General features: G+C 33.1%; 2 protein-coding genes across 2 annotated transcripts; one reads left to right on the top strand and one right to left on the bottom strand.

The window, feature by feature from the left end:
* Window positions 1–7691: 7691 nt before the first annotated feature.
* Window positions 7692–44687, bottom strand: LOC149410725 (boophilin-H2-like). The gene is made up of 5 exons (XM_089648319.1): window positions 44605–44687; window positions 19804–19913; window positions 18349–18433; window positions 18077–18210; window positions 7692–7813 (listed from the first exon to the last, which is right to left on the bottom strand). Exons 1-5 carry the CDS (start codon window positions 44685–44687, stop codon window positions 7692–7694), a joined length of 534 nt encoding a protein of 177 aa, XP_089504445.1.
* Window positions 44688–59977: 15290 nt separating this feature from the next.
* Window positions 59978–70358, top strand: LOC149410726 (kappaPI-actitoxin-Avd3b-like). Its single transcript, XM_089648063.1, has 4 exons — window positions 59978–60132; window positions 67860–67950; window positions 69042–69151; window positions 70300–70358. The coding sequence occupies exons 1-4, from the start codon at window positions 60060–60062 to the stop codon at window positions 70305–70307; spliced, it is 282 nt and encodes a 93-aa protein (XP_089504189.1). The 5' UTR covers window positions 59978–60059; the 3' UTR covers window positions 70308–70358.
* Window positions 70359–72089: the final 1731 nt, after the last annotated feature.

A 72089-nucleotide genomic window follows, 5' to 3' on the forward strand; every position in this document is an offset into this window, starting at 1 on the left:
TCCCTGCTAAATAACCAAACGTGGCCAACCACTTGGGGTGTCCTATGGCAGAGGTGTTGGTTATCCAATAAATCGTTTTCGGGGAGGCGGTACTCAAACCCGCCTCCCAAATTACAGCTGTTCGGTAAATAAAATAGTTTTATTCTAATATTAAATGCTCTTACTGTAAGGGCCACTTTGATACTAGATTGGAGACTTTAGTAGCGCACAAATCTATATGATTCTAAAATTCTCATATAAAGATAACTTTGATCACTCACCATGCATTCTCATATAAAGATACCTAAGAAACTTTTTTGAATGTTTTCTAGTAATTCTATTTATTTTTGCTGGTTTGGGGCCCAAAGAACAGAAGCGTATTCTATTATAGTTAGATCTTATAATGCAGTTGAACATTGATGCCTTTGCTTCGGGTTTGAAAAATTGTTTACTTGTTCTTATGATGATGCCAACTTCACTGAGTTTCTTATAGATTTCACTGAAGACAATATTTCATTATTCAGCTTATCATCGAATTTAATTTGGCTTTAGAACGAGTATAATTATATCGTAGTGACAGATTTTTTTTCATCAAAGAAAATTTTATTTTCATTGGCCCTAAATATTGGGTATAAATTATATATATAATTGTAAGTATTGAATACAAACTTGATTATCGCATATCGCCCTGAGCAATTTGAGATCATCAGCACAAAGCAAGCAAGTAGTACCTTTTATACATTCTTGAATATCATCGATTACTTTCAAGAATAGTAGAGGTCCCAAGTTTGAGCCCTGAGGTATTCCTGAAAATTCAATGAATTTCTGTTTACTGACGTTTTCCGTTTCTTTAAAAACGTCACAAAAAACTTTAGTAGAGATTGCAAAGCCTATTCCGTGGATCTTGATCTACATGGTCGAATGCCTTTGCAAAGTCCGTATAGATAAATCACGTATGTTTGGTCGAATGCCTTTGCAAAGTCCGTATAGATAAATCACGTATGTTTGGTATTGCGCAACCAATCCTGTTGCTACATTGTTTGAGAGTTCGAACAGATAATGATGATTTCCCCCGAGAAATGGGTTTATTTTATTTGTATATTTTTCACATTTGATGTTTCAAAATTTTCGAGATCAAAAGGTACCGCTACCGGTCTATAACTTTGTGCCTCTGTTTTGAAACCCGATTTGTACTCGTATATTGCGCTCACCTTGATCGGTTTCCAGGTTTCGAGAAACGTACGAGTCCGTATATACGGTTTAGTGTACATTTTTAATGTAGATTTTGCCTGCACATGAGTACCAAATGCTCTAATTTGCAATTGGGGTATGTTGTGAGGTTGAAGGGAGCAGGTTAAGAACATATAATAAAGAAGAACACAATAAACACGATGTAGCGTCTTTAATGATCCAAAAGTCTGACCATCTTTGCTTAAATTTCAAATAGAGAACTATATAGAACTATTTCATCATAATCATGACATTTTCATTACAATCAAATGGCATGGTAATATACGATGTCGGGCAAGTGTAAGAGAGAAAGAGCACGTGTTAAATGGTCTAGAAGCAAAAGGTTACACGGAAAGCATTTCTAAAGTGTTATCTTTTTTAGTGGTTGAGAAGGATCCGGATTTTCAGATCTGGTCACCGGTCACAGCTAAAGCCATTTCAAGAAACATTTCTATTCATAATGGAGGTCTTTCATTTGATCAATACAGAGAGTATTTACCATCTGTTTAAGCAAGTTCTTAGGTATTTATATTGAGAAATGTCCTATTTTTTCATTATTAATTCAACTGGTTTGCGGGATCAAGTTAAGATACTGCAGCATAAATGTATATTTAAAAAATCTGTGAACGCAAAACAGTCTTATAATAATAACAACCCTTTCAGTGCCTGGTTTTGGGTGTGTTTTGATTCGGGAAATGCTGTGCTCAAGGGGTGATCACATCTAAAAGGCACTTAAAGGTTAACTGATGGAGACCCAAACCTCGTGAACACCTGAACACAGAAAATACCGGGTCACGGGGTCACGGGGCGTACTTAAATAACCAAGAGGGGGATTACCCTAGTTCATATGCCAATGTAACCAAACAAATAGTATACACATTTTTTTAATAATTTAAACTAGTGATGTAGCGGACCTCTGCCTCCGCTTCCGTGAACGCAGAAGTTCTGCATATTTTTCACTTCCGCTTTATGCTTCTAGTTCCGCAAAATTATAACAGAAGTTTAACGGAACTTTGTAGGATGAGTTCCTTAGCAATAGTAGCGGGTAGCGGGTCGCGGGACAAGCGGCACACATCAGCGCCTTGCGTGACATGTTTGTTTTCCGAATTAGTAAATTATTATTAAAGATGGATTGTTTCGCAGAATTTGAACCATTTATCAAATTTCATCAATCAAACAATTCATCAGATTCTGTTAAAGACCTATTAAAGTTCTGTTATTATATCATTATAGGCTAGTTGCTTGACAAAACTGAAATAATAACAGAACTTGAAAACATTTTTCACAGAACTTAAAAATTAACATTGAAATTTGAAGAATTGTTCATATTCTCCGAAACAACCCCTCCTTAACATCTCTTATTACTTAAATGCATGTCGTTTATTAATCAATTAAGAAAAGGCGTTAAATTACTTTTTGTTAAATACCTCTTATAACTAATCACTGTTAATTTTTAAATTGAAAAATACACATATAACTCACTTTATCCAACGAAAGTGAAAGGCTTTCTAATCTACCCGTCCTCGTCGATTTTCTAATACCAATTGCACACCCACTTACGCATCCACATTAAAAAAAATCCTCTTCCGCACTAACACTTCTGTTAAGGCGATGCACTACGTCGTGCAATATTTTAAATTGAGCCACTATCAATAACAACCCTTACGTAGATGGCGATAAGGTTTAAATTCTTGCTTAACACCATCCGCCTGTTTTGATTTATGCAAGAAAAAAACATAGCCAAAAAGTGCCTTTTATTTTATTTTGTGGATGTTCAGGCATAAATATTTAATTTTTTCTTGATCATTTTATAAATAACTTAATTTGCCACACTATACAATAAAATCATAACCGAAAATGGGTTCGTAAGTAGGAGATTTTGAACTTTAAAATAGTTTTCATAAGCCTTTACATTATTTTTTCTGGGCTTATAAAAAGATTTATCTAAAAAAACTCGATTATTTCGATTATGTATTCTACTCGCAGTATTTAATTAAAGCATCTGAAACATTTCTAGGCGACCAAATTTTCAAACCAAAAAACACATGATTTTGCATTTACTACGTATGGCATCGCCTTAAATCTCTAATTTACACGGAAACAAGCGAGAAAATCACTGCAGGAAAATGTGGTGATAACAGTGTAGTAGAATTGACAGATATTCTCATATCCCACTATTCAGAATCAACCTTAAATCTTCCTCTTTCCCATTTCTTTCCCTTACCCACCCACTTTCGTCTCCAAAGATACTCCAATTGGGGATATCATAGTCGCACTGGCCCCGTAAAAGAACAAAAAGTCTTTTCCAAATAATAAAAAAAATTATATCTCTTAGCGATGAAATGGTAAAAAATAAAATTTTCGAAAAATAATTTAAGAATGTGTTCTTTTTTATTTGAAAATCGAATCGAAAACCAGTGGATATTGAATCACCGCACCTTTAGGAAAGTATTACCTACTAATTTCTGAAAACTGAAAATGTAATGTGAAAAACATGTACTTCTTGCACAATAGATTTTTCAATTTGGGAGACGGGTATGGGTAACGCTGCCCCGGGAACCATTCAATTCAATACCTCTGCCATAGGTCACCCCAAGTGGGTCACTGCGTTTGGTGACTTAGCAGGGGTTTCGGGGTTCATGAGGTGATGTTTGTCTAGATCTTATGATATGTCTGATCGTCTAGATATGTCTGCCTTCCTACTGTGTGGCGGGATAGCTTTTGAGGTATTGATTGAGGGAGATCTTTTACCTCTCTAGGAGGGATGAATTTAAACGTCCGTCACTCCTGGACACACTGACCCCCAGATTCCTACTCACCCTTCATTCCTTCCAAGATCTTTCTCTCCTTCATTTCATTAAAAAAATTCTCCAAACTACATATCCAAAGATGACATAGGCCCCAAGGGAAATTATTTTCCTGAGGGTATTCTGTGTAGAGCTAAAGTAAAAAAAATAGGTCTATTAATTTGAATGATATAAGTTATGTCCCTTACTTTTGAGCAATGTCAGTGTTGCCATTTACTGCAATTTAAATACTACCCATAGATAATGCTACCCCTTTTAAACACACCTATCTGTCATGTTTTTTTTTATTAAAACGGTTAAAATCTTTTTGGCCCTGTGACATTTAATAGTTTATTTGTCAAATAATTCAAAAGCATATTCGATTATTGTACCTTACAACTGCATCGTCAAATAATGTCAGTAAAAATACCCTAATCCACAGAAAACATAACTACGGTTCACTGAATGCATGCATTCAACAACCACAAACCAAAAGAAGAAGAAAAAAACCTAAAGAATCCGTAATGAAAAACACTGAAAAAATGTGTCCACACAAACATAAGCGTTCTGCCAAATAATAACTTACGCATCAAAGAATAATGTTAACAGCTTGCTGACAAAAATAACAAACAAAAAATAATTTAGACATTTCTACTTGAACGCCTTGGTTTGTTTGCAAAACTCACCACCACAGGCGCTGCGGTGTACATGTAAAAGATTTTTCTTAAATGTTTGCACGCGAGTAAAAAGGTTATGTTTCGAATATTGAAGTGAAATTTGCTAGGGTTTAGTTGGTATGACTTTTGGCTCAATGTGCGGTTATTTTTTTGGAGTTTCTGCCGCCAGGGGCCGCGTGTTTGGAAATAAAGCCCGCCAAAATGGAAAGAAATGGCCGATTAGAAATCGCATGATTTGTCAAACCTCGGCTCAGTACACAACTAATGGGGTAGGATTGCTGGCGAAAGAAAATGGAAGGCTGCTTTAATGCCTGCCGGTCGTGGCTTTGACATTTTTCTTTATAAATAATCGGCGTTCGATTTCGTTGGTTTTTGCACAAGTTTTCGATCGATTCTACGCCCCCTGGAGACAGGTACAAGCAACTCATTTTAAAGAGGACCTGTTTAACTATTAAAATCTAAACAAATTCAACCAAAGCCGCCACAATTTATAGATCCATATACTATGTCAAGTATTTCAGAAAGAAGATTTAGGAAAGAGTATAAAAATATTTATCACGATTTTTTTCATACATTTTAAGCGTTTTCAGTGAAATGTAAGTGAAGATGAAATTAAAATTAATAAGATGCGAAATAGTAGAACATAAAACAAAATATTTTTAAAACGTGTTTTTATTCTATATTATATAATTTTATTCAAATTAAATATTTAACACCCCAAAATATGTTATGTGCCATTTTATCGGACAAGTAGGAACCATTTTATTTAAAAAAACGTAATTAAAACCTTATTAAGAGGGCATAATAAACTAATACACAGTGACCGGAAACCCGTAGTACAAGAGGAAAACTGTTGAATCTACATCACAAAGAAAACCAGAATTTTTTTTATCTAAAAATTTCCATTTTTATAACTTAAAAAGGGTTATGTTTTTTTCTTTTGAGCCAGGTATCATTGACGCATTTTTGAAAGAAATTAAGTAGTTGATATTAACTCCCTAGCAACAGAAGTTTTAAAATTTGGCAAAAATAATTCCAACTTCGAACTCGATTTACTCTAAAACGAAAGCTCAAATAAATAAAAGTTGTACCACAAAATCGACTAAAACTGTGATTTATTTTAGTTTATTAGGGAAATAAACAGTTCAATTATTTCATATAAATAATTACATTCTACATGTTGCATAAACCGGTTTCCACATAAAATTCATGTTACATTCAGAAAAAACATAAACAAACAGAAAATAATGAAAACACCTTAACTGAAAATAACTGAGATATTTTAGATATCTTACACACCTTAATTAAAATAACTAAGATATCTTAGATATCTTACAGACCTTAATGAAAATAACTAAGATATCTTAGATATCTTACAGACCTTAATGAAAATAACTAAGATATCTTAGGTATCTTACACACCTTAATGAGAATAATTAAGATATCTTAGATATCTTACACACCTTAATGAAAATAACTAAGATATCTTAGATATCTTACACACAGCAGAGTGAGAGGGTACGTAATTAACAATTTTATTTAATTTTCTCCAATTTAGAAAACTGAACTAAAGACAAATGGAAAATATCGGTGTCTGAAAATATTATTATTGTATTTTGTTCATGCTCTTCTGAAAAATTAATGTTGTAGATTGACGTAGATTCACCAGTTTCCCGTTTGTACTACGAGTTTTCGGACACTGTGTATAATTTATATTATCTAAATTGAACCATATCTAAATTATGTAGAGCCATATACATAACTTTATAGTTAGTATAAATAATATACTAAAAATTAATAGTATTTAGTTTAATAGTAGTTCAGTAAAGTCATGCCTTGGTGAAAACCTTCCATTATATTTTCATTTGGCATTTGTTTTCCTTGGATTCCTTCATTTCCGATCAGAAATTGGTTTTCCTGAAAAAGATTGATCTTAAAAAAATACTGTCTTAAAATAAAATTAATAAATTATTTCTTAAAGAAAGTGAAAAATTTCCCCAACACCGTCTCGCAATTTTATTTGGTTTGACCGAAAAAGTCACCAATCAACTTCATCATTAATAATAATATGCTAGCTGAATTTCAATTTGAGAAACTGATGAAAACACATCTCATCTGGAGTCGAGTTTGTAGCAATTTTTTTTTGATTTGGGTGCTCGTTTTCGAGGAAATCGTGTCAGAAGTTGGAAATTTTTGAGCAAAACTTGAAAAAAAATCAATAGAAACGAGGTCACTATCAACTGTTTATTGTCATATTTATTAGAAAAGCTTCGAAACGCAGACACGACTGAAAGAGTTTTTTTTAACCCTTTGGTTGCCGGAAAAAAAAATTAACAAAATCAAATTACCACAAATTAGGATGTTTTATTTTGGCTTCTCTGTGTGATGTTGATTACCCAGTTTCCCGCTTTTACCATTGGTTTCCGGACACCGTGTATAATATTATTATTACTCCATACGTATTGTTTATTTCCAAATCATAAAAAATATATATAATTAAAAAAAAATACACTAACCCATGCAAGATTGTGCGCATGCTTCAAGAGAGGCGAAGTTATTCTTGTTCCCCCCACAACCCGTGTAGGAGAATGGAATACAGCTTTTTGTATCGGGGTCAAATGAGAATCTGAAATCAATACAATGTTACACGAGATTAATAGAAAATTTAGTACCAAAACAAAACTGAAATGTTTACCGAAAAGAATAAAAAAGTCCAGTGACAAATATTACGACTTAAACAAATATATTCATATAAATCAACAAATGCCGTTTCTAAATATATACATAGAATTTATAAATCGTCATTTTAAAACAAATAAATCACCATCACATAAAAACGAAATTATTCAAAAAGTTGACCATATTGTTTATGTATATGGTTGTTCATTGAAAAGTACCTATATTGCCAGAAACTCAGTGACTGCCAAGATGTCTAGTTTAATTAGGCAGCTTTTGTCTATCGGCTGTCGGAATATTTTATATCTATTACTATCATCGCCTAATAACCATTGGGGCGGATTTAGTCGATAGTCCCGATAGTTGTTTTATACCTGGTTATTTCGTCTTCGCACTCTCCTTCGTCCTGCGGTTGGAAACACGGATTGCTACCACCAATAAAGTCATATTCATCATTGTCTGATCCTGAAACATTAGTCGATTTACATTATAGAAATAAACCTCTATTACAACCTCGATACAGGATTAATCCTGTGAGGTTAATTTTTATAAGAAATAACGTGATTTATGTATAGTGAGATGCAATAAATAAATGAAATAAAAATAAATACGATTAGAGAAGGACAAGGGGAAGGTAAGATGCGGTGGTACGGTGTATACCGATAAATACCCATAATGCCATGGCAAAAAAATTGAATTTTATTGAACTGAATGTAATTGAATTGAATCGATTTGAATTGAATTGAACTGAACTGAATTCAATAGAATTCAATCGAATCGAATTGAATGGAATTGAATTGAACCGAAAACAATTGAACCGCATCTAATTTAAATTCGATTCGGTTCAATTGGACCGATTTAATTAGACCGATTGAATCGGACCTAATTGAATTGAACCGCATTGCATTGATTTGAACCGAATTGGAACAAACCGAATTGAATTGAACTGAATTATATTGAATGCAACCGAATTGAAACAAACTGAATTGAATTGAACTGAATTATATTGAATTCAACCGAATTAAATCGAATAGAATCGAATTGAACCGAATTGAATTGAATTGAACCGAATTCAATTAAATTAAATTATAATGGAATGAAATGAAATAAAATTCAATTTTCAAAAATTCCTTAAAATACCACAAACAAAAAAATAATCTGTTAATAAATACCGCACACTATTGGGTTTAGAATCGCAGATAAAAACGATAAAGTAAATAAAAACACAATGGACTTCAACAACATTTTTGAAGACAGACGTCTGGTTCGTGATTCAGTTTTGAAGTTTATGTTTTAATAAAAATGGAAAAAACCTTGCCGAGAATTCATTTTATCAAGCTATAAATTAATAATAATTTTCGAGATCTTTATCACCGTAGCTAATGTTCTAAGTCATGTTGGAAAAATTACAATTTTATGGTTCTTTATTTCATTAGTTACAAGAATTATTTTTTAGCCGTAAAACGAAATATTTATATTTTTTTTGTTCCAAAGAAAATTTACGTTGGATGATTATGACTGGTATTTTGAATGTTATTTCAACCGCCATACTAGGGATGCCACATGCTATACAGATTGAAGATTTTAATAATATACATCTTCATCTTCTATATTCATCGAACGTCACAGCGGTGCTGCCAAGGTCTGGTATCTATGTGAGGATATTGTGTCAGCCCTTTATTAGCAGCAGACACATACCTGAACGGATGACGAACCTCGTGCTGGCACTGTTGGTGGACGCGGTGGACTCTCTCGCTGCAGCAGCTGGTCCAGTTTCTTCACCACCTAGGATTCTTGCTGCAGTCTCCATCTTCTATCTTCGTGCCACCTGTTCCTGTATTTCATTTTAATTAACTTAGCTTCTTCTTTTTGTAATATTTATATTTTTTTGTAATACCTGCATCAACTGTAAAGCGCCCCTGAGGTGAACTCTCACAAAAGCGGCGCTATATAAATTAGCCAAGAATAAATAAATAGTTAGTTAACTATACAATTCCTATTTAGTTCATATTTTATGTGATAAAAATTCATTTAATAGTTAATTAAACATTGATAAGTATTATTTTTTAATGAATTAAGTCAATTGAAGAATGTGAGAGATGTGTGGAGGGAGATTAGGGGGTTAAAGTGTAGAATCTATGGGTGTTGTAGTTGAAATGTATCGCAGATGTTAGGATCCATAGAGTTATTTGTGTTTTTTAAGTATTTAAGAGTGGAGTTTCTTTTTTAGGATATCAGGGAGAAGATTGAAGGTTTTGGGAGCTAGGTAGGTGAATTGTCTTTGTGTTGATGTAGTTAGAGGTTTAGGTACATTTTAGCATCGTTTGGTTATATTTATGGTGGTATGATTGTGTTGAAAGAGTGCTTTTTTTTCTTGTATGTGTACAAGAAATGTGTTAGCAAAATTTTTAAATGGAATTGACCACAGACATAGGAATTAATAGACGAGAAGATAATGGCGAGGGGTAAAATCAACTGTTGAAGAACGAAGGGCGTAAGGCTGACTGTGATTCGTCAATAAATCAATCTGACAGTAAATAGGCATCTCGCATTATAATATCACCATTTACTTCTTAAAAGTAAAATCTGCTTTGGAATGAATAGACATTTTTACATGGGAGCGCAAATTACTCGCCACGTTATGAACAAATTTGCGAAGTCCAAATTCGGCAAAAAAATTCGGTTGTATTTTCAGAGTCGAATATTTCGTTTAAGTATTTAGTTAAGACACTTTTATAAATGTTCATAATTTACTTCCCAGCAACCAACCAGCTTTGTGTTTCGCGTCCAGACGTTTCTCGATATGATAGTATAATATGTTTCTAAAACTATATTATACGATGTGAATATGCTTAAAATAAAGTAAAATAATGCTTATATATGGAATGTAATACGACAATTGGGTTTATTCTCTTTTTCACATCTATTTTTACAAGTTTTCATAGTACAAGTCAACATTTTGCCGTGTTATTTCGTAAAATGAACCGATGATGCCTCGACCATAGTTCGCACAAGAATGATGACGTCACGTTTTCAAATTTCACTTGAGGCCATACGCCAGCCCAGCCGGTTCCAATGGAACCGGTATGGGGAGTGGGGATAATACGCTTGTAATCACTTAGGGCAGGTCTACTAATATTCATATGTCTATGGAATTAACGTATATTTAAGACACTGTACTCAATAAAAAGTCGGATTGAGGAATACCTTGTCGGTCGATTATTGATAACCATTTTTTAAGCTTTTTGCAGAGCATATTGATGCTATATTATTGAATAGTTTCAGCACAGCCACCCCAAATGATGATACCGTCTGCTAATATGGATTGGCAGACAGCATAGTATACTGATATAAGTTTTGTAGGAGTAAAGTCACAGAGTAAGCCGTGAATAAGTATCTCCGCTTTGACAAATCCTGAAGAACCCTTTTCTTCTTCATCTTCTGATGTCTTCTCCCATATGAGGTTGGCTATCATAATGGCATTTATAGGATGCAGTGCTGCAATCCGGAACAACCCTGCTTTCCTCTGATTCGTCTACCATGAAGCTTCATCTGGATTTGCAATTGGATTACCTTATATTTATCGTTCTTTAATATGACATCTCGTAATTTTACTTCCCATATTATTTATTTATTTATTTATTTATTTTTTCATGTTCTCCGTAAAACGGTTATTCACCAATACATTATGGAGAAGATTACAAATTAGACAAAAAGTATAGCAAAACACATAAAAAGGTAAGTTTCACTACTTTGTGACATACGTCAAAAGATAATTGTTAAACTGCCTGTAGGTTACGTTAAAAATGTCAATGGTTAATGCAGACTCGTTGAGCAGTTCAGTCGCTCTGTTGACTGGGGCGTTCTGATAGGCAGAAGTCCTCGCTTTTGGAGCATAAAAAAGGGTATGGGACCTTCCACGAGTATACTTGTCTGGGACATATAAGTTAATCTCTTTCAAAATAGGTGGATTATGTATAGTTCCAGAGATTATCTTAAAAAAATGTTTTCCTAAAAATATTTTTCGGCGGGCTTCTAATGTATTAAGATCGAGCATTCCTGCTAAGAATAAGGATGGATACAGGAAAGGGTAGTACATATATTCCCTCATATATAGGTAACGCATGAATCTCTTTTGTACTTTTTCTATTTCGAGAATATGGTTTTGCTCAGAAGGGGCCCAAATAATGGAGCTATATTCCAAGATACTGCGAACAAGTGCTTCATACGTTCTTCGGATTGCGATTCCGTTGGTAAATGATCTTGAATTACGAAGAACAAATCCAAGCATTTTGTTGGCACGGGAGACAATATCAGATATATGGGATTTGAAAGAGAGATTTGCTTCAAAAATTACGCCAAGGTCTCGAATCTCATTTTTACGTGTTAATTCATGTTTATTAATGTGGTAGGGGAACAGGAATGTATCTTTGGACCTTGTAAATGTAACGACACTGCATTTCTGAATACTGAAGGGTAAGTTGTTCAGTTCCGACCATTTGACAAGAGAATCAAGATCGTTCTGCAGAAGAATGGAATCGATGTAACTTTTGATTGCTTTGAAAAGTTTTATATCGTCAGCAAAAAGGAGATATTTTGAGTGGTTTATAGTGTTGCCAATGTCATTGATGAATAAGAGAAAGAGAAGGGGTCCTAGATTCGATCCCTGGGGAATCCCGGAGTTAGTTTTGTATTCGTGAGAGAAATGGTGACCGTAACTGACATACTGACGACGATTGCGTAAGTAGCTAGCCACAAAAGCGAGGAAATTCTGAGAGAATCCGATGTCACTTAATTTTTTTAATAAAATATCATGGTCGACTTTATCAAATGCTTTCTCGAAGTCTGTATAAATCACATCAACAGGTACAAAATTTTCAAATGAATTATTAATATAGGTAATGAGATTCATAAGATTCGTTGAAGGTGACAGTGTGGGACGAAATCCGTGCTGATTTTCGGTGAGTGCGTGTTTTGTTTGGTTATATATCTGTGAATAAATTATGGTTTCTAAAAGTTTTGCGGGTGCTGACAACACAGCTACAGGTCTGTAATTATCTATTTCTGACTTTTTTCCTTTTTTATGTATAGGCGTTACTTTCGTTAGTTTCCACATTTCCGGAAATATATTTTTGCGAGGTGATAGGTTAAAAATATGTTTTAGAGGTTGAACAAAATAACTTGCATATCTTTTGAGGATTATAGGTGGAATACAATCTGGGCCGACGGAGTATTTAGGTTTTAGCTTATGGAAAGCTGTAATAATATCGTCATCGTTAATTTCATGAATTTGTACAGGTAAAGAGTTAAATGACGATGAAGCTATAGAGGATATGTCAAGTTTGGGGATATTGTCGCTAAATACTGATTGAAAATAGTGTGCGAAACCTGCGGCGATCTCAGACGATCCATCATATTTATTGTCTTTGTAGTCCATGTGGTTAAGTTTGTCACAGCCGCGGCGTTTATCGTTAGTGTAAGACCAAAATCGAGTTGGGTCTGTTATTATACTGTTCTCGGCCTCACGTGTAAAGTCAGTGTAGGCCTGACCAATTAACCGTTTGATTGATTTTCGCAAAGTTTTAAAGTTAGCTAAGGCATGTTCGGATTTTGTTTTTTTCCAAAGATAGTGCATTTTAGTTTTTTCTCGTATGAGGTGAATGATTTCCCCATTAAACCATTTCGGATATTGTCTAACATCTTTGAGCATACGTGTAGATCTTTTCTTAAAACAAATGTTGAAAATATTATTGAGCTGTTCATAAAACATTTCGACAGCTAGATTTACGTCAAGGCAATCGTAATGATTCCAGTGATGTTGTTCTAAGGCATTCTTAAGTGTGTTATCTGAGCTTTCGTGGAAAATCCAACCCATGTTTATGTCTGGAGGCAATGTGTCTGTTTGTATATGTGATTGAGTTGTGTAATCGAATGTGAATGAAAGTGAAGGGTGATGAATATCCTCTCTGACTAATGGGGAGTCATGGCGGCAGATAACAGCATTTTTAGAATTTACATTACTTAATACTAGGTCTAACATGTGTGCATTTATGTTATAAACAGTGTTGAATTGTGTTAAATTATAAAAAGAACAAAAGTAATCGAAAACGTCAATTGGGTTTTTCCCTGAGGGAAAGTTAAAATCACCGAAAATAATAATATTTTTTGATTGTAACTTTCACTTATAGTTTTGTCGTAAAATAATTGATACTGTTCAGATGTTGTATTTGGAGGAAAATATACAACACATATATAAATGATGACATTTCTATGCGATACTTTCACCCACAAGTCTTCACCTTGGGTTTCTATGCAGTCCATTCTTTCCGCGTGTGAGTGGCTGTCAGCTCGGAGGGCTAGGAGAGCCATATGACATATATACCCATTATTATTACGCATTTTGACGGCCTCCGTGGTCGAGGGATAAGGCTCTCGACTAGCGGAGATCACAGGTTCAAATCCCGGCGTGCGCAAGCAATTTGTATTTGATTGATTTGTGTTATTTCACAAATTACGCATATAAAATAATATATACTATATTTTTCCATGATAACTCAACACAGTGACAATTCAACACACTTTTGAAAAGTGATATTAAGATACTCTCAGTATCGTCCTGGTGTAAAACCACCATTCAGAATTGAAACGTTGCTTGAAATAGCTTTGCACGTGTTTGGTGACCAGATCTGAATAGCCAGGTACTTTCCCCACCTTCCTCTTTCTCATCTCCTTCCCCTCCTCATTACATTCAGCTTCACAACAATTGGGGGTACAAGTAAAGGTACAGTGGGGATACAGTAAATATATTATTATTATATGGAAGATAGTAATTAAATCGTAATAAAAATATAAATACTATACGGAAGATAGTAATTAAATCGTAATAAAGATATAGATATTATACGGAAGATAGTAATTAAATCGTAATAAAAATATAAATATTATAGGTAAGATAGTAATTAAATCATAATAAAGATAAAGATATTATATGGAAGATAGTAATTAAATCGTAATAAAAATTTAAATATTATATGGAAGATAGTAATTAAATCGTAATAAAGATATAGATATTAAATGGAAGATAGTAATTAAATCGTAATAAAGAGATAGATATTATATGGAAGATAGTAATTAAATCGTAAAAAAGATATACATATTATATGGAAGACAGTAATTAAATCGTTTTAAACAATCATATTATTATTGCTTTATTAAGGAAAACAAAAGTATTTTGTGTAATTTGTGAATCCAAAGGAACTTGGAGCAAATCATTTCTCGGATATGTCTTCTCGGGTATCTGGAAATGGCCAAAAAGCCTTGACTGAAAAATAATGTAAAACATTAATAAATGATTCATGTGGTTTTATAAATGTAGTTATTGGTCGAATTTCATTATACAGGATGTTAAGGGAAGTACTTGACTCAATTTAACCATCCTGATAATATTTGGAGTAAAAAATGTAATCGAAATTTTGGTCTCCAGAGAATTTTTTGAAAAAAAAACTTCTACTTGTCCAACCCCTCACATGACTCTAGCTGTCCAATATCTGCTGATTTTCTATGTTTTTAGTTGAAAAAAGTAAGTCAAGTATGTCCCTTAACACCCTGTACATCTTTTTAGATCCTTAAGGTGTTATAAATTATATCCATTATGGAAGAGCTAGACATCCACAAAATGCCATCTATCGACTGTCTGCCTGCAACGTGTTTTTAGAAACTTTGGGCAAGTTGCTCTCCAAACTGAGAACTCAAAAATTCTTTCACTGGTAGATTGGTTGGCCAGTGATGCAGGCGAAGGTCACATGTATGTAAGTCTTGTATTTTTGTCAACCGAAGACAGTATTGATGTTTTCTTTTTTCAGTATCTTGGCAAGTCTGTGCTATAAGACAAGAAAGCGCAGCCTTTTAGCCGCTCTTGTTCATTTCTGTCTTCGTTTGGGTTAGATTTGGCTCTCACGATTTGCTTTATTCGTTTTTCGGGGTAACCGTTCCGCTATAATACATCGGTTAGCTTTATAAGTTCCGACCCGATTGTTGGTTCCTCACATATTCGTGTTACGTGTGTCACCAAAGTACGGATTTGTCCTTTTTTGGCGCTGGGTAATGATGCGAGTCAGCGTGTAGATACCGATTCATGTGAGTTGGTTTTTCATACACGCGATGCCCTAGTCTACCATCTTATTTTCGCATCACCGCCACGTCTAGAAAAGACAGGAATTTATCGTGGTTTTCTAGCTCTTTTGTGAACATAATTTTGCTGTGAAGTGAATTAATATGGTCCAGGAATTCGTTCAGTTTCTCTGTTCCGTGGCCAAATGGCGAAGAGATCATTGACGTAGCGCCACTATAGGTAACACTTTAGGAATGGCCAAAACTGTATCAACTGCCACTTCTTCAAACTTTTCCATGAAGAAGTTGGCTAATACTGACGATAACGGACTGCCCATCGCAACTCCTTCCACTTTCTCAAAAAGTTCACCCTGGAATTCAAATTATCCCGTTTTGAGGTAGTGTTCAAAAAGCTTATATTTTTTTCCTCGTGAGCATTATCATGGTAGAGGCATTGGTGAAAAGAGATACTACTTCAAAACTGACAAGAATATCTCCTTCCTCAGTCTTAACCCTCTTGCTTACTTGGACCATCTTAATTAGGCCTTTGGAATCCTTAATCCACGATTCAGTTTTTCAACTTTGCATCTGCAGTAATCTCGAGAGGTATTCAGAAAGTTTGTACGTAGGTGTACCAATAGCGCTGACAATAGGTCTCATTGTTGTCTCCATTTTATGGATTTTTGGAAGACCATATAAAGCAGTAGTTCTGGAGGTTACGAATGGGTTAGATCGATCTTCTTCCCTAATACTGAAAGCTTTGACTATTTCCCTCGTCTTCAGATCAATCTTGTTGGGGGATCGTTCTTAATCTTCTTGTAGGTTTTGGCGTCGCTCAAGAGGTCTTCCATCTTTTAGACATAATCTTCCACAGTAATCATGACAGTGGCATTTTCTCTGTCGACTGGGAGAAGCAAGATTTTCTCATTCGCGCGCAATTCTTTTGGGGCGGCAAACTCTCCTTTCGTCATGTTATGGCGGGGTATTACGGTCCTTTACAAAATATAGCGAGTCTCTTTCCGTAGGTCCTCTGTTTGCGCATCTGAAATTTTGTGGACTTTTATCATTGTATGTAGGGCTGTCTCTACCCCACATATGATTGATTCAACAGGTATCTTTTTTGGGGATCTTAGCAAGTACAGAATTCGCGTCAGGGATCAACGCAAGACTCGAAATGTTATAACAACATTGATTTGATCAAGTTATTTTCGATCACCTTTTTGTCTCGGTTGAGGTTTCTGACTTTTATTTATGTCTTACCTCTGTTGACTGCTTACATCTTTTTGCTTGTTGGTAAGTGATGTGTCAACTTTCTTCCAATCTAACTCAAATAGGATTGCACTCAGGTGCAGGTGTAAACCGAAAAGGTCTCGAGATATTTCATAGAATTCGCCCCGCATGTTGTGGATTCTTTCCCTTAGTAGCGTTGCCCCTGCTCTTTGAAATACCCTCTCGGTTGTCTTTTGATTTCTATTTGTACTGGTGCCATTGATTCCTCCTTGCACATCTTGAGGAAAGCCAGGCTGCCTAATAGATGTTTCTTTCTCTTCCTCAGATTCTCCAATCGTCATACCATCATGTGAACTTCCTCCCTGTAGAGGTTTGTCAGATATGATTTGAGATTTTCACGGTCAAAAGTATTATTGTGATTTATTTTTTAGATTATTATGCCGTGTTGCGATATAAAACTCATTATTTATAGATTGAATGACCAAGTATTACTGGCGTCTGGAACTAGGGTGTCCTGAGTTCTCCAAGCAGCGCAGAACCACGAGAAGTAGTGAAGATTGGTTCATCGAGGTTATTGGAATAGGGTCACGATTCACGATCCTCAGCTACAAGGAAACAACTAAAGAGGACTTGCATTGGGACGATAATCTGACTTTCTGGTAGAACTTAGAATTACGTGTAAGGTTTATGATTCTTAGGATGCCGGGCCTTTTTGGCTTTCATGTGCTAGATAGTTACTATTTTTATAATGCATCTTTCAACTTACTAACTAAAAATCACATCATTTTGACGCAGGGATAGCCAGCCAGAGAATAGACCGCCAGCCAACTCTTTGTACACATTTCTTACTTCATTCTCACACAATTCTTGGTTCATAATTCTTGCTTCATCTATCGTCTCATATAAGCTCATACTGTGATTTTTGATATGCACTTTCGTATATTAGAGCTTTGACTCGAACAAAGTACTCTTACATATGTATTACTTGCATATAGCATGATTCATACTTGTTATTCGAACATATTGTAAAAGCTTCGAATATTTAAATTGGGTCAACTTGTGTGTTGTTCCTTTGTCGTTAAAGGCTATTTCTCGGTGACGTTTATTTGTGCGACCTGTACGAAGGTTTTTGGGCATTAGTGTGGGGGATACTCTTCATATCACCCTGATGAAAGAGCACCATTCAGAATCAAAACTTTTCTTACGATCAGATCAGAATAACCTTCCACCTTCCTCTTTCTCATATCCTTTCCTTTCTCACTACCTTCAGCTTGAGGGATGCCATAGTCCCACGTTTATTTTCCCACCTCCTTTTTTAAAAAGTTATGTGCGGTATTCACATAAATTAAAAAAAAAATCGAAATATTTTTATACTACAAAGAAACTAACCATAGCAAAAATTGTCGCAATCGTATTGGTTTTCAAAGTTATTATCGTTTCCTCCGCAGCCTGTGTAGGTGAATTCTTCGCAGGCTTCTTTAAGTGGGTTGTACCAGAATCTGGAACAAATATAATTGAACATACTAATTTCGGTTGTTGGTGCATGGGTAAGTAATGTGAAATATTTCTGCGTAATGCGTAACATTATTCAAGTTCAATGAACTTTCAATTCAAAATTAGAACTCTTTATCAAATCAGACAAGCGATGAAGCTGGTTAGACCTGGATTCTTGTACCCCTTCCGTTTGTCCCACGTCCTGCATCTTGGAGCAAGTGTTAATAAATTCCGCGTCCTCATTTGTCAAGCCTGAAAATAATTATTTTTGAAAGATTAATAATAACAATATTTTTTTATTATCTTCCTTTCTGTACCAAATAGAGATAATGATATCCTCATTGGGATCTTCCATGCTGAGGATTTTATCTGAATAATATAGAGTGATTATAAATATATAACGTGTTTTTTCTGAAATAATTATAAATATATTACATTGTGTTTTTACAGCAGTTGGGTGGTTTTGGTTTTATTCTGTATTCAGCTTTTTATTTGAGATTTATGTAGTAATATTATTGTGATTTTTGAATGAGAGTGGGATTTCGCTATAGAGTTTAATGCATTTGTAGTTGCTTGTATACGTTTTTGACTCTGAGATATAGTTTTTTCTAAAATACGTATCCGTTGTTATTTCTTGTGTTTTGGATTTACGAATGCAAAGGAGTATTTTTTTAGAAAAGAGTTATTTAATTAAAATTATGTAAAGATTTAAAAGATTTCATCAGCGCTAGTTCTTGCAGGGACTTTCACAGTAATTTTCATTGTGAAATATTATGAAATTTCTTGAATAAACTTTCAACTTTCAGAATAAATTTCATTATGAAATATTAATAATTTTCATTAATGCTTTGTGAATAGAATAATATAATATAAAGCCAAAAAATAATGAGTTCTCTTTATCGTCTTTTGACAGTTGGTAAAACCTTTCTCTCGGCTAGCCAAATATGGATTTCCTAATTGGACCGATTGGCGTAAGTTACACAAGGCCGCGTCGGATGCAGCGAAATTCGGCGTGGTTCAGGCTGACTCTAAGTTTGTTTGGAAACAACGATCGCAATTCCTGGTCGCTTTGTGTAAAGGTAGAAGGTAAATACCATGAAACTACATAGGTACCTCACTGGCATTATACCAAAAGTCTTTTGGGGTATAAAATACAGAGAGTACAGAGACGATTTACAAAAATACCAAGAACTTTAAAAGACCTGCAATATGAAGATAAACTCAAGGAAATAATATTACCAAAGTTAAAAGAAAGAGATGACTTAATTAGACTTATAATTTTATCTGGTCATTGTAGTTGCCCTGGCATCCAAAAAATCTTCATGAACAGAAATATAAATCTGCAAGGACACTAAAAGAAAAACAAAACACCTTTGAATTCAATCCAAGGAAACCCTTCGTTGCATATAGAGTAGTGGATACATGGAACAAACTTCTAAAACATATTATCGATGCTATTAATACAAACCAATAAAGATCGATTGGTTTCTTACTTAAAGAGAAGATTGGATTAACTTATTTCAAAAATCACTGTTAAACTTATTGTGAAATCAGATATGAGCGCATCAGCAGAATGCCGCCTGCTCATTAAACAGATATAATAAACAAAAAAGGACACTCACCGCTACAGTGTTTTTCGCATTCACTTTGTGAATAGAACTTATTCTTGTTCCCTCCGCAGCCCATCCATGTGAACTCGACACACGTTTCTGAATCAGGATCAAAGGAGAATCTGGAGTAAACATAGAAATTTTATACCAGATTTAACTCAGGGAAAAAAACCGCGAATAAGTATAATCCATGGCCTGGTTGGCCTCCGGTGAAAGAAGTACACATATCAAGATATCAAGATATTGAAATAAAGTTGGTTTCATTGATTCTATTAAGAAATGTTATTAGCGCCAACATGAAGATTCAGGCAAACTTCAATATTTCAAATTAGTAGAAATAATTTAAGATCGTCGGCGAGAATGAGAGAGCGAGATAAACGGATGTCTCCAGCAGTGTTATTAATGAAAATACAAAAGAAAAGAGGCCTAAGGATTAGCCCTTGGGGAACTCCGGAAAAAAACAAGAAACTCAGTGGGTTGGAAGATACCATGAGTGAAAAATTTATTTCTATTTTTGAGGCAACTATAAAAAATATCTTTCGGATAGAGAAACCCATTTGGGTAAGTTTGTAAGTAAGATTGGGCTTAAAAGGTTTTGGAGAAATCTTTATGCGATAGTCTGCTTGATATCTACTGTCTAGCAACCCAGTATCATAGTCAGTGAATACCATCAGACTGTTTGTTGTGGATCTTCATTTTCTAAAACCATTTTGTTCGAGGATAATGTTTGCGTCTGTCTGAAGCATAAAGAATTAATAAATTATTTTTTCAAATAGTTTGGCAGGAGCTGAAAGACTTTTGGGAGCCATTCTTAAAAATAGGATATATTTTGGAAATTTTCCACAATTCTTACAAAGTGTAAGTACTAATATCCAAGTTAAAGATAAACACAACAGTGTTTTAAGGAACTCGGAACACCCTTTAATAAAAAGTATGCAGTCCGGGCCGACAGAGTGCGAGTTCTTCATGAATCTTGTGGCACTCATAACGTCAGATTCCATAAATATATCTAAATCAACGTTTGAAGCTCCCATGGTATTAAATTTCAGCCGCATTATTAATATCTTAAAGTGTGGTATAATGTATCTAATTTTAAGTTTATGGGATTTCAGTAAATTTCTGTACTTATAGACCAAATGTTTTCATGATTTTGCACAAACAAAAGCTACTCTATTATAGTCGTCACCATTACCGAAACGGTAAAGGTTTTGTAAATAAATTTGCAAAACAAATCCCCACTCTATTACCGTCGTCTTCACATCATCTGAAACGATTAGGCCTTTTCAATACGCACCCCGGATGGTATACAAATCTAACACTATCACAAACATTATTGCTAGTCCTGTACACTACACAAATCTGAATATTTGGTCATATTGTTAATAGAAACCTGGGTGCTTCACGAGGAGGTTCCCCAAGGTTCAGTGGTTGGGAGCAAACGCCGATATATTCAAGGCCCTCATATGGTAACGAAGAATTAGAATAACCTGAAAAGAAAAAAACGAAAAAGAAAGGAAAAAGAAAACAAACAAAAAATAAATAAACTGGAAAAGAAAATAATCAACTGATCAGCATAATTGTTCATAAACTACAGAACTTTCAAATAAAAAAAAAAAAAAAACAATTTGGGTGGCAGGTTTCGATACCGCCGCCCCGAGAACTATTTATTAGATAATCAACACCACTGCCATAGGTCAACCCAAGTGAATCGCTACGTTTGGTATTTGGCTCGTATTGGCTTGAGTTGTATTCGGCATGCGACTGCCCATCAGCTGCGTGGCATGCCAGATCGAGAGAGGCTGGTTTGGAGAGACCCTTTGACCTCTCCAACTGGTATAGATATATAGATATTGATATCATATGTCCGTCACTTGTGGACATACTGATCCCTAGATTCCTACCCAACCCTCATACATTTTACCTCCCAGAACTTCCTCTTATTCCTTTCCTTAAAAAAGACCCTCCACACAGAATCCCAAAAGATGACTTAGGTCCTAAGGGAAATTATTTTCCTCAGAGCTTTCTGTATGGGTTTAATGTAAAAAATAAATCGTAAGACGCGATGATTCGAATACTTTTTAATTTTCACACCGTTTAAGCCTTTGATACGGGCAATGTATTGTTTACTTGTATTAATTGAAACCTTTTCTTTAATATAATATGATCAGTAATTACAAATCCAATAATATAATTACCGTTAACTGTTGGATTTAAAATCACAAATAAAAAAAACGAAGAAAATAAAAACACAATGGACTGTGGCGACATTTTTATCACAGAACGTCTAGTTCTTAATGAGTCGGTTTTACTAATAAATTACCAAATCCTAATTAAAACAGTTTTTCCTTAAAGTAAAAACTTTTAATAGGCTTGCAGAATGGATGAAATGAAATATCTGTAAAATTAAAATACGATAAATTATTATAAACGGCCATAAAAATTATTTCTCCTTATTCTGAACAGATTATATTATTTATGCAATATTAAAAATTTCACACAACTTAACCGTAATATAAGAATCGCAATAAAACCGTACAGCAAAAATTTTATTTTACTGAGAATTTTTTTTTAGTTTTAACTCTTCAGTACTTTCATCACTTTTGTACACAGTTTGCAAAGTTTTCTGGATATTTCAAATGCGCTTTTTACATCTTATTTTATTTTAATTTTAATTTTCCGTAAAAACAAATACTGTTTTAGAAACTAAACAAAATTATCTTTTCGGTGTATGCATTCAAAATAAATCTTACTATTTTTAAATAGTAAAATTTTAATATATTAGAGGATTGTGACTATCGCCAATTTAAATGGGTTGTTGGCTAAATGATTCTGTGGTTCTCCAATCCGCAGAATCCAAGGTGAAGTGATTACTCTCGGTGTGCAATAATTGGAATTCTGATATTTCCAATATAGTTTTTATTTAAAAAAAAATCACTTTACAATAATTTTATGAACAAAAACAGATCGCGTACGCTAGATGAGATTTTAAGGCTAAACCGTCGGCTAGACCGCTGGAGACAGAATTAATTATTTGCCGCGCGAGGTATCGCGCGCAGGTTTACAATGATACCAGCCTCACAAGAATGTGGGTAAAAGTAATGTTGTCATTATTTTCGGGAGATGTAAACTCCCTATAATTTACCCTCCAATATCAAATTTTACTTAAATTTTTATTCCATTCATACAAAAATTGAAAGAACTAATTATTTGGTTCTCGAAACTCGATTGTTACAATAGCGGCGACAAATTTGAATTATTCATTTTGGTTATTTTTGGGATTTCATTAATGGATTCCATTATAAATATTTGAGGCAAGCTGGAAAGAATTATTATTTTTCTCTCTGACGTCAAATAAATTAAGTTTTTCTGCATGAAATAAAAAAAAGGTAAAAATGATTTTATAAAATAAAGACGCCCGGTCATTTATGACCCTCAAACGCTGGAGTGGTTAAAAGGTTATGCCATCAATATAATAATTATATCATTGAAGATGAAGCCACTATCTAGGTTTTTTTTTGTCATGTGACTCACAAGAGCGCCCCTGTTTGTAAAGTGTAAAGGTAGGGAAGCTATGTCGTCACCCGGTTGGGCTGCGTTTGGTTAAGGCAGGGGCTGTTGGAAGGGAGTTATTAATGCGGGTCTTGAAGAGGCCCGGATTTGTATAAGGGAGGAAAAACACAAAAACGAGTGGAAGAAGCGGTCCATTCTCATGGAGCCAACATCATCTGTTAATGGATGTTCCGCTCGTGCACCACACGAGCAGGCTCCTTAAAATACAAAACAATTCTTTAGAAATTTGTAATCACTCAAAAAGATAGCTGCCCAAAATATGTGAAAAATTAGTTTCAAGATAATATCGTAAATTTTTAATTTGATAAATGAGATCGACAAACATGATTAGGTTCCAATGGTCGAGTGGTTAAAGACGGATCCCGGTAAGACAGAGATCCTGGGTTCGATTCCCAATTGAGAGTGCTAATATTGAATTAAATGGCATTATTGATGTTGTTTTAGCCTGAATTTTTTTTCAGATTTTCAGGAATTTTCAGTTTGGCAGTACACTGCACCGATTTCCTGAAAATCTTCATACAAAAAATCGAAAAAAAAACGTTTTTGGCTACAACAACATCAATAATGCCATTTTATTTTAATATCCTCTAATCTCCCATTTTATTTTATATCATCTATTCTCCCAAAGTCACGAGCCGCTACTGGTTGAGACCGTTATCTTTTTTTGTCTGTGTCTTGTTCTGTTTCATGTTTCGTTTAGATATGATAATATTTAATTATATTCTTCAACGATGTAATTTTATTTATATTTATTTATTATAAAAATAGTGTATTACAATAAAATTAAATGCCGCTCACCTATCTACGGAATTCACGTGAATTTAATATAATATTGAAAATATAAACCTTCAAAGTATTACAAAACTAAACACTACTGTTATACAAACTAAAATTACAGCTGAGCATTACGTTTAAAGTTAGCAACAATAACATTCCACTGAATAAATAAGTATTACAAAGTACCAGCGTTGGCTTATCAGCCACAATCATAGGGTGACCATACTGCCAATGACAAGCGGGATAGTATGAATAATTATTAACAAAAAATAACAATAAATAAATGAAAATAGATAAATACTAGCAGGTAAGTAAAAATGTGTAAAGTTTTTTGTTAACTGTGAATTCCGTACAACAGTCCCAACTGCTCCCGTCTAGAGCCAGTGAGTCTGTGACATCCCCAATTAGGGTATGTTGTGAGGCTGAACGTAGTGGGGAGGATTCCTGGCTATTCAAAAGTCGTTACCAAACACGGCTAAAGCTATTTCAAGCAGCGCTGCCACGCTGCAGCGTTTTAAATTTAATTGTAATCTTACACCAGGGTGATACTGAGAGTATCTTCCGCTCTGGAAAGTACCGCAAGTATACTAAATATTATTTTAAATTAACGAATTGTGAAATAACACAAATTAATGAAATAAAATTTACTTTTGCACGACGGGATTTGATCCCGCGACTTTTGGATTACTAGTCGAGAGCATTACCTCTCGACTACGGAGGCCGTCATTAAAGTATGTAAATAATAATACGTACATAAATGAATTAATTGAGTAATATTAAGTAAATTAAGAATTAAAGTAGAGGCATAATTGTACTAATTATCTCGTTGAAACGTGTTCCACAATTAGCACGCGCGAATTTGGAAGGCAATCACTTATGCACAGGCGGACATATACGCATTTCTCTGAAATCGATTGACATTAAATAAGTTAATATCCGAAATAAATTTCGGTCCTACTCGGTCGGCATTTGGCGATGGTGGTAGAGTTGTTGAGTCCAGTTTTTTTTTTTAATATTAACCCCACACAGGAGTCTACGAGGAAAATAATTTCCCTCAGTACCTGTGTCATCTTTGTCGATGCTGTGTGAAGGTTATTTTTAAAGAAAGGAAGAAGAGGAAGTTTTGAGAAGGAAAAAGGTATAAGGGGTTGGTAGGAATCTAGTGATCAGTATGTTGGTTGGTTTGATTCGTTTCATTATAACGAGTTACGTTTAAACCTACATGAACTAATTTCGTCACATTCGGTCTTACTCGTAATAGATAATACGAAGGGATAAGAACGGGCTGTTAGAAAATGTTTCTCATATTCGCAAATGTCATCTGAAGAAACGTGAAGTTAGCAATTAAACGCGAAATGCGAAAATGACCTATTTTTGAGGATTGGAACAAAGTGGTGCTAGTCTCAAAATATCTTTCATGAATATGAAAATTATGAGTAAAAAATTTAAACCGAGCAGTATACGGCCCAACTCAGCGTGTAGCTATACCAACGCTTCAGCGGCGTATTAGGGAATCTTTATAAGTAAGTCGGTATCAAACGTCATACCACTTCTCTAAAGAAACGCGGGAATCGCGGTTTATTTTTTCTCATTGAGGGGAATGCAGAAGTTTGTTCTATAAAAACAACTCTTGTATTAAATGCGTCGAGTTGTTTCTTTGTGTGTCATATCTGTCACTCTCCCCTAGACATAATCAGTCAACGACTTACTTCCCCACCTTCTTTATCCCCATCTCTTTCGCCTCCCCACATCACAATTGGGGATGCAATAGTCTCACTGGCCCCAGCAGTTGGGACCCTTGAATTCGCATAAAAATATAAATTGAAATTCATGTCGTGGTATAATACCTATTGTTTGAATCTAGTTAATACAAATATCTATTAAACTTGTATTTATTTGAAAAGTTTACAGTAGTAGTCACTCCAACTCGCAAAACTTAATTAAATCAAACGATTTGTAGGCGGGTGTGGTTGTCCGGAGATATCACGGTGTAGCCGGGTGCCCATAAACAATGCCAAGGGTGGCAGGTGGTTCGTCCTGTATTCAATTAACTCAGATTATCCAGAGACGCTTAGAAGACGAAAAAGAAGAATTATTACTTTATTATTTGTTAAAGTTTTTCAACTTACCGCACTATGCGAGGCTTCTCAAAAGTTTCTGAACACAGTGAGACTATGACATCCCCGATTGGGGTAAATTGTGCGGCCGAAGGTAGTATAGTAGGGGCGGGGATGGATATATATCTGATAGAGAAGAGAAAGGTCGGGATGTACTAGACTATTCAGATCTGGGCACCAACCATGGCTAACGACATTCTAAACATAATTTCGATTCTCAATGGTGGTCTTTCACCTGAACTACACTGAGAGTATATGACACTCTAGGACAGTCATACTCAACCTGCGGCCCGCCAAGCTATTTTGTGCGGCCCTCAATACATTTAATATCAGGAATATGGTTTACAAAATCTGGCATACTATATCATGTTAATTTGAGATTAATTGCGACTTTGACATACAGACATTGAAACCTAAGAGGATAGTCGTTGTCGTGTCAATATCAGATCTTGTATAAGAGTGTTGCTACTGCACACGCTAGATCTATCTCCAAAAAACAAAGATTTGACAGACAAATATGCGCGCAAATAATTTTGCTCGTGGCAACAAAAAATTTTTTGACAGCTCTTTTTTAAGTTAAATGCGTCACAGTCACAGTGTTGCGGTTTTATTTCAAGTAAAAATTACGCGTTACACGGGTACGATAGCTTTTTTTGCTGTCTTATAAAATATTGTTTTGTTTTTAACGATGGGTATGCTGATAGGTGATATGTACTATTATTATTCTGTTTTGGTTATATTTTTATAATTCTCAAATTGTTTTCCAAAAAAACGGGGGTGGTGGGTTTCATGATATTTTTTGTCATACCAGTATGGTGTTGCGGCCCGCGTAGCTTTACAAACATATGAATGTGGCCCGCAGAAGAAAAAGGTTGAGTATCATTGCTCTAGGAGATGCCATAGCCACTGTGGCTCCGGACAGTTGGTACATGAATAAAATTTAATTTTGATAATTTATTAAGAATCTCTTCAAATTATGGTAACCCATTTAAAAACGGAATTACAGGCCGTTTCCTGTTAAGATTTTTGTAAGTTTGTAATAATATCGGAACACTTGTTCAAGCATCTGTAATGTAAAGATTGTTATGAACACGAATTCCGACATCATGATAAAACATTGTTATTTTACTAAAAGATTATCAGGAATCCTATCTAACGGGCCTGCAATCCCGTTTTTAACCAGATTACGAATAATTTCGAAAAGAGATTCTTAATAATTTAGCAATATTTTTTATCAGTTATTTTTCTCCGTATAGCATTTGGAATCTTTTTGCAATGTATGTATTAGATTTCTTAATAAAAATATGGGCAGTGTCTCGAACATTGTCATAATAAGAAAACAACCCACGGAATAAATTTTAAAAGAAAGTTCAAAATAAATGTAGCCGTCACGTTGAAGTAAGTGAAAATGAAAGAGAACAAGTCTATAATTTTGACAATAAAACAATTCTGTTATTATTATTAAAACATAAATATAACTAATGTATAAAAAATTAAAAATACATATATTTATACAATGTGGTTAAGTTGCATCATCAGTTTATTTTCGGTTATTACAGTAGCAGTCCAATAGGCAGTGACAGAAAGAGCCGACGAGTCACGAGGCTGGCAAAATAAATCGTCGTTCCGTGCAAGAGCGTCGTCCCGTCTTGCAAAATATGTTTCACATCAAAAATATGTTTGCCACTGTCAATGCCTCTATGTATTATATTTCTATGTTTGCCAATGTCTGTATTTTATTCCTGTATGTATTGTATTTCTATGATTGTCAATGTCAATGCGTGCATGCATTATATTTCTATATTTGTCAATGTTAATATGTATGTATTAAAAATAAATAATTATAATTATAATATAATATAAAATAAATAATAATAATATAATATAAATATTATATTTATATTATATTATTTATTTTTTTATTTTTTTTTTTAACAAAGACAAACATTATTTTACGAATAACCTGACAATATTTGAAAATCTCCTACTACCACCACAGTAAGCTGAAAATGTTGCTTGTGTTGTGATGGAGGACTTAGCTAGCCGAGGAATTGAACACACTACGCCCGAGTGGGACCCAAACGCGATGTCAACTCGGCCACCGACCGGTCATTATTTTTTATTTTTTTTATTTTTTATTTATTATAATTATTATATAAGTACATTTTTGTTTATTTGTTACAATATATGATCAAATATTTCAAGACTCCTCTTCCATAGAAGCATTAGCTTGTGGCTGGAAGAGGAGTGTACATTGTTTTATTACAATAAGTAAGTAATTAAAAATAAAATGATTTTAAACTTATTTGAAGTGAGTTATAAACTAACTAACTAACTAACCATCACGCCGTTTCCCCGCAGGGGTAGGCAGAGAGGACGGACCGCCAAACAACTCGGTCTTGGCACACACTCCTTGCCTCATTCACATTCATACATCGTCTCATACATACTCTTCTATTATTCTGACTCTTGACATGGCCCGACTCGAGTATCTGATTCACTTGATCGTGCCATGTCTTCCTCGGGCGTCCCCGACTTCTGCTACCATTCACATTTGCATCATATATCCTCCTTACACTCCTATCTTCGCTCATTCGCTCTACATGCCCAAACCATCTAAGCGTCCCTTTCTTAATCTTACTCATTACGCTTACATCAGCCTTGCACTCTTTGCGGATCTCCACATTCCTCACACGATCCAATTATTTTTATTTTTTGTAAGTTTGTCTTTAAAATATTTTTTCACAGTGTTTATTATTTGGATGTTATCATTAATGTTTCTAATTTCTTCAGGTAGTCGATTGAAAAAAATTCTTGCTCGGTAAGTGTAATAATTTTGTGCAAAGGAAGTGTTTAATTTTGGGCATGGAAAAATATATATTCAAGTCGAGTACGGTTTTCAGTTAGAAATTGATACTTGTCTTTTTCTTTTATGATTTGAATTAATGCATTTTTAGTATAAAGATCTTTAAATGAAGGCACTTGAAATTCTTCGAATAATCGATCAGTTGGGTAATCGGAAGGTTTTCGTAATATTATTTTAATTATTAACCTTTGTATCACTTCTATTGGAGTAAGGTTAGTTTTGTATGTGGATCCCCAACTAATGATACCATATTGTAGAGTTGATTGGACCAAGGCATAATATATTAAATATAGGTTTTTTAAAGACAAAAAATTTCTGATTCTTAAAAATACATATACATATATAATATTATTATATTTGTATGTATTATATTTCAATGTTTGCCAATGTCAATGCCTGTATGTATTATATTTATATGTTTGCCAATGTCAATGCCCGCATGTATTATATTTCTATGTTTGCGAATGTCTGTATTGTATTCCTGTATGTATTGTATTTCTATGATTGCCAATGTTAATGCTTGTATGTGTTATATTTCTATGTTTGCGAATAACAATGCCTGTATGTATTATATTTCTATGTATGCCAATATCAAAGCCTCTATGCATTATATTTCTATGTTTGCTAATGTCTGTATTGTATTCCTGTATGTAGTGTATTTCTATGATTGCCAATGTCAATGCCTGCTGTATTATATTTCTATGTATGCCAATATCAAAGCCTCTATGCATTATATTTCTATGTTTGCTAATGTCTGTATTGTATTCCTGTATGTAGTGTATTTCTATGATTGCCAATGTCAATGCCTGCTGTATTATATTTCTATGTATGCCAATATCAAAGCCTCTATGCATTATATTTCTATGTTTGCTAATGTCTGTATTGTATTCCTGTATGTAATGTATTTCTATGATTGCCAATGTCAATGCCTGCTGTATTATATTTCGATATTTGTCAATGTTAATGCTTGTATGTATTATATTTCTTTATTTGCCAATGTTAATGTTTGTTTGAATTATATTTCTATATTTGCCAATGTTAATGCTTGTATGTATTATATTTCTTTATTTGCCAATGTTAATGTTTGTTTGTATTATATTTCTATATTTGCCAATGTTAATGCTTGTTTGTATTATATTTCTATGTTTGCAAATGTCAATGTTTGTATGCATTATATTTCTGGACATTATAATACACAATTATGTGAGCTTATTTATGAGGAAATATTTTTTTAATAATAATGCCAAAACGGCCGCCATTTTGAGGAGCTTTCGAAAAACCAAAAGAAAGCAAAAGAATCGAACAACACCAATATTTTTCATTTTAAAGCCCAGAAAAATTGCCGTGTCATTTTTCCAGACTAGAGGCGTATTCTCGGATTTCTAATAAGGAAAAACAAAGGCGGAGGGACTGATGGTTTCACGTATACCGCTCCCCCGTGGGAATTTCGCCTGCGGCGCTTTGGCCGCACTTATCCCTGCCCCGGGCGTGACGGGAAGGCTGATTAGGTCGGGGAAGCCCCGATCAAATGAAATATGGATAACAAAATGTGTGAGATATTGCTTAACTTATCAATTATTGTTGTTATAGATTTCGTGCGTGGCTTGGTTTTAGATAGAGCTATGTCCTGGATTTTTTGTGATGGGAGGGGATATAAAGTGTTAGTGTGATTTTTTAGCAGTGTGTATTTTTTAAAATAATACAAACGTTTGTGTATACATTCTGATAGCTGAATATTTTTAAGTATATCTAACCGTTCAGGCTAATTTTTCCCACAACTCACACGGTTTCATAGAAATAGTTGTATAAACAGTGTCACAAAGAGAAAACAATACGCTTTGTTTTCAATTCTAGAAGTTAACTAGAGAAGAATTTAAATGTACACTTTTTGAAACCAAAGGTTTCGAACGCAATTTGTCAAGAAATTAAGTAACTTCGTGAATTTAAAAAAAATATATATTTTTGTATGAAACGATAAAAAAGTGAGGTGAATTTTTTTTGTGCATTACAGATTGATGTAATCCTATTACAATACACATAAAATATACAAATCTTTAAATGAAACATTTTACAAAAGCCGATATTTTAGAGTTTTTGCCTAAAATGACTTTTGAAATCTTCAATACTTTTGTCTAAGAAAAAGCGTGTGGTTTTATAAATTTTTTCGCTATCTGGAATTACAGCTACAAAATTTTATTTTATCTTAATGTGAATTTAAAATTTTAATATTTCGAAAATTATATTTTTTTCCATAATAATAAAATTTGGAATCGTATTTTATTTCCTTTCAAAGGCAGTTTTTGGTTTTCAGATACGTTCAGAAATATTCCACTTATTTGGATTTCTCATCAACTCCAGGATTTCTTACTTGCGATGAGTTTTTCCATTGTGTTTAGAAATTGTGTACCCACCTTTTCTGGTTTTCTGAGAAACATCTTTATTGACTGAGCGTAGAGAATTCCTGTTTTAACTCGACCGCTTTGCATTTCATCTATCTGTAAATTTGTTTGTTCGTTCCGTTTCCGAAAAGATTACATTTTCAAATGTTATTTATTTATGGCTTTCTAACTCGTATTTTTTTTCAGTATTATGGTACCTACTTACCTACCTGCCCGAAGAAACTTTGAAAAAGAATTGTCATTTGGCTAATTGTATAATTCTTTATTTGAAATAAAAATATTGAGTTAATGTTATTTAACTATATTTATTTATAAAAATCTATATTTTATTCTAGTTAAATAATACACACGGCACAACATTATTATTGCGTTCAATATTTGGGGCCCTACTAATAAACGTGTTTTAAAGACTATAAAAGACGTTAAATTCTTGTTTTTTGCGGTGGCCCAAAAACGTGTGACGTCACGGGACAAGCGCGGCGGTACTGCAGCACCGCCGTTCGAATTATGAATTTGTACTGTTTGTGACTTCACGGGACACTATTGCACACATTTTACCAAGTTTTACCATTTTGCCGACTAGGAACACAAGACAAAATGACAATACATACACAATCAACTATCAGACACATTCACTAACTAATAGGAAGCATGATCTTGGCAACAAGTTTGGAGGTATTATTGATATATTTTCTGACTCCATTTATTGAATTAAGAGTAATCTATACCCGAATTTTGTTGAATTCTACAAATTACCTATAGTAGTGTTGGTAATGTAGTTTTTGTGATTTGTCCAATACCTAATATGTTTTACTACTATTGTTATTCTTGCTTTATAAATGTTGCGTATAATATTCGATAGCTCTGTTATTAAAATCGATATAAAAGCCAGTCTGGGCGTAAAACAAAAAACGAAAATTAAAAAAAGTTTATTTTAAAATATCATTACTTCGTCATTTTTGGAGATATCTAACAGTCAATTTTAATGCCGTTAATAAATCTAATAAATATACTATGTTCTCATCAAAATAAAACATTTGGAGATGACCACATTAGGTGGGTATATTGTATGTTAACCTAAAATAAATTTTTTTTCGGTAACCGGATAAAATAATATAATTGTAAAATAAGAGGTTATTCAATTTTCTTCACTGTTCTATTTTGTCACTGTTTTGTTTTGAAATGCAACCGTATTTTAATTATATTTCACAATATGAAAAGAAACAAACAAAATACAGAGAGGAGAATTTCTATGACAACGTAGCAGAGGAACAAAAGAGGCCAAAACTCTTTATATCTCATCTCTAATCAAGATTTCATTACTCACGGTTTATTTGAGTGACAGGTTACTTAGATTAGAGGAAGGGTTAAGTTAGGTTGGATTGGGTTAGGTTAGGTTAGGCAAGGTTAATATTAACCGGCAAAACAATAATAATAACGTCTTTTATTATCTTCATTTTTTGTAACCAATAGAGATAATGATAAATTTACGGGGATCTCCCGTGCTGAGCACTTTATTTACATAATAAAATTCAGTAGTATAGATAATATAAAGTAATTAAAAATTATATTAAAACAGTCCTAGACTTCTTCTATCATTTAAACCACTCTCTAAACACTCCTGACACTAATAAGAACAAACTTTGAGATTTTCAGAGATATCGGTTGACTACTTTTCGAGTTTTGCGAGCGCAAACATACGCACGCTGAATTTTTGTATATTGATGGGCTTATTTTCTGAAATAACTATAAATACATAATGTTGTTTTTTTGTTCATTTGAGTGGTTTCGATTGCAGTTTGAATGTATATTTTGTATCCAGATTTTTATTTTAGATTTAAATGTTTTAATATTGTTGGGAATTTTGAATGAGAGTGGGAATTTGTTGTAGATTTTAGTACAGTAGTATAGGAAGCTTTTTGACCAAATGTTGTATTAATAAATCTCATAAGCTGACCAATCTTCTCCGGATTTTTTAACGCTAATGAAGAAATTAACATCAGATAGAATTAAGTTGTGGGCGTGTCAAGTTAATTTTTATCTTACTACGGATGAAATTGATTCCATTTTCAAATACCAAAATTCTTCCACAAATGATTCAGTTCGTTGGACTATTTTGAAAGTTGAGAGGTCATTGGCATGTTAATTGGCGCCATTTCATATGTATACATATGGGTTTATACGAATTTGTGTTATATTATGTATATGCATAAAATCTAAGGTAGTGGGGAGGGAAGGAGATGGGAAGAGTAAGGTGAGGAAGTACCTGGGTATTCAGTTCGGTCACCAAATGCGGCCAAAACCATTTCAAGATTTTTTAAAGAAATAACACAAACTAATAAAATAAAAATGAACCCGCGACCTCCGGCTTGCGAGTGGAGAGCCTTACCCCAAGCCGTGTTAGTTACTATTAAGGCGATGCAATACGTAGTAATGCAAAATCATGTGTTTTTGGTTTGAAAATTTGTTTCAGATGCTTTAATTAAATACTGCGAGTAGAATACATCTTGGCCTTTGAAATAATCGAGTATTTTTTATATAAGTTTAGGCCTAAAAGTAAAAGGCCTATGAAAACTGCTTTAAAGTTCAAAATCTCCTACTTACGAACCCATTTTCGGTTATGATTTTATTGTATGATGTGGCAAATTAAGTTATTTATAAAATCCACAAAATAAAAAGGCACTTTTTGGCCATGTTTTTTTCTTGCATAAATCAAAACAGGCGGATGGTGTTAAGCGGGAATTTAAACCTTATCGCCATCTACGTAAGGGTTGTTATTGATAGCGGCTCAATTTAAAATATTACACGACGTAGTGCATCGCCTTAAAGATACATAGTATAATTATTATTTTCACATTCCTCCTTATTAGGGATTCCCGTTCTGAAGCGGACTGTGGGTTGTTGTGGTGGTGTTAAATCATACTTTTTTAGTATTTCCTCATCGTCACCTTTGTTGATTTCTTCGAATTTGTTGAATACCTCATCTTAATTGTATATTAACTGTGTTTTTTCATTTCACCACCTTCATGTTTTTAGACCCCAATTTCACATTGTTGATTCACTCATCTTCATGTTTGTTGATTTCCTCATCTTAATATATATTGACTGTGTTTATTAATTTCCTCGTCGAGATTTTTTTCTTAATGTGTGTGGATTTCCCTATCGTCTTGTTGACTTTAGGTTGTTTTGTCGGCAATACTTCATATTTTTTTCTGTTACATTAAAGTAATTTTTTTTATTAAGTTAAAAGATATCATTATAAATTAATTTAATCGTATTCATTAAAAAATTCAACCTTTTTTGCAATTAGCATGTTAATAAAATCAAACCCAAGTACGTATTAAAATGGTTAAATTTAGTAGCACGATGGAAAATGGAAGTCAATTCGTAGCCACTTTTCCGTTATAATTTCCCTTATAAATACGGCTAAATCCCCCAATGTCTTAGTCTTGATCAGGGGTGGATAACCTTTTTTCAATGAGGGCAAATAATATTTTTTGAATATGTAGGTATTTTCGTTAAACGTTTAGTAGCAGAGAAGAAATCCTCGGGTTCCCGCCCAGTCCTCCCCTAGCAAAGGCTTAGCACCCACTGCGATTAAACGCAAGAGGTTTTGGAATAGCTGAAACCGCGTACAAACACGCACTGCGGCTAACGTTTTAACTTAATTCTATTTCAGTACCACATTGGATTTCTGGCGAGCAGCGTGTGTTGTGGCTTTAGTTTTAACTGCGCTTGCCCAGTCGATACTGAATCGAAAACCTAATGCGAGTAACCGTTGTGCTTGCCCCACCATATTATTACCATGGGACACAAGAAAACGGACTCTGGCTGATTTTAAACAGACCTTATTTACCTTTACCTAGGCGGGTACCAGGCCCAAAATTTGCATTAATTGTGTTAAAAAAATAATCATGTCAAAGTTCAGCTGGGCGTGAAATTAAAAATTAATAAATTAATCACACATGCTTAAATGATAATAATATGTGTTCGTATAATTTAATGATAATGCTTAAATGATAATAATATGTGTTCGTATAATTTAATGATAATGCTTAAATGATAATAATATGTGTTCGTATAATTTAATGATAATGGTTAAATGATAATAATATGTGTTTGTATAATTAAATGATAAGTCTTAAATGATAACCAGATGTGTTCCTATAACTCAATGATAATGCCAAAATGATAACAATATATGTTCGTATAAGTTAATGATAATGCTTAAATGATAATAATACGTGTTCGTATAATTTAATGACGAATTATATGGAAAAATTAGTAGCTCTTAAATGCATATCGTGGATTACAACAAAATTTAATAAATTTAACATAAAAATATATAAACAATAAAAAAATATATTTTCAGATTTTTCTGCGACACTAAACGGTGTCCGGAAACTCGTGGTAAATAAGAAAAACTGGTGAATCGACATCGCATTTAGAGTCTACTTTGTCGTATAACATTGTTTTTGATTTGAACTTTGAAAAAACAAATTGGAATTTTTTGAGGTAAAGTTTAAAAAAAACGTTCGCTGGGGGGTTAATATCAACTGTTAAATGTTTTTAACGTTCGCGGAGGGGTTAATATCAGGTGTTTATTTTTTTTTTTTAAATGCGTCGAAGCGTAAAGCCGGCCCTAATGTTTTTTAAAACCCTGAAAAATTTTAAAAAGTGAAAAATGCTCTGACCAATTATAATTTTTATTGTCTTCTGCGTGATGTAGATTCAACAGTTTCCCGCTTGTACTATGAGCTTCCGGACATCGTGTATTGTTTTTCACGTTTGTGAAAATATTTATTCTCATTATTTAAGTAATGTGTTTTAACATTTTTTTATTCAAATGATTTCATGTTTTTTTGAATTATTTTACAATATGTTTCTGTAATTTGCTGATATTACACAATTTTAGTGAGTGTTCAAATATTTCAATTTTTTTCAAACAAACAATGCAAATGAATCTTAAATTCTAAAACTACTCTTGAAAAAGAAAAAATACAATTATTTGATATTTATTGATACTGATTTGAAAAGAATGAGAAAAAGTAATTTAAATTTGTACCTCAGTACACACTGAAATAATAAAATAAACAAAAATTCGTAGTTGAGGCTCAAGACTCTCCACTAGCAAGCCGAAAGTCGCGGGTCCAAATCTCGGCGTGCGCAAGTAAACTTTATTTGATAAATTTGTGTTATTTCACAAATTACTCATTTAAAATAACATATAGTATATTTGCGGTACGTTCCAGAGTGGAATATACTCTCAGTATCGCCCTGGTGTAAGACTACCTTTCAGAATTGAAACGTTGCTTGAAATGGCTGTAGCCGTGTTTGGTAACCAGATCTGAATAGTCAGGTACTTCCCACCTTCCTCTATCTCTCTACTTTCAGCCTCACAACATACCACGATTAGGGATGCCATAGTCTCACTGGCTCTAGACGGTTAGGAGCAGTTTTGACTCGTGTGCGGTATTCACGTTCTCAATTCATCTTCGTCCGTTTCTCGGCTCGTTTCACACTGAGTTCCACCCCTGAAAGCGAAGCGGCTACAGGGAGCAGATGTTCCTGTTCCAACCCCTGGATAAGGTGGCGGTGGTTCTCCTTGAATAAGGGAAGGTATTAAGCGAGCAGCCGCGCCTCTCGTGTTTACAGCGCGGTTAGCTATCCAAACTCTTTACAGATTCTTAGGGGCGACTGTACACCAATTTGAAAGAATGCTGCTCTACGTAAACTAATTAGAAAATTACCACACTATTCAATAAAATACAAACATTGGTTAGAAAATAATCCATAATTTTTCAAATATAATGTAGAAAGTGGCCTTCGTCTTGTTTTGAAAGTCAAGTGCGCAAGATTTTATCAATATCGGAATAAAACTGTAGATTTGTATAAGAACCAAAGTCAAGCCGACCGCCGAAGGCACTGTACTTTAAATTAAAAAAATATATACGGATTATAAACACGTTTTTTTTAAACTTTGTTTTTGTTAGGAAGCTTTGTAGATCGCACAGATGGCAGTGCATAGAGCTTGCGTGGAAGTCCGCAAGATGGCAGCTAGTAGCCAGTAGTCGCCAGGGCCAGTGAGAATGCTCCCAGACAATCTTACTGGCCCAGATTCCAATTAGCCAGCTTCTAGCTAGGTCGAATATCGAGTCACCAATATAATACGCGGAGTATTAATAAATCCCTGATTAATCTAAAAGAACCTATTATTTATAAAACTCCTTCCACGACGAGTTGGAAACCTGTTTGTGCGAACAATAGTTTTATTTAATTCCTTAGTAAGGAGTAGACTTGAAAGTGGGTCGGTGATTTGGAGTCCACATCAGGTAAAGTATTCTCTAATGTTGGAGAGAGTTCAGAAGAAATTCTTGAGATTTCTCTACATGTATGGCTACTACCCGTGGCTCTATCCCACTGACTTTCTTTTGGGTATGCTCGGAATGAACTATCTAAGGTCAGGAGAGATGTGCGCATTGCTACACATTTCTTTAGACTGATTCGTGGATGGTTTGAAAACTCGGTCATCATGGAGAGCATTCATTTCTATGTTCCCGATGGTTATGTACGTCACCGATGGACTATTTTATCTCCAGGCCTGCAGAACTAACTTGCCAATGGTCATGCCTGTGGGGAGAGCAATCTTGCTGTTGAACAGAATCAATTCGGATATCGACATGTTTTGCATCAATGAAGCTTACTTTAAAAGGCAAGCTCTATTATCACTGATACAGTTGATATACACACTGTAAATATTAATCTTAGAATTCTTATTATAAAAATATTTTAAAAACGCATTGAAATTAACAATTTCGTAATGTTTTTGAAATTAATAAACAAATTGAATTGAATTGAAAAACAACAGTTTTAAACCACTTTATTTGAGTTATATAAGTCGGACTGGTTTCGGTTGCACTCAACTTTCTCCAGGACAAAAGAAATATAAATTATTAAATATAAAAATGAAGTTTATATTTCCATTGTTCTGAAAAATGTTCAGTGCAACCGAAACAGGTCGACACATATAACTCAAAAATGGTGTAAAAAAAAGGAAAACAAAATTATATAATGTCGAGCCACAAAGTGTTTGCTTTCTTCGATAATATATAGATTTATAATATCAAAAAAATTTGCTAATTGTAAAAATAAGAAATTTTCACAACGAAATAATAGTCTATAGTACCACGCAGTTGTTTACAGGTCACAAATTGTGTTCATTATGACGAAATATATGGAGCTTTATTCTGTTGTAAGCGAAAATTGTATCCACATGTTACAAGATAAAAGTTTAAACTAATATTTGAGATAATGCTATGGTCTATACATTTGATTTTAAATCGGGAAATTGTTGGCTTGATTTACACTGCGGAATTTTAGGTAAGAAAGTTATGAAATTTAGTCAAAATCAATCACAAAAAGTTTTACAAGTACAATTTTTTTGCCTGTGTATTTTGAGTACCATTTTAGTTCGCGTTGTCTGTAATCACAATAATACCCTACTTAGTGCAAATGTCTCGGTGTACCCGTCATACTGTAATACACGCCACCCGCATTAAAAAGATACTCGGTTAGGCATCGGTTCGAGAGACTACTGTCTTACAATATTATCTATACATATTTTAAAGTAAGTATTCTTATTAATGAGAAAGTATAACGGTACTGAAAGTTTACCAAGATTTACGAATGAAAATTTTTAACTAATTTTACTTCATGGCTTTTACATCACCCGAGAGTCTTTTTATTATTGAATATTTGTAAAATATGGATACGTTTATGAGAAAAATCTTAAAAGGGTTCTTAACCGAGGGTGAAGCTGGGTGGTCATCATCAACTATTTTCCATAAGTGTCATTTTAATTCGGTGCTTAATCATTTTCTCAGTTGTTACTGAGGCAGTTCAGTTATGTATAAAAACTATCTATAATTATTAACTATGCACAGGATTTTCCAATGAGAGGTGTTATTTTGAGTAGCCCGCTATTTCGGTAGATGTTAATTTTAAAGCTGTCATTTTTTGACATTTGACAAGTAGAAACTACACCATTAATAAAAATTGAACGATACATGGTTCAAAAACGCATTGAAATTATTAAAATTCACTTGAGTGAATCAAATGCAAATCATCTTGAGTGATGAGGCCCATTTCCACCTCGGTGGCTTCGTCAACAAGCAAAATTGTCGCATCTGGGGCTCGGAAAACCCAAAAGTTATTGTTGAAAAGCCTCTCTATCCTCAACGTGTGACTGTTTTTTTGCGGTTTATGGTCAGGCGGAGTCATTGGACCTTACTTTCGAAAATGAGGCTGGAGCAACAATTACGGTGAATGGATTGCGCTATCGAGAGGTGATTAATGATTTGTTATGGCCGGAATTGGATGGTATTGATCTGGACAACGTTACCTTTCAACAAGACGGTGCTATGTGCCACACAATCAACGAAACCATTGATCTTTTACGATTGAATATGAAAATAACACATCTTATTGGAAAACCCTGTATAATAACTATTCATATACACGGACACGGGACGAGAAATTCTAAGCAAATTAGATTGCCAACAAGAAAAAAAACAAGCACCCAAAAATCTCTGATGTACCAGGCCGTTCAACTCTATAACAAAATCCCGAAGGAAATTGCTGTGATAGAAAATATTAATAAGTTCAAAAATGAATTAAGAAAATATGTCTATCTCAATTATTAATGTTTCTTTTTTTGTGACTTTATTGAAATATTTAAAGAAAGATTATGTTTTCCAAACAATGTACATGTTTATAAAACTATTAGCACACACGAAGATGTGAGCTAACTTAAGATTAATAAATAAAAATAATAAAAATAAATATATTTAAAAGCCCCTAAAAAGGGCGTTAATAAATACATTTAAAAAACACTCCGGAACAATATATTTTTTCCACAAGTAATAATGATAATGTAATGTTATTGCTATTTAATTCGTAATAATTTTCTCACGAGTATGTTCATCCAAAGAATGTCGAAAAATTGTTATAATATTAATTCTTTTGGACAATATAACTTTGCTTCCAAGGACAATGTTACATATATTATGTATGGTGGTTCATTCTTCCTCCCGATCGATATAATTAAAAAAGTTGTATTCTAATGACATTCGATTCTTATTCACTTTCTTCGTTTTTTCATCAAAAACTGGTTAAAATGTTTGTTTTCATGGAGGATATGCAACAAGACTTCCAATAATTACTACTTTGCATGCCACGTGTCTTAATTCTTACTTTATATGTTGAAAAATTATTCCATGCGTAACGACGATTTGTATAAATTCACTTATTAGAAAGTCGAGTGAAACCAACTCCAAAATTAGCCCATTGTCTCGCGGAAGTTTTATTTATTTTTAAAATTTGAAACATGCATTTTCATGCGCATAAAGCCGGGTGGGTTTATTCCTTACTCCGTCTCCAAGTTCGCCGTATTTACTATTTACATCGTGTTTTTACATTGCTTTGTCTTTAATAACTCACATAAAAATGCAGGCATATTTTCTTTTGTGCTTTTTACGTCTTTTGTTTGAACAGACGTAAAAAACGAAGAGTATGACAACATTTGAAACTCATCTGGTCCTCGGTTTGAAATGAGGATTTTACTAAATATATTCATGTTTTTTAGCCATTTAAAATGGGAGGGCAGTGGTCGAATGGGCGTTGTTAATACAATTTACGTAAATATATGCATTTAAAACAAAAAGCATGCATTCATAATCTACTAACTTGGTATGTTTATACAAAATTATTCACAACACGCTTGAAACCAATTATTGTCTAAGTGATATTTGCACTAAAGTTCCTAATGCATGTTATTTAAGGCGATGCCATACGTAGTAATACAAAATCATGTGTTTTTGGTTTGAAAATTTGGTCGCCTAGAAATGATTCAGATGCTTTAATTAAATACTGCGAGTAGAATATGTGGATATCTTAAATAATCGAGTATTTTTTAGATAAGTCTTTTTATAAGCCCAGAAAAAAATAATGTAATAGCCTATAAAAACTGCTTTAAAGTTCAAAATCTCCTACTTACGAACCCATTTTCGGTTATGATTTTATTGTATAGTGTGGCAAATTAAGTTATTTATAAAATGATCGAAAAAAATTAAATATTTATGCATGAACATCCACAAAATAAAATAAAAGGCACTTTTTGGCCACGTTTTTTTCAGGCATAAATCAAAACAGGGGGATGGTGTTAAGCGGGAATTTAAACCTTATCTCCATCTACCTAAGGATGGTTATTGATAGCGGCTCAATTTAATGTATTACACGACGTAGTGCACCGCCTTAAAGGTTAATCTCTTGAACTCTTTAATCTCATAATTTATACCAAAAAAAAACGACTCCGATACGTGATATGGATTCCCAAGTTTCTCGATTGTACTACGAGGTTCCAGACACCGTGTATTGATAATTCAAATTGGAAATAAGAAAGCAATATCTTTTGGATTGAAATATTATGACAAAAATCATTAATAGTTTTATATTTTCGCTGATTACGATTTTTTTGATTACGAGTTGGTCTACTTTTCAGTTTATCGTCTTATTTGTAACTCTGGAATATTTGTCTGTCTTAACAAAAATAACTATATCACTGAAGAAAAAGATAATACTAACAAATTTAAACGAAAAGTAACTAGTCAAACATAACTAGTCAAGAATAGCATTTGTTGATTCCACACCGTTGGTTTGCAATTCAATCTTTGGAGGGTTGTTTTGGTTTTTGAATATCGGATTAGTGGGGATGAAAGACAACGGGTATTCATCCCTTAATTCTACGAGAGACGCAGATTCTACTAATTCCAGTTTCTCCTGTCTTAATCTTCAACAAATTAGCGCACCAAACTGCAAGACGTTTGTCTCAAAAGGAATTATTGTTTTCTTTGGATGTATTTGATCAAAATTATTTCTTATAAAGAGATTTGAAATGACGGATTACCTCGTAATGTCTCATTTTTCTTATGTGTTCACCAAATGTTCGGAACAAGTGGGACTATAACATCCCATACAGGGTTATGTTGTAAGAGGAAGATTGGGAAGTTGACATTAAGATCTGGTCACCAAATACGTCTAAAGTAATTTCATGCGAATTTAGATTCAGAAGGTAGTCTTTTATCAAGACGATACTGAGAACATCTATTACTCATTTAAAGACATGACAACATGTTCCTTATAAGGTAGGTATTTAGAAAAACCTTAGTCAGAAAAAAATTTCGGGTGTAGATTTAGAAATAAAATCTAACTGATTAACCATCACGCCGTTTCCATGGAGATGTGGACAGAAAGGATAGACCGACATAAAACTCTTGGCACAAACTCCTTGCTTCATTCTCATTCATGCATCGTCTCATGCTCACATTGAAAGTATCTGTAAATCAGCAACAAAGATGTTGGGTTTTGTCACACACAATTTAGTAGTTGACAAAACCCAGCAATTATAAGACTGCTGATGCTTTTGATTGGTGCGTAGCATTCCGCAGAGAGCATCTCACACGGATAAAAAAACATTGGTAATCCGGTTAAAAAAGGGATTGCAGGCCTTTAAGGAATGAATTAACACTTAATTAAATTCACAAACATGTGTTCGAACCATAAAGCTCTAATTAAAGGTGCTACTGCTTACCATTGCTTACCATTGCTTACTGCTTACCATCTTCCATTTAATAGTGGAACAAGTTTAGATAAATGGTGCGCGTAGACCGGAATCGGTAGTTTTAGATAGAGCGTTGGGAGAGTTGGAGGTCAAAAAGCGGAACCTATTTTTTCGCTTCATATCTCATCTAAATATAATACATCAATGGTTTGAACACGTGTTGTTGCATCGTGATAATGAATCCGAAATTTAGTAAAATTTTATCAGGAAACATTTTCATTCATTCGTTAAATTCGTTCAAAATAATTTGCAGAGATTTTTAATAAATATTTTATTCTAAATAAAGATTCTATTCTAAATAAAATTATTTTAATATTCTAAAATAAAACGTTTCTGAACGGTTCACTATCAATGTCAGACATTCTGGCTAAAACGTGATTCTATCTCCAGAATAATTTCACGTGAGGCCGCCAACACAGGCTTCTAATTCTTCCCTGATGTAGTCAGCTTACCAATGCTGCCACTTGGATGACTTTTTAGATTAATTAACTGAATCGCTGGAAATTTAAATATTTTCTCATGTCCTTCGAATAGTTTTAACACCTAATATTATTTTATTTGACTATTTGAAACAGTTTAAACAGTTTTTTCTTAAATATATTCATACTATTTACTGTTGTCAAGCTATCGGGAAGGAGATTGTATGTGTGCACATCCTCATGACCTATGTTTCTTTTACCACTTTCAGTCTTTACTGAATGTGTGTAGTGTTCATGTATTTGTAATGTTTTCATAAATGTTGTATTCGAATGTATAAATCTTCTTACCACTTTCAGTCTTTACTAAAAGTGTGTAGTGTTCATTTACTTGTGATGTTTTCATTAATATTGTATTCGAGTGTATAAATCTTTTTACCACTTTCAATATTTACTGAATGTGTGTAGTGTTCATGTACTTGTAATTCATAAATATTGTATTCGTGTGTATAAATCCATTCGCCACTTTCAGTCTTTACTGAATGTGTGTAGTGTTTATTTACTTGTGATGTTTTCATGAATGTTGTATTCGTGTGCATAAATCCGTTTGCCACTTTCAGTCTTTACTGAATGTGTGTAGTGTTCATGTATTTGTGATGTTTTCATAGATGTTGTATTCCAGTGTGTAAATCTTTTTACCACTTTCAGTCTTTACTGAATGTGTGTAGTGTTCATATACTTGTGATGTTTTCATGAATGTTGTATTCGTGTGTATAAATCCATTTTGGATTTTGTAGATTAATAGGCATATGTTAAATTCGTATAGTAATACTACCACCTTTGTTTTTTGGACGGATATAGTTAAAATCTTACGGCGATTCAACCAATTCACTCAGTTTTCAGTAGGTTTAACCATTGTCTATTTGAATAATATTCTATTCTGCCTTTGCAATCTATTGCTTCATCCTTACAATAGTCGTCCCAGTCAAACTTCAATCTTCCAACTTGTGGCGTTGGTTCCGGCGTCGGCCGCCGGAGAAGTGCGGCGCTGGCGTTTCTATCTCCCGCCGCCATCTTGTTTATACCTGACGTTTGGATTTGAATTTGGAACACCGTAGGCAGGTGTTTTCCGGTTTTCCGTTCGCTTTAGTTGGGAACATTGTAGCCAGCTTTAAGGATGCGCATTGTTAACTCGGGAAACTGAACGTACGACAGAACACTAACTTGCAGATAGACGGTGGAAATGGGAACTATTTTTTTATATAACTCTAGCTTTTACACGTTTAAATTATCGGAAAACTTTTTGGTAAATATTTACTGTTAGTTGAATTCCCTGACGTTGCTTAGACTTTGCAAAGTGTTTTTAGAAATTTCATCTAGACAGTTAAACCTTCTTCTCGCTTTGATGATCAAGTGTGCAAAATTTCATCAATTTAAAATTTTGTGCAAAAATAGAAAATGCATTCGAAAAGTAATTTCATTCAACGGATATATTTGTCCCGGGCGTTGTTATTTTGAGGGGTCAAGTGTGTAAAATTTCATCAATCTCGGCAAAAATCAAACAAACGCTCCGAAAATTATTAAAAACACGTTTTGTTCTGTTTTTTTTGTATATTTTATAGGCATGAAAAAATTCACGGTGTATCTTTAAATGCAACTAAATCATTTGTCGAAAGATTTTTGCTCTATTTCAAACGACTCGTGTTTTATTAAATATTTTCACCATTTTCGTTTTTTAATATTAGCGCACTCCCTCTAACATTCGTATTTACATATCTCCCTTTCCAACCATCTTTGAACGCTTAACTTGAAACATGAATGGGGCCTTAAATGATACGAATTGAATTGGTGTTTGCTTGAATTGGGTGATAGTATGTGTAGGAATTTAAAATAATGTTCGGAAATATGGAAAATAGGATTACCAAACACTTACCACTGTATCTCAGCGAAGGAGCACAAGACGCAATATAATGAGTTCTTCCGCGATACCTCGAGGTAATTATGGCCAAAACCAAACGAATAAGTACTTAAAACAATATTATACACTTTCAACATAGTTAACTTCCTTGTTTTTAATTTTCAACGAGATTGTGTGCACAAAAAACAGCAACAGCTTGCTTCCAAGGAAGTCCCAATAATAAATAAACAGTTTCCTAAACAAATGCACTCGAATTTGCACTATGCTCTTGCCTTTGTTCCAAATTTCAAATACTTTTCCAGCAAGATGAAAGGTTTAAAACCAAACAACTAGTGTTACATTAATTTTTCGGTCGGTACCTACTTAAAACTGGAACCTACTTAAATTGGAACTAAAAGCTCGAAATATCTAAATAGTATAAAATTAAGTCGCTATCCGCGTCTGTATGTTTGTGTGCTTAGTTCTTCTAAACTACGCAACGGATTTTTATAGGGTTTTCACTGTCATTTAGAGAATTTTTTTCGGAAGGTTTACATACATAATACATGCATATTATATTTATAAAAAGTAGAGAAAAGTCGATGTTTTATAATCGAGTCGTAAAAATATATTTTCGGGCACTACATTGTTAACGCTGGCCAAACCTTACGATATACATCAAAAGAATGTACTACGGAATTGTATATCTTGAACAGGCCTATAGAAAAGAAACCCATGGTTTGTGCCTATCTCCTAAGTATAAGGGTACACGTCAGCTGGTAATTAATAATAATGGTTTGTTTACTAGGTAAATGTATATTTTTCCATTACAGTTTTCTAACAGGTGTATTTTTTTATAATTATGCATATCGTAAATAAAATCACAATCGTATATCGAAATATTTAATATTTACAAGCTTTTTGTTCGCTGAAAGATCCGAATTGAAAACATTGTCAAGTAAAACTGAAATATTTCGTTTCTATAGTAAAAAAAAAGTTGCCATAAAACACCTTATTTTCTAAATAGCCGTTACCAGTGAAAAAATCTCTGAAGAAAAGTATCTTCATGTTTCTAGATTTTTTGTTGCAAGGAGTTAGGAATATGTGGTTTTGAAAAAACGTTTTTTTGCTGTGTTAAATTGTATACATTAGTTTAATAATGTATACATTAGTTTAATAATGCATACATCAGTTTAATAATGTATACATTAGTTTAATAATGTAAACATTAGTTAAATACTGTATACATTAGTTTAATAAGGTATACATCAGTTTAATAATGTATACATTAGTTTAATACTGTATACATTAGTTTATTAATGTATACATTGGTTTAATAATGTATACATTAGTTAAATAATGTATACATTGGTTTAATAGTGTATACATTGGTTTAATAATGTATACATTGGTTTAATAATGTATATATTAGTTTATTTTTAAAAAATCTGCAAAACATAGTAATATAGGGATATGCAATATAATATATTGCATATCCCTATATATAATATATTGCATATCCCTATATTACTATGTTTTGCATTACATATATTATATGTAATTAATTTCAAATATAGATTAAAAATAATCTGACATAATAAACTTATAATAACCATTTGCCCCATATTAATGATTGTTTATAAGTTGTGTAAAATTTAAAACCCGCGTATTAATAAGGCCCTAAATGTAATGTATAGTATGTAGCTAACTATATACATTATAGCTTCCCTGGTGGATCCCAGAAGATATGCAAATAAAAAACTCAGCCACTGTATTTTGATATTTTTCTCAAAATATACGTCATATTTTATTTTGAAAATGTCACACACGTACGCACAAAGAAGTTTTATTAATTGCAAGGAAGTTTAATATAATTAAACATGACCTTCATTCTGCTATCGCAAATGGACAATTATAATTCATTTTGCATCTTTCGCACAGCGCTTAAATATTAATTCAGCTAAGGCTTCATTAAGATGGATAATAAATTATATATCATCGATCCATGTTCTTACTGGCGGTGCTACATTTAACTTGATAATGAAAAACACTTGGGTTCGTCGTTTAAATTATTAGCATTTGAAGGTCATTGATACTCGACGAGCCCACGACAAACTTCCGGACTATTGTATGCAATTATAACAGGTCAATGTCCTATCTTTTTTATGGTTAGCTCTATGTTGCATCTGCCTACTCTATTTGAATAATCAAATAATGTAAAAGAATCGACTACCGGAAGAAATTAAAAATATTAATGAAAAAATCTTAAATATTAAACACCGTGAAAATTTCTTTGAAATATAACCTTATCAAAAAAGCTGTTTACACGTGAATTGATCTTGAAAATAACCTAAATCTCATTCATTCCCCATAATTGACAATTTTTTCTCTAATATCTTTATTACCTTCTTAATACTGGTTTACATTATTTTAGATACGTTTTAGCTACCTAGATTTATATCACATTTGAAAAACAAGTAGGTAATGTAATTATTTTTGAGTTTCTCACTGCAATGCATTTACCACAACACGCAATACTTATCATATTATTAATTACGTATAAATAACTACAATAATGTACTGTGCACTCATCTTCCAAACGTAATACCTACCATATTATTAATGACTTATAAATAGCTACAATAATGCACTGTGCACTCCTTTTTTTCAATTGTGCAATTCCAATTGTACACAAGTAATGACTTATAAATAACTACAATAATCCACTATGCACTCCTCTTCCAAACGTAATACCTATCATATAATTAATGACTTATAAATAACTAAAATAATGCACTGTGCACTTCTTTGCCAAACGTAATACCTACCATATTATTAATGACTTATAAATAGCTACAATAATGCACTGTGCACTCCTCTTCCAAATGTAATACCTATCATATTATCAATTACTTATAAATAACTACAATAATATACTTTGCACTCCTCTTCCAAACGTAATACCTATCATATAATTAATGTATAATAAAAACACATAAATTTGTTTTTGACCACTATAGTTTTATTTTCACTCTACCGGTTTCGGAAGAACCCTTCCTTCGTCAGGAGAATATTTAAAACATATTCTCCTGACGAAGGAAGGGTTCTTCCGAAACCGGTAGAGTGAAAATAAAACTATCGTGGTCAAAAACAAATTTATGTGTTTTTATTATAAATTATGATGAGCCACAAAGTGAATGCTTTTTACAATTATATAATTAATGACTTATAAATAACTACAATAATGCACTGTGCACTTCTTTGCCAATCGTAATACCTACCATATTATTAATGACTTATAAATAGCTACAATAATGCACTGTGCACTCCTTTTTTTCAATTGTGCAATTCCAATTGTACACAAGTAATGACTTATAAATAACTACAATAATCCACTATGCACTCCTCTTCCAAACGTAATCCTATCATATTATTAATTACTTATAAATAACTTCAGTAATGCACTGTGTACTCCATTTCCAAATGTAATACCTATCATATTATTAATTACTTATAAATAACTACAATAATATACTTTGCACTCCTCTTCCAACCATACGCTTCAATGGAAGAGTAGTTTTAAAATCTCACAATATGTAAATAACATTTTTATGTACTTACCTTAAATCTTTATTATATCTTATAAACAAAAAAAGATATAACTCCATCCATCTAAGCTCTTATTCCTAAGATTATTGATTAGCTTTCGTTAATATTGGATGTCGCCATTTCTCCCACAAAGCCAATGACTGCTTCATCCAAGCGAAAATAATCTCTTGTCCTTGCTAATATTGTAATTCTACACAAGTAATGGAGCGATGTCACAAGACAATGGCAATTCGATTGTTTCGTAGAGATGGAATATCAACATTGTTTTTGTTGCTGTATAAAGTTGTGTTGTATAATGTATATCTCCTTGCACTGAAGGAAACAGCGAACCAGCCACAACAAAGATTGAAAGTGCGAAGTGGTATTTTTAACGTAATATTTACAGATAAAATTTACAAATAAATATCTCAGCGAATTTTGAATCGAATTCAATAGTCATGTAGTCATGAAAACATGTGATTCTACTTTATTGTTAATTTTTTATCGTGATTTATTTTTTGCGTATTTTCCGATTGTTACGTTCCTCCTTTTTTAGAAAAGTTTCGGAGAGCGTTAGAGTGTCTATCATCAGGTCAGATGTGTAGATTGTGGTGAAGTGCGTGTTTATGAATGTAGACGCAATTCCGTATTGCGCGCTCCGATCCCCTTGGGGCCGGTATATCAGTATATCAGTTCCACATTAATATCTCTGCAGTCAGGGCTGGTCCTGTGATGGCGCAATTGGAACAGTCCGCAACGGGCGCTGACATGCCAAGGCGTCAAGAAGCCAAGGAGCCAAGGCGCTGATAATACCTAAATTCGCTTATCACAGGTCTACAGTAATTATGTACGAGTCAAGGCTAGAACTGACCGCAATAGTAACTCAACCGTATTAAATACTATCAGTATTTGTGGGTAATTAATTCCCCGTAATTCCTTTGAGAATGACAGCTAGATTATTTCGTTTTTTAATTAATTATTTCAAGGTCAAGTCCGATAAGTTTATCACTGATTTCCGGGTCTTTGTATACAAACATGACAAGTGCAGTCTTTTAGGCAACATTTTAAATAATAATTAGGAATATAACTGAAGGAATAAACCACTAAAGATGCAGTGAATCGCTGTAGTATTTATTATTTTTATTATTGCCCGCTCCATTCATTCCCCGGCGGGATTGATGAGGTTCACATGGCGACGCCTGAGGCCCTAGAATGGCTCGCAGACCTAGACTTTCCCCTCTGACCCCCCACCATACGAAAGAAGAAGATTATTTTTATTTCTTGCTAGAGCAATCCCGATCAGTTACAAAACTCATTGTAGGACGAGAGGAACTTACAATACATAGGTGGGAGTTAATAGGTACATTTTTACATTGGTATTTTGATAATAATTTGATCAAAATTATAAGTTTCACATAAGAAACAAAACAAAAATAGAAAAATATCATAATTATAAGTTTCACATATAAAACAGTACAGAAAAAGAGAGGTTAAGTAGAATAAACAAGAAGAAACAAAAAAAGGAAACAGACAGGGATATACACATAAGCATAGAACCAAGGAAGGAATTTAGAAGAAGTTACTTACCCACTAATACATTGGTAAAAATAGATCATGTTCGATAACAAATACAGGGGAGATCAACACCTCTACCAACCTCGCCAAATGCCGATAGGGTTGGACCGATATTTATTTCGTGTATTAACTGGTGCAGTGTCATCGATTTCAGACAATTTTTTCTATGTTCGGGGGTGTGTACGTGACTGCAACCAAAAGATGACAGAATGAACTGTCTTCGACAACGAGTCTATCTGCTGAGTTCCCAGCTCTATCGGATTTCGAAAAGTGCGTTAATTTTCGCTTCCGAGAAATTTTCTGCGTGAAATTTAAATAGATGTATTTAAAAAAGTAAAACTATACTATCCGCTGAATAGAGAATCCCTAGAAGTGTGGTCTGTACAGATTTGAAAGAAAACTATTGCCGAAAATCTACACTTTTATAAGAATTTTCGGCTCCTAGGCCCCAGATAGCCAGTGATATTGATTTTTCGCTTATTAATGTTTTCGATATTTGAACAATTTCACGCAGAAGTAGGGTCAAATTGAGCTTACATCGAGTACACCGATTCTCACATGACACACCTGTATCGGTTTAGCTCAGCTGTGTATTTATTTGAATCTATATCTTTTTGCATCGATGCAAACGTTGACACAAAGTTTAAAAAAATGTTATAATAGAACTACGGTCCATTTTAAATCTTTATTTTTAATCAATAATCATTCTCATTCCAACCTATACACTGATATATATTTTTTGTTTGTTTTGTAGTAAGTTTTATTAGTTAAAATAAATTTCAAATATTTGATTTTTCAAGGCTCACAAAACGCATAAAATCTATGGAGAGTCCGGTGTGATGTCACAATTAGCTTACTTTTTATTTCGACAGGGTAAATTTAGTTGGTAGGTAGTCAGTACTGAGAGGTTTTTTATTCTGAAATTTATACGTTTTTAAGTAAAGGACTATTTTAAAATGTTGGCATCACGTGACTCTTGTTACTGAATTGTAATAATGATGTGCAAGCATCAGCTGTAGGCAGACTGATGGAACCTAAGCGGAAGCCAAATACTAAGTTTGGTGATCGCGCTTTCGGAGTATCTGGGCCGAAAGCTTGGAATAAACTCCCTCTGGAACTCCATCCATAACAATTCCAACAGAATTCAGGTCTAAACTAAAAACTTACCCTTTTAAGCTCTCGTACACTTACATTAAATATACCATTCCTGAGAGAAAGTCCAGTTATATCCAATTATGTCCTAAATCCTGTATCTAAATTTCACTAACAAACAATTAGTTAATGTTAATTAAGTGTTAATCTCAAGTGACCTACCAGGTAAGTATTGTATTGTATATTATCTCCATATATAGTTAGTAATAACATAGTAGAAATGTATTATATTATACTTGTACAGCGCCCTTGGGGTGATTTTGCACAAAAACTGCGCTATACTAATCATCCAAATATTATTGTTATTATTAAACATACAGCTATTTTCGCACTCGTGTTTCTATTTTTCTGTCTAGTTGACGCTCCCGATCTGTGTTTATGCTGTTAGATTCACAAATGTCTGATAAAAATAGTTTTAACATATCAACAAATAGAACAATCTTTTAAATTACATGCATATGTTTAAATTGTCGAAAAGACGGATTATCAGTATCACTGACTTCAAATTTCTATATAAAATATGCATTTGACAGTCCAGAATAAATTACTAGCTTTCGGATTGACGACAGACACCGCCGATTCAGTGAAGCCAACCAAGCAAGGCGTTTGAATGATTAAAAATATATAATTAGAGAAATTTCATATAAAATCGTATTTTCATTAGGTTTTCACATATTAAGAGATTTGATTACTACTCTTCCATAGAAGTGTTCGCTTGTGTTTGGAAGAGGAGTGCACAGTACATTACTGTAGTTATTCATAAGTTGTTAATAATATGATAGGTATTACGTTTGGAAGAGGAGTGTATAATACTTTATTGTAGTTATTCATAAGTAATTAATAATATGATAGGGATTACGTTTGGAAAAGGAGTGCACTGTACATTATTGTAGTTATTTATAAGTCATTAATAATATGATAGGTATTACGTTTGGAAGAGGAGTGCACTGTACATTATTGTAGTTGTAGTCATTAATAATATGATAGGGATTACGTTTGGAAGAGGAGTGCACAGTTTATTATTGTAGTTATTTATAAGTCATTAATAATATGATAGGTTTTACATTTGGAAGAGGAGTGCACGGTACATTTTTGTTGTTATATAGTATAAGTAATTAATAATATGATAGGTATTACGTGTTGAGTAGTAAGTAGTACATTTCAGCGAGAATTCAAAAAAATAGTTACATTTTATGTTGTGTGATGGTATTTTATTCAATTTAATTATTAATAGTCTTCATTTTTGTTTAATATTGTTCAGTGGTGTTAATTATTGCTTAAAACGGTCTGCGTTGTATCTGACATACCATTTTTTCATTGCTTTATATTATAATGAATCATTGAAATTCTCTCAAGGTCAATTTTAGTATTCAAAATATCTTTAACATGTTGGAAATTATCGCCACCAACAATATTGTGCAATGCCATATACACATTAAATTTAATCTCCTACTGGTGTTATGTAATACATATTTTAATTTAAATTATTCTTTATTATACGAGCAGCTAAGCTGTTATCACATAGTTAGATAAACATAAATATAACTACTGTCATGATTTAAAATGTGCGTTCGATTTGCCTCAAAAACGACATGTTCATTTTTAATTTTTTGTATTTCTTTGGCATTCACTATGTAACAATTTATAGAATTTATTGTTTTTTAATGAGTTTTATTATTCACAATGAACATTTGTTACTTATAAATTTTAGCTAGTTAATGACACGAACGTGTCGAAACCGGTCGCTAATTAATAAAATTTATAAGTAACAAATGTACATTGTGAATAATAAAACTCATTAAAAAACAAAAAAATGTTCATTTTTATTCTAGATTTAGGCAGCGTTAACGTCACGCCGGGCGACGTTGGTGACAGACAGCGTTTTATATGTCATCATGACGTTGTAGCCAGTTGGAACCGTTTCTGGATGTGCGGTTCTAGATCGTTTTTAAAATCAATAATCATGAATGAAAAGATTTAACTTAAATTATATATTTTTAGTTCGATAATCATAATCAGAAATATACACTTAAATCTTACAAACGTTTTTAACCGTTTTTATGTTAGGTATAGTACCCTATTATGACATTCGACATGGAATTTATAAAAAATAAACAGTAAAAAATAACATGTTTGCAAGTGACGAAACCTTAAGCTAGAATAATATTAATACAATATATCATATAACAAGCGAATAAAATATATTTACAACAAAAAGTTGGTGTAAGCATTGTGTTGCAATAAGCAATTACGTTTATACGTGTTGTACTAATTACCATAAATCCATATTTATTTGTGGTGACTGGGAATCCCACGGTATCGTCTTTCATTAATAAATCATTAATATGACATTACGTTACGTTGCTCAGTAGAAACCGGCCAACAACCCAAGGTTGTAAAAAAAATATAATGTAGTAGTTACACTAAGTCAATAAGGAAGTTTAGATAAAAAAAATTTGTACATGTAGATCAAAAAATATCGATTCTAAATATATAAATATATTTCTATTTTATTATTCTTAGAATTAGTTAAATGTTCTTGAAAAAGCAATAAACTGAATACGTTCCACGATTGGTCAGAATTCTGACGCCACATGTATAGGGTTGCCATCCGTCCCGATATATCGGGACTGTCACCTTTATTGAGCTATCTGTCCCGACGTCCCGACAAAAGCCTTAAATGTCCCGATTGAAATTACGCAATGCAAATTTTAATTTTCCGTGCGTCCCATAGCCCAGAGACTGTGGAGTCGATTTTACAGTGTCAAGTCAATTATAACATGACTTGTACAGAGTTCTACAATTATGTTAAAAGGTACCCAGAGTTGTTGAGAAAAGCGAAATCTTCTGAAAAGTATGGCCAGCCAAGTTCTTCTGCTAGTACCAATTAAAGTAACCTATAAAACAAACATATTTACTTACTTATTATAAAATAAAGAAATTGTTTAAGTATTACAAAATTTTTATTTGCTCATCCTGAATAGAGGTGAGGCGTATTTATCGTACCCAGTAAAAGTACCGGGTATTTCCATGCGACACTTTGTACTTGTGACAGATCTCTAAAATACCTGATTCCAAAATACTAACGATTTTATTTTATACCGGTACTAAATATTTTTAATAGGTACTTTTACCAGGTATTTTTGATAGGTATTTTTGATGGGTATTTTTAGTAGATATTTTTAGTATGTATTTTTGGTAGGTATTTTCGATGGTTTTGATGGGTATTATTTTTGACGGGTATATTTGACTGGTATTTGATGAGATATTTACCGAAATGTGGGGAATTTTTTCGAAATGGAATTCCTTAGCTACCCCCCCCCCCACGGATTTTAAAAATTTGGTGGGGAGTACCGATTTTGAAATATTTTAGTGGGGAATCATGGCTTACAGAAATTCTCTAACAACCCCCCCATGGATTTCAAAATATTTCGTGGGGCGTATCCTTTTTGAAATTTTGCTGTGGGGAATAATGTTATTCAGAAATTCTGTAACAACCCCCCCCCCCCCCATGGAATCAAGCTCCCGTAGAATATTTGTGGGGAATATGTGGGGGGCAGAATGTATGCGAGTTCATTATTAGAATGACTTATTCTGAATCAATCCTCAGGTCGGTATTAATACTTTTGAGTATTTTGTCACCGAGGTATTTTTTTGTACCTGTACTCATTGTACCCAGTATCGAAAAGTACTCATAGGACCCACCTCTAATCCTGAAACGTCCCGACGAGACCCTGGCCGAATATGGCAACCCTACACATGTATTGTACAGTGGCTTGTACGTAGAACGAGTCACCGCAATGTCTATGGTGCATTTCTTTCTAATACATGAGAGATGGTCGGTTTAGATGAGAGAGGTGAATAGTAGAGGATTTATCGTACCCAGTAAAAGTACCGGGTATCTATATACATGCCGTACTTTGTACTTGTGACAAATCTCCAAAATACCTAGTTCCAAAATACTTGGTTTAATATTTGTATCACAGGTCTTAAAGTACTTCGTACTTTAAAATATTACTGACTTCTCACTCTCGTCGGTTAGAAAGTTATATGAGAAAAATGGGCAAAAAAATATTTTTGCTTTCGGCACTGTAAAATGCAGATGCCTATTCGCTCTTTCCTGTTAGAAAGGTGTACGAGGAAAAATGACAGTTATGAGTATTTAGCCACGGTAATCTCCATTGTCTGATGGTGAATGACTATGGAAAAACTAACACATTTCGTCTCAGCTCTCATTTTCAATATTTTCAAGCGCATTCCATATGACGATATTAATTTATTTTTAATAATGATTCTACAAAAGTGCGGAAATATAGCAATATATTATGAAATTGATAATTTTTTTACTGTTTTTAAGCAATCACTCTGAGATGATTATCACGCTCAAGCGCCCACTATTCCCGAAAGTTTACTGGAAAAAAATGGGTATATCTCAAAGTACCCCAGTTTATGATATAATTTTTTTTTTTTTAAATTCGTAATTTTGTTATTTCACGATTCACCAAAAATACATGCAGCGCGTTTTAAACTTTTTTTAATGTAACACGATTCTTCTTACTGATTCTTCCTACTGGAAAACTTTTCAAATTATAACTTACATAATATATACACTTTTTGTTATTTTTTTGCAAAAAATAATTAGTTGAAAAAAAATGCTGTTTCTCAGCGACGTTTCGCAAGGCTGTTGGTGTAGAAATTATCACAAGTTCGTGTTGATTGCGGTTCCATGATAACTCAACACAGTGACAATTCGACACACCTTTAGAAAGTGATATAAAGTCATTAGAAACGATGAAAAAAATAATTTAAACCTAACCTAACCTAACCTACATAACCCAGTTAATAATTTTTTGTTTCAACACTTTCCATGACTTTTTAAAGATGTGATGAATTATCATTTTGATGATTTATCCTCTCACCGTTGATGGCATAAATTATAATTAATAAGGTTTATTTAAACTAACGATAATTTTTTATTTGGTTTTATTAGTCGTGTTCACTGTGTGTGTTTGTTTGCAAATGTCTTCAATGTAAATGTATGGTCGTATAAATTACATTAACAGCGCCCTTGGTTTGACTAAAAAATCAACTTGTAAAACTTTTTTTTCTATAATACCTACATCGACCATTTTCAATTTTGGCCTTGTCATCTCTTAGACTGGCTAGTAGCCAATTTCAAAGGATTTTTTTTTCGATCGACTGACGATTGAACCTTTCTTCTCAGGGACTGGATTCTACGTCGCTAACACCTAAGCCAAATACTAATTGGATGATACCGATATTTATTTTTATATTATCTGCCGTACATTTTAAAACATAATGTCGTCTAATTTCAGAAAAAAAGTAGATAGGATGATGGGAAGTGGGTTAATTTACACTTCCAAGATTCCATATCATTCATTATTTAATCTTTCATTCAACTGACTGGAATTATTCAGTCAATGACTAACGAGAGGTTGTGAAAGTTGAAAATACGTAGGTAGACAAGCATATTATTGTTTTAGAATCTCGATGCTTTACCAAAAATGAAAATGTTGACGAATCAAATCAATAATGTGAAAGTTTTTAATTAATACGCGGACTAATAAAACCAATGATAGGTAATTCATAATAAAAATAATTGAGATATTTGAGACCGTAGGTAGAAACGCGACAACAAATAAGGCAAACAAAAAAAACTAACTTCATAACATGGTCGTAATGTATATATTTTTAAAACCTGTCGTTCCATTAACTTTTTCTTTGTGAATATCGTAATTAAATATACATTTATTTGTATTCAAATATATTTATATGTATATACATTTTTTAAAGTATTTGTAAAAATAAAAGAGTGTCCCGAGAAAACCCGGGCAGTGCCGGGAACTACAGTTAAAATTATACAATATATGGAGTGTCAATGGCGGGCGTGTTTTTATGCAAATCTACAGTTTTTTTTAGATTGATGAAATTTGGCACACATAACCCTCAAAACAAGAGGAACGAATAAAATTTCGAAAAACTCTCCATAAATCCCGGACAACGCCGCGGTATCCAGCTTCTATGAAATAAAACATTTTACTCTTAGTATCGCCCTTGTTTAAGACCACCAATGAAATTCCAGACAGCCCGGTACTTACAATCTCAAACTCACCACCTTACAATGTTCCTCCATACCATGGAATACCATAGTCAAAGTAACTCTGCGCAGATGGGAGCAGTTGGGTATTTTGTGCAGCTTTCTTATAAACAAAATGAAATCACACTATATGCGATTATATAAGTAATAATCACTGCAAACGCATCGACATTAAAATCAGACACGCACGATCATTATCAACTGTCACCAACTGATATTTTCAATTATAAATGATAATTGATTTGGTTTGGTCATAACTTCAACGTAAATAATAAAAAAAATCATAATTTCAATTTAATTGTTTTTGCGAAATGTTGCATGTAAATATATTTATTAATTATTAAAAAATATCGTCCACATTATTAAATAATAAAATAAATTTACTGTCACCTAAACTAATAAACCAATGAAATAACAAAACATCTAGAGTTGTTATTTTCTTATAAACCATCAAATAAAAAAACTCTCTTATGTTTCAAGTCAATTCCTAATTCGAACGTTGTTTATGTATGAAAAAGTTAAACATTCGAAGAATATGTGCTTATGAACAAAATAAACAATAGCCGACGGCGTTTACGTATTTGCGTCGAATACTACAATCTACGTCACGGGTGTGACTGAGATAGCAATATGACCTTACACTTTAACACGAACACGGAATACTGTATGAGACGACCTACTGGTATTAGGTTGTCCTTCTTATACAGGGTTTTCCAATAAAAGGTATTATTTTGATATTCATTCGTAAAAGATCAATGGTTTCGTTGCTTGTGTGGCACGTAACGCCGTTTTGTTGAAAGTAAACGCTGTCCAGATCAATACCATCCAATTCCGGCCATAAAAAATCATTAATCATCTCTCGATAGCGCAATCCATTCACCGTTACTGTTGCTCCAGCCTCATTTTCGAAAAAGTAAGGTCCAATGACTTCGCCGGACCATAAACCGCACTAAACAGTCACACGTTGAGGATAGAGAGGCTTTTCAACAATAATTCTTGGGTTTTTCGAGCCCCAGATGCGACAATTTTGCTTGTTGACGAAGCCACCGAGGTGGGAATGGGTCTCATGGGTCTCAAGATGATTTGCATTTGATTCACTCAAGTGAATTTTAATAATTTCAATGTGTTGTTGAAGCGTGTATCGTTCCATTTTTATTAATGGCGTAGTCTCTACTTGTCAAATGTCAAAAAATGACAGCTTCAAAAGTAACATCTACCGAAATAGCGGGCTATCCAAAATAATACCTCTTATTGGAAAACCCTGTACTTGTGTGTTGCTACGTTCGTTATCTCACTTTCTCTAATGGCGCTGAAAATGTTCGTCAAACAATCGGAATAATTGTGTTTTTTCAAATAATTTTATGTGTGGCTTTTACTAGTGTTTTCCGCGTAATAAAAACATTTTCTCATCACACGCGAAGGAATTTTGGAACTTAAGGCAATCTACGGTAGCACCCAACCTTACGGGACGTGTGACGGTTTTTTAATTACACAAGAGTCACAACTGTTCACAACTGACTGAAACATAACATCAATCAAATAAAATTTACTTGCACATTTGAATTTGAACCAGCAAACTCTAGTTTGCTAGACAAGAGACTTACCCCTCGACACCGTCGTAGGTTTAGTACCTTAACTATGAAAATCAAAAGTACTTCGATTGACGTACTTTTGGCTTGTCACTACAGATTTCTACAGTGCGTCCTATAATATTTCTACATAATGTAACTTGACGTCATTGTAATAAACCCTTCAAAAATTGTGTTTTATTTTCTCGATGCCTTAGAAATGATGTTAAGTTAATTTGAAGGAACATTAGGTGTCAAATGGGGTATTTCACAGAACAATTCTAAAAAATAAACATACATATTTAAGAATTCTGACTAAACCAAATAAGTTAAAAAACATTAATAATAATAAACATGTTGGGATTCCCAGATACAGGACTCGTACAAACTACGTAATTATAAAATCACACTCTTTTATATATATTAGTTGTAATAGCAAACCCAATGGCATTCGTTTCCTGACCAAGTTATCGTACGGACACAAGTTGCGCAGGAAAAAAAATAAATCCATTGAACTAGTGTTAAATTGTACACAAAAATAATCTACAATGTTTTCTCCAAGGCTCCTGTGTTTGTGTTTTATTTTGTTGTTATCAGTGAACATGATTTCAATATGCGAAGGTACGTAAATAATTGATTATTGTAGTGTTGTGCATACATAGCATTTTATTTTTATTAATTCTTAAGGCCTAGGGCACATTCTGTCAAACGGTCGGAGTTTTTCCACTTTTTAATAAAATCCAAATAATGAAAAACTGTTTTTGAAAGGTGATGAACTATCCTCTCTATTATTACAAATAAACATATTTTTAATGCAAACAGAAATAAATAAATGTCTCACTTTACGTTTTTTTTTTAATAAAATTACTGATTATTATATTAGTCATATATATTACATACGTTATTGTCACCTTACCTTTTTTTTCGTTTGATATAAAAACAATTAGTAAAAAAATCATCTTTTTGTTTTTCAAATTGTGGTCGGTAGATTTGGTTTTATAAAGGTGCAAATTTTAATTATTTTATGGTTAATTTATTTCTGATTTGAATATAAAGCGTGGTGTTTTTCCTTTTTAACACCTTTTAACTACAACAGTAAGGAAGATACAACGATTTCTGTCAGACCATTTGAGTTGTTGCCAAGAGCGAACAAATAAGCGGGAAGGGTTAATAATATAATATAATATTTCATAATAGTTGTAGTTTTAAGAGGGTGCGGAAGTTTCTATTGTTTCGGAGAATTTGAACAATTCATCAAATTTCAACGTTCATTTTTGTGGTCTGTAAAAGTCCTATTCAAGTTCTGTTATTATATCATTATAGACTAGTTGCTTCACAGAACTGAAAAAAACAGAACTTGAAAAAATCTAAATATAAACCTTCCGTTGGAAATTCTCTAACTGATATTGAAAAAAAAAATCAAAATCGGTTGCGTAGATAGACGCAGATAGCGACATCGTTTTATACTATTTAGAGCTTAGAGATACTGCTAATGAATAAATAATATATAATAATAATTTGAACAATACTCGAATGGTCGATGTCTTTTGTTTTTGTTTACTAAAACGTAAAAAAAAAAAACAAAAGAAAAATAAACAAATGAAAAAGTTCTTCGTTTAAAACTAATTTATTTGAGTTATACAAGTCGTCTGGTTTCGGTTGATCTCAACCTTCACCAGGACAATTAACATATAAACTATTTCTTTGTTTAAAACAATTTTATTTGCGTTATTACACAGGTCGACCAGTTTCGGTTGATCTCAACCTTCACCAGGACAATTAACATATAAACTAATTTAGTTTTAATTGTATAAAGTAAAGTCGCAAAGTATTCGCTTTCTTCAATAATTAAAAAAATATAAATGGTATAAAATAAAATCGCAATCTGCGTCATTCTACACAACGAATTTTGATAGGGTTTTAACTATCATATAGAGATTTTTTTCCGGAAGGTTTATGTATACAAAACATGCATATTATAAGAAAGTAGAGAAAAATCGATGTTTTGTAATCAAGTCGTAAAAATTATATTTTCGAGGGCTTACATTGCTAACGCTGGCTAAACCTTATGGGATACATCAACATAATGTACTACGGAATTGTAAATCTTAAAAAGGCCTACAGAAAAATTCAAGATGATATATGTTTATCTCCTAAGGATAACTCCCCGCATCGCCAGGTACACGTCAGCCAGTGAACTATAGAACAGTCTCTAAATAGTCTCTCCGATAACATTGAAAAGATTCAACATAAGTTCCTGAAGTATATAAACTATAAATTGCATATTCCTGTAGAAAACATTGATTATAACTACTTACTAGATAAATTGTCCCTATTTAAACTTTCTGAAAGAAGAATAAACACAGATTTAATAGTACTACATAAAATACTTCATTACAAAATTGACTGTCCTGAGTTACTCCAATTAATCAGCATCCACATTAGGGTGGAGTGACGTTGTATGGGACTTTTTTTTTTAAAGATGCCAGTACTGTAATAGCAAAAAAAAGTTGCCTTTATATAACACCTCTTTTGTCTAAAAAAATCAACTCGATCGAAACATTCCTTTATTCAACAACCAGCACATTTATATTTAGAAAAAAATTGTATGAAAAAAGTCGCTGAAAACTCTGCCAAGCATTATAAACAAGCGATATTCATAGCAAAAATACAATTTTATTAGGGGTTTTATAGCTAATAAGGTGCATAACACATGTGAAAATAAAAATAAAATTACCATAGTTTCAAGGCGGGGTCTATTTTTGGTTTTTTGAAGAGGATTATTGATTTTTTATTGTTTTTTTCGTGTTTTTGAGAAACATGTTTTTTTATTAAATAAAATACTTTAACAAAGAGAATTTTCTTAAACATTATCGAAGTTTTAAAATATTTATCGTGTTTTGAAATGAGATTTGGTGTGAAATTCGGGCATTATATGCCTAGATTTTATTGTCGCCCGAATGAATCCATCTCTTGCTTCAGGCCCAACTGTAGACAACGATGCCTGGGTAACTAATTTGATGCACCTCTCGACTGCTTAAGTGTGGCAGGGAAATCTGGCAAATTCAATACTGTCCTTTTCTTCACCGAAATTATTTATCATTTTGACTAGGTCGTCATTACTGATTTCGGATAGTATCGGTGGCGGTGTAACTTCGCATTCCTGCCAGTTGATAATATCGTAATATTTACTTGCTGAAAAGTTTATTGTTGGAATAATAAAGTCTCTAACAACAGATGGACTCGGACATCTATCTCGCGCCTTTAATATTCGTCTCAAACCCAATTCTCTTACAATAAGGTTGTCATCCATTATCATGGATAGTAGCAAAAATAGGCGTTTCTTTGAATTACTGGATTAATTATATCTCGTAGATCGGTGCTCAAATATCGGGTGAGTTTTATTGTAGTAAAAACATGTAATGCCCCATCTTTACACGACGGGTGCCTCTTTATCTCAAACCATGTCGGAGCATATGCTTTAACAACATATTCAGCAAGAATTTTTAGGTTCACTGAAGGGTTAATTGTTCCTATATATATTCGAAGTATTGAGTTTGCTGTCGTCAACCAGCGTGAGTGACAAATACTACCTGGATGACGGTTTGCTAAATTTGGTGGGCAGTGACCTGTTGTAACTGCAAAACATATTTCGTACAAGTATTTTTGGTCCGTGCTCAAATTTTTCAACTCCTCTGCGTTGAGTTTGTGCATCTCAAAGTGTATTGGTGAATAATTTATAACAGTGTTTTTAGAGCTGCTTGAAAGAAGTTTTCCACTAGGTCCTGAAAACCCTTTAGATCCTGTTGTAGCACCATCTAAGTGTTGAAACAAGTGGCGAAGGGGAAGTTCGTTTGCATGCAGCTGACAGATAAACCATTGTAACGGATGACCTAATTCCAATTCCATGAATCTAATAGTTACATTTTTTGCCTGTATTGACAGCAGTCCCATCACATCCAATCGCTGATAAATCATTCAAATTAAAACCGTTCATTTTTAAATGGTGTAACATGCTCTTTGCGATGTTTTTGCCAGTTCCTGATGATGGTGTAACATGTCCAACATATTGAGACCCCGGCTCAGATAAAATGGAATAATGTTCTTCTGAAATCGTTCTCCGATGATATCTATCCCCTATTTTTTCCTGAGACAGTGTTTTATCCTTCCTTCCATCGAAATATAGACCTCGAATTTTTGTTGACTCCAACGACATCTGCCATGTTTTTATCAAAGAAGTGCGACACGTTTGTCTAGTTCGTCTGAGTTTGCTCCTATCAATCACCATTTTAGAGTCGTCTTCGGTTACTATGCCAAAATCTTGTAATGTAGCACTTGCAACAGCTGATGCCGACCTGTCTGACAAACCATACTGATCGCAGATTCTGGCCAAAGTTGGGAGTTTTAACATCATATGGGAATTTTCTGGAGGTTGCGAAGAATGTGAAGAAAATGATTGGTTTTCATCAAAAAAGGGTTAACGTGGTTTTGTCGCTGATGCTGTAGATGAGCTGACCTTCGAAGCAAGTTCAGATAAACGAGCTTGCATCCTCATTTTCCGATGTAATTTTTTTGTTGTGTCGGTGTCTATTGCTCCCAGCATCATTTTTCTCGAGGATCTTTGGTCTTGAAGGAATGTTTGTTCTTTAGTGGGTACCTTGCGCGTCTTTTCGCAGGAACACATATTCAGATTGTTACATTTGCATGAAGCAATATCGAAAAGTTCATTCATTTTGATTTTATGAGAATTTAACTTAACATAATAATGCACACTTTTTTTGGCCAATTTTTATGTTTTAAGTATTCGTTATAATGATCTTGGATCAGTTTCATCACTCGATTGTGTGAAACAATGGGAATAGAAGCGCGCTTCCAAATTCCTTCAACAATTGCAGATATAACACTTTTTATTTCGAATACTGACGGTTTTTTTGTAGAGTTAAGATTACGCTCATATCGTAAGAACAAATAATGTTTAATCACTTCTGAGACAGTAGGTAACACTTGAGAGTTCATTTCAGTTGGTGCCCCGAATATTGGACATAAAATTTTGCTTCTCGTGTAATTTGCATTCATTTTCACAACAATTATATGTGTTAAAATTTAATCGGACAAGGATTCTAACACGTCTACGGTCAGCGGTAGCCGAAACGAAACTAGATGCAAGTCGCATCTAGTTTCTGCGACGAAACAATAGGAGCGAAATTATCCCCCCCACCTCCACAGCGCTCACAAACTCACTAGTTTAACGGCAATTTATGCAGTGTTTTTTTTTTTATAAAACGTGTAATGTTCAACAAGGTAAATGCAATTGAAAGTAATGGATATTATTTTATATTTTTGAGACTGTACTCAGATTTTGGGAAAAAAAGGCTAAATTTACGTTTTTTACGTTACGAAATCGCTAGGTTGTTGAATGAAGACATAAGTTTAGATTTTTTAAAGTATTTTTACGAGAATATGAATGACATGAAGCATCTTTTGGCAGCTATTACAATACCGAGATTGGATTTTTGCAATGTCGCTCCATGCTAATCCACATACCCAAAAGATCTTGCCGAAATTTACTACCCTTTTATTTTTACAACACCAGGACACTGTCTTATCAAAATTTCCCGATTCCAAGACTTCACAGTCTCGGAAATAAATACTCTGATCTGGGAGATATATTTCATCTTAAAAATAATCAATATCTATATTAATTATCTATAATTTCCGCAATATATATATATATATATTTATTTTTATTTTGAATATCTATTTATGTGAGACTTCTTATCATTTTTACTAATGTATCTTATTTTATTATACGCTTTTGTTGAAACATTTAATATTATTTCTTTTTTCGTTGTATTATGTTTCCTTTATTGTTTTAATTTTGTAGAATTTATAATAACTGTGATACTCTACTATTAAACTTTGTAGTATGTAAAAGCCCATGGCGTGTAATAATAATAAATAAATAAATAAACAATAAGTCGGTAACAATAAGGATTCAACATTTTTGCGTGAAGAGATAGATTCATCCAGTTGGATTTTATAAGTTTTCAAAGTACAGTACAAAAATGACTACATCTAGTAGGGTGTAGAAAGTTTTGCAGATTCGTCCCGTTAATGAATTTGCGCATATTTAGGACGGGTTGTTTCACATTTCAAAGTTATTTTTCAAGTTCTGTGAAAGTTCTCTTCAAGTTCTGTTATTATTTCAGTTCTGTCAAGTTACTGATATAATAAGAGAACTTAAATAGGACATTCAAAGAACTCGCAAATGAACGTTGAAATTTTTTTTCGAATTGTTCAAATTCTATGAAACAACCCATCCTTAGACGTTTAATGATCGGAAGATTTTGTCTGTAATGCTGGTTCAATGACCTCAGCTTGGATTTCATCGAATTAAAACTTCATTTTAAACATTACAACTCTTTTTTTGAAGACTTCTGAACACTATCGAACTATAATATTTTTAACAGATTTTTTTTGTGCCATTCTGGCATTTTTGTGCCATACCATTGCCTGTGTGGGATTAGTGTAAAAAATATACTGAGAATATTTTCCACTCTGAAACGTGCTGCAATATCATGTTAAATGTGTAAATCATAAAGTAAAACAAATTAATCAAATAAAATTTGCTTGCGCATTCCAGGATTTGAATCCGCGACCTCCAGCTTGCTAGTCGAGAGCCTTACCCCTATTTCACGGTGGCAGTGAAAATCATTATTTTATATTCAGCGCTTTAGTTTAATTAACTTACTGTATTACCGACCACGAATGCGAGGCATTTTCAGATAAATATTCTCTACCATTTTATTAATATTTTAACGAACTGATTTATTTATTTATTCATTTATTTAACGCCCAGAGGGCTTTTACATGTAGGTGGTACAATTTTAATGACAATTTTGAAACATGAGAAAGAAATATTAAAAATAAAAGAACATAAATTAAAAAATACAGCTATTTGAATGGCTTACAAAAATATAACTTCCATTTAGGAATAGTGTTTAAATAAGTCTTTTTCGTAATCCACAAAATTGGCAAAGTTAATATTAAATATATCGACATCACCTAAGTATTGGTTTCCCATAGTGTGAAACCGTTGTATTTATGGGGAGTTCGCAATGTAATTGCGCTTATGTGTGTTGCAGTGGAATAGTGTATTTTGTCGTGTTGTTATTGTAGGTATTCGTAAGTTTATGAGTTGCAGAAGTTCGCAACAGTCGAATTTAGAGTTTAGAATCTTTAATAAAAAAGTTTTTTTTTGTTTAACTTATAACATTGTTACATTGTACATAAAATTAGGTAATAACAGGTAATAGTGAAAAACATATCTTATTGAATTTCTACTCCAATGAAGAGTGCTAGCTCTTGAGCTTGGCGTAGGAGTTATTTCACAATTATTTCATGTTTATATCAGTAATTAACATAAATACAGTACAATAAATATAAACTTAAAAGAGGATTGTGACGTTAATTTTGGTTGTAACATGAATTGAAGTTATAACATTTGAATGGAGATATTAATTTTTTTTGATACATTTGACCTTTTTTTTGAATAAAATAAAATCTGGTATTTTCTTCACTTCTTCGGGAAGACTATTAAAATATCTTATGCCTTTGTAAATGTAATTATTGTGCCTTTGTTGTGTTGAAAATAGAGGAATTTTGATGTTAAAATTATGCCTTAAGGATGAGTTAAATTTAAGTTTTTTTATTACAGTTTCTTTATATATTTTTGTAATATTGCATCTTTTTTATAGAGGTCTTCAATTTTTGGTACTTCGAAAATTTTGAACAATGATGTTAAGTTAAGTCGTTTATTTTACGCCTGTCTTCCAATGTGTGTATTTTTAAAGTATTTAATAAAAATGATATTGTAAGTCTTCTAGTGCGATAATAATATAACTGATACAACAGAAGTGTTTTGTATTGCATACATGCAAGTAGTCAAGAAGACCTTTATCTTGCTTCACGAATAGTCCAAAAAAGCATCAGTAATGATAGACTATTGACGGAGAAAACTAATCGGTATGAAATATTGTTAATTTATTAAAAATCTGGTCAAATTATTCGTTTCCTGTTAAAAATAGGTCTGGACCTATAACATAATATTTATAAAATATTTTCGCATCTCGTCCATTATATTTTTTCAGACAAGGTCACCTGCGCGACACGTGTTCAGATATATTCTAAATGACTAATATTTTACAAGGAAATAGTCATGCACTCACATTTTTAACAGTATAAAAAAGTCGTACCCATTTTTCAGCTACTAAAAAGTGAAAAACAATCTAGATTTAATGTTTTGTGACAAAATTCAATGTAGGTAAAAACTGTTTTGTATTTTCTAGCAACGCCTGTTGCCGACGCCAGTGTTGGTGGTTCTGCCCCTGACTGCACACTGCCTTCTAAAGTAGGACGTTGCCGAGCCAGAATTCCCAGGTTTGTATTATTTTCCAGGATCCGTGACATTTCATTATATACTTGTTACTAATGTATATTGTTACTAATGTATATTGTTAGTAATGTATATTACATGACTCAGTATATACTTGTTACTAATTCCTGCTGTGCAAGGATACTTCAGGGTCTAGACTATAGACCCTCAAATGAAACTCAGTTTTAAAAAATAGAGTCCTTGTATTGCAACGTGAGAGAGTAACCAAGGACTATATTTTTTTAAACTAAGAGTCCTTGGTTACTCTCTCACGGTGCACTCCAAGGACTCTATTTTTTTAAATCTAAGTCCTTGGAGTGCACCGTGAGAGAGTAACCATGTGACACTTATAACAGTCCGGAAAAGCGGTGGGTCCGCTCAACTGGTTCCATGATAAAACAGAACAGCGACAAAATAGATAATTAAAGAAAACCTAACCTAACCTAAACTAAACTAAACTAACCTAACCTATTATTTAATGTGTTCTGTTTATCCAGTTATCATTTTACCCATTTGAGGAGCGTTTTTACAAAGATAAATATCTACCCAAACAGTTTTTTTTTCTATTTTTAATTCTTATTCTCTATGTAGGTTTAGGTTATGTAAATTCGTCAACTAATACACTTTTTTAAACTTTATTATGCAAGTTCTTCAAGTATATTTTTTAAAACTTTATTATGTAAGTTCGTAAACCAATATATTTTTTCAAACTTTACTGGGCAAGTTCTTCAAATATATTTTTAAAAACTTTATTATGTAAGTTCGTCAATTAATATATTTTTTTAAACTTTACTATGCAAGTTATTCAAATATATTTTTTTAAACTTTATTATGCAAGTTCTTCAAATATATTTATTAAAACTTTATTATGTAAGTTCATCAACTAATATATTATTAACATATTTATACTATTTTAAACTAATCATCTGGGATAGTCCCCCGCACAAATATGTATTGCCACACACATCTTGCTTCATTCACATTCATGCATCGTCTCATACATACTCTTCGGTTATTCAGACTCTAAGCAATCACCAAACTTATCGAGACATAATGATATTGGCATTTCGTATAATGTAGAATTTTTCAATTTCAGATTCTATTATAACTCGGATAAGAAGTCTTGCGAAATGTTCTATTTCGGGGGTTGCGATAGCAATGGAAATAACTTCAAATCGCTGGAACTATGCCAACAGACCTGCGAAGGTAAGGACTTGTCTAGAAGAGACGTACTATACTTACATTAATCAGATTTGTGAAAAAAAAATTAAACCTTGGTCTCAACAAAAAATTCTTCACAAGTCGCCACGAGTCACTCGGCCGACTAATCGCCCAAAAAGGGAGGGGGAGTACAAGGCTATTCAGGTCTGCTCACCAAACATGGCTAAAGCCATTTCAAGCAGGGTTTCAATTCTGAATGGTAGTCTTACACGGGATGATACTGAGAGTATCTTCCACTCTGGAACGTGCCGCAAGTATACTACTATATATTATTTTAAATGAATAAATTCTCAAACATCACAAATTCATCAAAAACATTTACTTGCGCACGCCGGGATTTGAATCCACGACTTTAGAATTGCTTATCGAGAGCCTTACCCCTCGACCACGGAGGCCTTCAGTTGTTTCTCTATTGAAACAGAATCAAGAATTTATGACGAAAAAACATCACTAAATCAAAATTGGCATTTTATGACTCGTCTCTTTGTAGAAATATGTCATACCTAGCATTGCTCGTGAATTCAGTGTAGTTTGTTGATCCCTAGTATTGATCTTGAATTCCGTGTAATTTGAATGTAGTTTGTGAATCCCTAGAATTGCTCTTGAATTCAGTGTAGTTTGAATGTAGTTTGTTGATCCCTAGCATTGCTCTTGAATTCCGTATACTTGAAATGTAGTTTGTTGATCCTTAGCATTGCTCTTGAATTCAGTGTAGTTTGTTGATCCCTAGCATTGATCTTGAATTCCGTGTAATTTGAATCTAGTTTATGAATCCCTAGAGTTGCTCTTGAATTCAGTGTAGTTTGAATGTAGTTCGTTGATCCCTAGCATTGATCTTGAATTTCGTGTAATTTGAATGTAGTTTGTTGATCCCTAGCATTGCTCAGAATTTAGTGTACTTTGAATGTAGTTTGTTGATCTCTAGCATTGCTCTTGAATTCAGTGTAGTTTGTTGATCCCTAGCATGGCTCTTGAATTCAGTGTACTTTGAATGTAGTTTGTTGATCTCTATCATTACTCTTGAATTCAGTGTAGTTTGTTGATCCCCAATCCCCATATATTATTATGTGTAAAGGTATTTAAAAAACTTCTACATTAACAAAATTATATTTATAATTTTTTTATTCTTTCAGAGTTTTGAAGCGCCGCTCTGCCATAAATATAACATACATACATCCAAAGAAACCCCCGGGGAGTAAATAAGTTACTGATAAATCAATTGTATAATTTTTTGTGCTTATAATAATGATATAACTATTATTTTTTACCCATGAAAAAACATACGAAAGTAATATTAAATTTTTATATACATGGATTAAAGTTTTATTTATAAAAAATCCTCAATTTTTTGTACATGTAAATTTACAGTGATCGGGCCACTTGGGACAGTGGTAATTCAACACGACATATAATATAAAGTCATGAAAAGTGATGAAAAACACTAAGTTAAATGGGTTACGTTAGGTACATAGGCATTTCTTCATCACTTTTCAAAAGTGTGTTGAATTGCCAATTTCGGTTCCATGGCAACTGATCCATGGAACCGAAATGTCGTTAATTTTTAAAATTTTAACCCTTAATGGTAAACTTAAAATAATTCATAATTAACTCTTCAATAGATGGCGCTATTCAGTTTTGAAAATTATGCTTTAAAATATAAAGAAGAATTATTTGTTTGCGCCCGCACACACGTAATATGAATATGAATAAATAGTTTTGTCCGTATAAAAACTCAATTCTCTCAATAGAGGCATACAATTACAAAATTGGATTGAATCACCGATACCAAAGTATTTTTGTTATGACAGGTTGGTAGCTAAGCGGACAAATGCATTGGGTTCCCACCCAGGCATTGCGGGTTCAATCTTCTGCTAGCTACATCATCCTTCCTTGTACAAGGAACATTTTCCCAGAAGTAGGAGCAATTCAAATATTGTGAGGTTACTTGTAACCCTGGAATGTTTATATCTCTCTGAAAAAATGACTGTACAAAATTCAATTATAATTATATAATAAAATCAAGGTTAAATGATAATTGTAATATACCTGAACTTCCTTATTGCTTTGAATGTACGAGTAATATTAAAAAATGGTACACAGTTACATAAATGAATTATAAAAATAACAATGATTGCGGAAATATCAATAGTAAAATATAATAATCGTCATTACAAAAATGATGTCATCATAAGCAAATGTTTTAACAGTGTAATAATTGTTGTGATGCCATTTTAATATAATAATGTAATAATTTTTTTTATAATATAACATGATAAAGGTTTCGTGAATCAAAGGAAGTGAAATTTAATTGATTACAGGTCTGAAGGGTATTGGTTCAAATTTCAGGCTGCGTATGTTTGAGCTTGCAAAACTCGAAAAGTAGTAGTCCGTTATAGCTAAAAATTTCAATGTTTGTTTTTACTAGTGCCAGGAGTTTGGGTTGTTCCCAGTCACGTAGAAGAGACTTTTAACATGTCATCATTTGTATTAAACATTTTATATTATTGCTTTAGATTTTATCCTTACTATCCTTAATATTAGTGTATGGCTCACCCATAGATGGCACTAGATTAGTCTATTAAGTAACCAATAGATGGTGTTAGCTATCGAGAATGATATGATAATACAGGGTTTTCCAATAAGAGGTGTTATTTTGAATAGCCCGCTATTTCTGTAGATGTTACTTTTGAAGCTGTTATTTTTTGACATTTGACAAGTAGAAACTACGCCATTAATAAAAATGGAACGATACACGCTTCAAAAAAGCATTAAAATTATTAAAATTCACTTGAGTAAATCAAATTCAAATCATCTTGAGTGATGAGGCCCATTTCCACCTCGGTGGCTTCGTCAACAAGCAAAATTCTCGCATCTGGGGCTCGGCAAACCCAAGAATTATTGTTGAAAAGCCTCTCTATCCTCA

The sequence above is a fragment of the Hesperophylax consimilis genome, chromosome 27 (genome assembly GCF_061612785.1).
Source record: "Hesperophylax consimilis isolate HC1 chromosome 27, BYU_Hcon_1.0, whole genome shotgun sequence".
Lineage (NCBI taxonomy): Eukaryota > Metazoa > Arthropoda > Insecta > Trichoptera > Limnephilidae > Hesperophylax > Hesperophylax consimilis.

Bases quoted from the DNA above. Each gene is read 5' to 3' on its own strand.
- LOC149410725 (XM_089648319.1), bottom strand. From the start codon at position 44,687: ATGGCGGCGGGAGATAGAAACGCCAGCGCCGCACTTCTCCGGCGGCCG. The intron at 19,914-44,604 runs GTTTGACTGGGA...TGTTTACTCCAG, and splicing joins CCACAAGTTGGAAGATTGAA to ATTCTCCTTTGATCCTGATT. The intron at 7,814-18,076 runs GTTAGTTTCTTT...CTAATGTTTCAG, and splicing joins TTGCGACAATTTTTGCTATG to GATCAGACAATGATGAATAT.
- LOC149410726 (XM_089648063.1), top strand. From the start codon at position 60,060: ATGTTTTCTCCAAGGCTCCTGTGTTTGTGTTTTATTTTGTTGTTATCA. The intron at 60,133-67,859 runs GTACGTAAATAA...TGTATTTTCTAG, and splicing joins CATGATTTCAATATGCGAAG to CAACGCCTGTTGCCGACGCC. The intron at 67,951-69,041 runs GTTTGTATTATT...TTTCAATTTCAG, and splicing joins TGCCGAGCCAGAATTCCCAG to ATTCTATTATAACTCGGATA.